A 72,089-nucleotide genomic window follows, 5' to 3' on the forward strand; every position below is an offset into this window, starting at 1 on the left:
ATAAGATGTATGTTATTATTGACATGTTTCTGTGAACCTATTTTTGTCTTAAATACAGACTTTTTGATCTTTTGCAATCTAACCTCATGGTTGTGCGTGTCTTATGTATATATCTTGAAAAAAAAAAAAACAGACACTTACCTCGGGCTTCTATTGGCCCTCTGCAGCTGTCATGTCCCACGCTGTCCTCCTACGATCCTTCGTTCCCCGCCGCCGGTCCTGGTCTAATTTACCTGGCCGGATTTACCATAAAGCACTGTAGGCTTGTGCCTACAGGCGCCTGATGATGGAAAGGCGGCTCACTTCCCTCCCTGAGTGCCTCCCTTCCTACTTCCTTATGTAGAGTTCTGAGCAGAGCGTAAATGAGGTTACTCGCCCTGCTCTCTGCATTCCACTGATGAGATCTCCCTTAATTCAAGGCACCTCTAACTACTTAGTACTGAGGGTACCTCTGGCTAACTGATACTAAGGGGCACCTGTAGCTACCTACGATGGGCAAGGGAAGTAAGGGAAAAATGAGTGCTGGGACAGCCAGCACACTTGCGATGCGGTTCGGTGGGGGTTTGTAGGTTCATGGAGGACAAAGTTTAGGGTGCCAGGTGCAGTATAGAACTCCTTTAAGAATCGCAAACACCTGATATGTGCACGGTTACATACTAAGATATTAGGCTGTCATATGCCCTCACACCCTTTTTTCTATTTCATTCTGGAAGAGGGGCAAGGCCAGGAACTTATCTGCAATCTGCATCCCCGCTCGTACACAAAGTAGCGTAGTTTGCGTTACGTAATGGCAGGAGGCGAACGGAGGGTGAGTGACAGGAGGTGTGACTGCAGCATGACCTAAAGTTATCTCCACTTCTCTTACAACAGTTTCCTTTTCTATTAATAGTTAAAGCAATCCAGACATGTTATTGAGTATAGAAGCGTGTCTATAGAATGCCTGTGGGGTGGGGTCAGGTGACAGCTCTGGCCAGTAGCGGAGGATTTCCTTTTACTGTACAGATCAGAGGAAGCAGGCGCAGAAGCAGCGGCTCGGCTGCCGGGAAGGTGTGAGAGGGAGAGGCTCGCCAAAGTTTACAAACTTCTTAAGTTATGTAGCTTGCCCTGCAGTTTCCTCCTCTACATATGAGCGTAAGTGTCTATGTGGGTGTCTGCGTGTGTTTGTGTGTCAGTGTGTGTATAAATGTCTCTGCACGTAGCACATGTCTGGTGTTATGGCGGACGTCCCTGCAGCAGAAGCCGGCGGGGATCCCTTTCCTGTACTGTAATGTGTCGGGGAACGACCTGCAGCTGGAAGTATTTCCCTAGACTTTGCCCTCGCAGGAAATATTTGACATTATTGTACACAGCTGACACATTACTTAGCGATTTGACGGCCCAAGAGAACCTGTCAGTTTTCTTTTTTCTTAGTTTACACCAGAATTGTGGTGCAAGAGAGCAGTCACAGCTCCGGGGTCCAGGATCTTGGGTTGAGGGAGGGTGCAGAAGAACACGGCTTGGGAATACTAGCTAGCTTCAGGGCAAATCCAGACCCTCCCCACAAAAACAACAACAGCAACAACAAAAAAGGCGGCAGAATCAGATATTTGTTCTGTTACTGACTAACAGAGGTGACGTACTATAGTACAAATAGCATACACTGTAGATCATTAGTAGACAGTAGACACCAATGCAAACTGCATGTGGCCTTGTTACAAGTGTTTGGCCTTCGGAGTTACAGGAAGAGGAATCTGGGATTCCTATAATGGCCTCAATTCTGGTAGGGTTATCAAACAAATTACCTCATGTGAGGTAATTTACCTCATGAGGTAAGGACATTTAGCAGTTCTGGTAGGTTTTAGTCATGTTTTACCTCATGAGGTAAATTATGAGGTTATTTATGAGGTAATTTACCGAAAATAGCTATTCTCATGGAAATTAGTGGGCATGTTAGCACATCATTTACCGATTAGTTAAAGACCTTCCTGTACCTGGAGGTAAAGTCAATTTGTATGCATTTTGCTGTTTTTAGTGGAGTTATTATTGCTGTTTTAGTGTTGTTCCTATTCAGGCTGTGTAATAGAAAAGAATAGTAGAAATAAAACTCCAAATATTTACTGAATTTTTTTTTCAAATAAGGGATGCCTATAAATATACTTTTCATTAGTTGCTACATAATCAAATACTTTTTTTTTTTTGAGGAGGGAAGGTGTATTTGATTATGTAGCAACCTATGAAAAGTAAATGTATAGGCATCTATTATAAAAAAAAAAAAGAAAGAAAACAATCCAGCTCATTTACCTTTAGAGGCTGGGGGTAGGGGGGGGGGGGGGGGTTGGAGCACTTTTAGAGGCTGGGGGAGAGGTCAGCACTTTTACAGACTGGGGGTGTGAGTACTTTTACTTTTAGAGGCTGGGGGTCAGGAGGGGGGGGGGGGGGTTACAGCACTTTTCCTTTCAGAGGCTGCTTTGTTTTAAAACAAAATAGAAGCTGGGGGGGGGGGGGGGATGCGTTGGTCAGATCACTTTTACTTATTTCAGCAAAATATGGGGGCCCTGAACACTGAACAAGCTGAAAAGGCTCCATGTTATGTGACAGATATCACAATTAAGTCACAGCACTGCATTTATCATGTGGTAGAGGTGGAACTAATTATGTGAGAGCAAGAAGTTTTAAATCAGAATGATACCATTTATTGGCTAACTAAAAATTAATAAAAATAAGCAAGCTGGGACTTCCGGTCCCGGCGCCCGGATGGTGGAGGCGTGAGAGATTAGCTCCGCACGGCGAGTCTCCCTCCTAGGCTGAGAGGCAAAGCAAGCACCCCCGCTCCGCTCAGCAAAGTCGCAGGACACAGCCCCGACCTCAGCGCCGCTAATCCCCCGGCTGATGGACCGCTATTTGCTGCGGTCGGCGCCTCAGAAAACCCACAGCATGGAGGAGGAGACGGGCAAGATGGCCGCCGAAGCATCACAGGCACCAGTGACGCAGCAACAATCTCCGGAGTGGGAAGCCTCCCCGCAGCACGCTGCAGACTGGGACACGGAGGAGACCTCTTCGGGTGGAGGGCTGCCCCTGGAATTTAAGAAGCTGGCCATAGAAGTAGCAAAACAGCTTGCACCAGAGCTACAGGCCACGCTGCAAGCTTCACTAGGCAGCTCTATCCAGGCCATACACAATAAGTTACAGGCCCAAAGCCAGAGACTCGACCAGGCCGAACTCAGAGTCCAAGCTTTAGAGGATGAGGGGGCCAAGGTGGGAAAGAACTATGATAAGCTATTGGAGGAAAATAAACAGTTTCGTGATAAACTGCAGGATCTTGAAAATCGGTCACGCCGAAACAATCTAAGAGTGGTGGGGGTGCCAGAAACGATAGCAGCGACAGCACTACGAGAACTATGCATGGTTACAATACCAAAAATGCTGGGATTTAAAAGAGCCTTAAAAGTGGAACGTGCCCACAGAGGTGGCCCCCCACGAGCAGAATCGGACAATCGCCCTCCGCTCTTGGTTCTGGCCAGGTATTTGGATTTCGCTGAAAAAGCTGATCTGCTGCGAGCGTTCCGCGATCTGGGAAGACTGATTGAGTACCAGGGAGCAAAGATATGCCTGTTTAATGATTATTCAGTAGAGGCTTCCAAAAAAACGCCAATTATTTAGTGCTGCATGCGCAAAATGTGTGGAGAAAAAAATGGAAATTTGCGTTACAATATCCAGCCATATTGCGGGTCACGGATGACTCAAATACTACACATACATTTAATTCTCCAGCAAAGGCGCTATCTTTTTTGAATGATAGCTCAGGAACAAATGCTGATTGATAGCTTTTGAACTAATTTTTTTCATTTCAATTTTTCTACACTCAGGCAGCAGGGGGTGCTGTTGTGTAAAGGTGGCCACTAATGATCCAATCTTTTTCATCCAATCTTACCATTTCTATGTAATATAAGGTAACTGCCTGAATTATCCATTCAATATATTTGGCCAGTTTACCCTTATACTACATAGATTTGGTAAAATTGGATGAAAAAGATTGGCTCATTAGTGGCCACCTTTAGAAGAGAACTATGTATATTTCAGCCACTGCACACAAATGGTTTCTAGACATACTGGACTGAAAGGCGGAAGTGTTTTATATCCAGTTAATGTTAAGTTGTTCTCTTGTTAAAATTTATATCTAAAAGCCTAAAGTAGGAGGGAGATTTGACTTTGGAGCTTGGAGTGGAGGTAGACATCCGGGAAAAAAGTGAAGTCACGAGCATCTGCATGAATCTTGTTGGTTGTTTTATTTCAATGTTTTTTTTTTCTCTGTGTTGGTCGCTTTTTCTCCAAAAATCTGCCAAAAAGATCCTTAAGGGTTTCAAGACAGAAAAAGCGAGGGGGTTAGCTTTAAGGGGGGGGGGGGGGGAGGGGGCGTCAGGAGGTTTAGGGGGGTCTAGTCATCTCTGGTGTCCGTAATTATAAGTCATCTAACTTGTACGATAGTAGCAATGTGTGTAATATTTCAATACTAGCCTGATGTCTCTGCTTATTACATCTTGGAATGTGAATGGGGCTCCGTTCCCCTGGTAAACGATCTATGATATTGCAGCATTTGAAAAAGCTTAAATCAGACATTGCCTTTCTTCAAGAGTGTCATCTATCAGAGGAACAATTTAAATATATGAGGAAGTCATGGGTGGGCCAAGTATACGGGTCTCCTGACCGAGGTCGCAAAGCGGGGTTCTCATTTTGTTACATAAGAATTTACAGGGGGAAGTCCTCAATGTATTTACTGATAAGGAAGGTCGCTGGGTGAACTTGCAATTAAAGCTAGCAGGAGAAACTATCACACTGTTCAACGTTTACGCACCTACAGAGGAAGATAAATCTTTTTTTGGCTCATTGCTGACAGCCACTTTGTCATCTGGCTCTGGGAAGATCATTCAAGGCGGGGATTTTAAAGAGTAACTGTCAGGCTGCAAAAGCTAATTTAAACCTCTATTCTCCTGTGTTAAACAGTTTAGAAAGAAGCCAAAAAGGCAATACTGAAGTTAAAAATCTCTCTTACTTTTGATGTTTGCTGGAACAGCAAGGCTGTTATTCCCAAGCTTTGATTTTTTAGTAGGAGGGCTTTTTGGTTCCTTTTATCCCCCTATACATTCTGAGTGGTTTGGGTCACCCTGAGCTGCTTGGTTACTCTGTTGTACTGGTCCAAGCCCTATCTCATACAGCCGTATCAATCCTTGCCATGTACAGATGAGGACCAAAAGTCTGAAACAGGCTGTCTACATGTGGGTTTGATATGGCTGTGTAAAACTAAAAGCTATAAGCTTGCTATACACCAGCGGTTCTGGATGCTTACTTGGCTTACAAGGGTGAAAATGGATAATTTGCATATTTAGTGGTAGTGCATTGTGGGTAACCACAAATGTTCATTTATTACTGAATTTTTGCAAATGTCCTTCTGTTTTAAGAAGACAATTACACCAAGCTCTTAAAAGTACGAGAGGCCGCATACCATTACTGCAAAGCATTCTGGGGCTGCTTCTTCCCACCTTGGGTCCTCCCCTCGGCTGCTAGTGAGAAGCACTGAAAAATCACAGCATATGTTCCATTAGAGTATACTGCATGAGTCCGATATTGTTCCTAGCCACATGGCTAATTAATATTCACTGCACTGTAGTGTTGTCCAGGGGCGGACTGGCCCGGGAGGACGTGGGGCGGATTCCCCCCGGGCCGCCGCCTCCTCAGGCATCCAGGGCCGGCTGCGCAGCCGTCATAACTTTAACTTTTGCAGTGCTGTGGCCGCTCAATCTAAAGCCCCGCCCCCAGCAGTAGCTCTTCATTCATGTCGGGCTACAGTCCAGGGCATTGGGTGAGAGAGCTCCTGCCCTGAGATTGGTCATTGGCTGGCTGCACTGGCTTCCAAACTCCACCCCCAGCCCGAAGATGCACTTTGCTGGGGGAATTGCAGGGAACCCAGGAACCACCGCCAAAATCATGGCAAAGCTCCGCCCCCAAATTACCACGAAGCTCCGCCCCAAAGTGCCGCGAAGCTCCGCCCCCAAACTTTGGCGTAGTTCTTTCCTTTAAATGCAGAACTCTGGAATGGTGAGTGAGATATATCACCCTCCTCTCCCCTACAAACTGGGGGTCTCCCTGGCTCCTGGCTCCTTCTCTATCACCACATAAACTGGCAGGAGGCTCCCTGGCTTACTGTGGGGGGCTCTTTGGAACTTATGCTGTGGGATTTCCCTGTCTTCCTATATCGGGTTGTATGGCCGCCTATGCTGGGGGGGGCTAACTTCACTGCCTCCACACCTAAAGCTAACATCACCGCCATTGCACCTATCGCTAACCTCACCACCACACAATGCTAACCACACCGCCGCACCTAACGCTAAGCTTACCGCCACACCTAACGCTAACTTTACCACCGCACCTAGCGCTAACCTCGCCACCACACCTAACGGTAACCTTACCGCCGCACCTAACGCTAACCTCACCACCGCACCTAACTCTAACCTCACCACCACACTTAACGCTAACCTCACCACCGCACCTAGCGCTAACCTCACCGCCGCACCTAACTCTAACCTCACCACCACACTTAACGCTAACCTCATCACCGCACCTAGCGCTAACCTCACCGCCGCACCTAACGCTAACCTTACCGCCACATCCAGCACTAACCTCACCGCCGCACCTAACGCTAACCTTACCGCCGCACCTAACGCTAACCTTACCGCCGCACCTAACGCTAACCTCACCGCCGCACCTAACTCTAACCTCACCACCGCACCTAACACTAACCTCACCACCGCACCTAGCGCTAACCTCACCGCCGCACCTAGCGCTAACCTCACCGCCGCACCTAACGCTAACCTCACCGCCGCACATAACGCTAACCTCACCGCCGCACCTAACGCTAACCTCACCGCCGCACCTAATGCTAACCTCACCGCCACACTTAACGCTAACCTCACCGCCACACCTAACGCTAACCTTACCGCCACACCTAACGCTAACCTCACCGCCGCACCTAACACTAACCTCACCACCGCACCTAGCGCTAACCTCACCGCCGCACCTAACGCTAACCTTACCGCCACACCTAACGCTAACCTCAATGCCGCACCTAATGCTAACCTTACCGCCCCACCTAACACTAACCTCACCGCCACACCTAACACTAACCTTACTGTCGCACTTTACGCTAACCTCACAACCGCACCTAGCGCTAACCTCACCACTGCACCTAGCGCTAACCTCACCGCTGCACCTAACGCTAACCTTACCGCCACACTTAACGCTAACCTCACCATCGCACTTTACGCTAACCTCACTGTCGCACTTTACGCTAACCTCACCGCCACCGCACCTAACGCTAACCTCACTGCCACACTTTACACTGACTTCACCACCGCACCTAACACTAACCTCACCACCACCGCACCTAACTCTAATCTCACTGCCGCATCTAATGCTAACCTCACCGCTACAGCACCTAATGGTAATTTTACCTCCGCACCTAACGGTAATTTCACCACCGCACCTAATGCTTACCTCACCACCACAGCACCTAACGTATTGAGCCAGTGCAACTAACGGTAATCTCACCGCTGCACCTAACGCTAATCTTACCACCACTGTACCTAACACTAATCTCATCGCTAATCTCACAGCCACACCTAACCTCCCCGCACCTAACGATAATCTTGCTGCCGCACGTAATTCTAATCTCACAGCAGCACCTAACGCTAACCTCACTAACACCGCACCTAACCCTAACTTCCCTGCTGCCGCACCTAAGGTTAACCTCACTGCCGCCTCACCTAGCGCTAACCTCACTGCCGCTACACACCTCGCTGCCGCCCCACCTAACACTAACCTCACTGCTGCTACACCTTCCACTAACCTCACCGCTTCTGCACCTAGCACTAATTCACTGCCGCCTTACCCAGCACTAATCTCACTGCCGCCACACCTCAATGGCGCCGCACCTAACACCAACCTCACTGCTGCAGGACCTAACACTAACCTCACTGCTGCAGCACCTAACACTAACCTCACTGCGGCCGCACCTAGCACTTCTATCACTGCCACCTCACATAGTGCTAACCTCACCATCGACACACGTAGCACTAACCTCACGGCCACCTCACCTAGCACTAACCTCACTGCTGCCACACTTCGGTGGCACCGTACCTAAAACCAACCTCACTGCCACTGCACCCAATGCTAACCTCACTGCCAAAACACCTCGCTGGTGCTGCACCTAACATAAACCTCACTGCCGCCACACATAACTAACTTCACTGCCACCTCACTGCCGCCTCACCTAGCACTAACCTCTGTCACCAAAACTCACCACCGCCACACTTTACACCAACCTTACCGCCACTAAACCTACCACTAACCTCTCAGCTGCTACACCTAATACCAGCCTCACTGACGCTGCACCTAGTCTCACTGCTGCTACACCTAACAGTAACCCTCCTACTACCACTACTCGCTGCCATTATTTCTAACACTGACTCTTGTACTGCTGTTACTCACTACCGCTTCTTCTAACACTAACTTTCCCACTGCTACACCTAACGTCAGGGCCAGAGGTACCATACGGGCAGCCTGGGCAAGTGACCAAGCAACAGGCCCAGATTTACATCACAAGAGCCTATAGGCACGGATGTCCTGGCACCCTAGACTTCACCCTCCACGAACCTATAAACCTCAGCCAAACTGCACCACAAGTGTGCTAGCTGTCCCAGTTGTCACTTCTCCCTTATTTCCCTTGCCCATCATAGGTAGCTACCGGTGCCCCTTAGTATTAGGTAGCCAGAGGTACCCTCAATATTAAGTAGATAGAGGTGCCCCTTAGAATTAGGTTGCAAGAGGAACCTCAGTATTAAGTAGCTAGAGGTGCCCCTGACTAAAGGGAGAATTCATCAGTGGAATGCAGAGAGCAGGGTGAGGAACCTCTCAGACTCTGCACAGGGAGGGAGGCGCTCAGGGAAAGGTATGAGCTGCCTCTCCATCATCAGGCGCATGTAGGCACGTGCCTACAGTGCCTTATGGTAAATCCAGCCCTGCCAAGCAAGTTTGGGAGAATCCCTGCTCATTGACTTGAAATGCCCGCAATTATGTTTGGGGAACGTGCTGCCTAATTATGCTTTATTCACTTTCTATCTAGGTACATATTGTTATACCTTGTGCTTCCTAATTATATTGTTGTGAGAAATGCTGCAAGTTAAGTTGTCTGATGCCCACCCTGCAGAAAAATATATATATTTTTTTGTTGTTGGGGGAACAGCTACATAATTATGGTGTAGGAGATATTTTTTCTTGAATATTACGTAAGAACTGTTTACTGTAGAGTAGATCTATTTTTTGTTACATTGCATCTGTCTGTTTGTATTGTATTTAGGGCCTTATTTTCTCTTCAGGGAGAGGGGGCCACTGCTGATAGAATTATGTACATGTTATTCCTCTCATGAGCACTACTCAAAACCTTTTATGACCACAATCTCTTTTTCACCATGGCTTTGCGGGCCACAAATTAATTTGGGACATGGCTGGAGGTGTGGCAGTGGCATGTTTTAAAGCGACTCTTTTTTCTGTCTTTAAATCTAAGAGGATTCTTATTGCTTTTGTGCACTTCAGTGAGTGCACTGTTCTTTCATATGTGGAGTAATAACTGCTGTTTCATACATAGGGTAATGACTGCTGCTTTCATAAGTATGGTAATGACTAGAGTTGGGCCGAACAGTTCGCCTGCGAACGGTTCCATGCGAACTTCAGTGGTTCGCGTTCGCGTCCCGCAGGCGAACTTTTGCGGAAGTTCGGTTCGCCCCATAATGCACCATGAGGGTCAACTTTGACCCTCTACATCACAGTCAGCAGGCCCAGTGTAGCCAATTAGGCTACACTAGCCCCTGGAGCCACTCCCCCCCTACTAAAAGGCAGGCAGCGGTGACCATTACGGTCACTTGTGTGCCTGCATTAGTGAGAGTAGGGCGAGCTGCTGCACACTCTCTTTCATAGGGAAAGATTAGTTAGGCTTAGCTTGTCCCTGGCTGCATACCTGTTCTGTGAACCCACCACTGCATACCTGTACTGTGAACCCACCACTGCATACCTGTTCTGTGAACCCACCACTGCATACCTGTACTGTGAACCCACCACTGCATACCTGTTCTGTGAACCCACCACTGCATACCTGTACTGTGAACCCACCACTGCATACCTGTTCTGTGAACCCACCACTGCATACCTGTTCTGTGAACCCACCACTGCATACCTGTTCTGTGAACCCACCACTGCATACCTGTTCAGTGAACCCACCACTGCATACCTGTACTGTGAACCCACCACTGCATACCTGTACTGTGAACCCACCACTGCATACCTGTTCTGTGAACCCACCACTGCATACCTTTTCAGTGAACCCACCACTGCATACCTGTTCTGTGAACCCACCACTGCATACCTGTTCTGTGAACCCACCACTGCATACCTGTTCTGTGAACCCACCACTGCATACCTGTACTGTGAACCCACCACTGCATACCTGTTCTCGCCATGGTGCGCACCAGTCCAGCACGGCCGTCACTACACAAACAGCTGTTTGCGGTGCGTTACACAGTGAGTTTGGTGTGTCAGTGTGAAGCAGTACTCTAATTACACTGACTGATTGATGTATACACATGCAAGATGTTTTAAAGCACTTTAGGCCTGTCATTTAGCATTCAATGTGATTTCTGCCCTTAAAACGCTGCTTTGCGTCAAATCCAGATTTTTCCCGGGGACTTTTGGCATGTATCCCACTCCTCCACCTGGGGGTCCAGGTGTTAGACCCCTTGAAACATCTTTTCCATCACTTTTGTGGCCACCATAATTTTTTTTTTTCAAAGTTCGCACCCCTATTGAAGTCTATTGCGGTTCGCGAACTTTTACGCGAACCGAACCTTACGCGGAAGTTCGCGAACCCGGTTCGCGAACCTAAAATCGGAGGTTTGGCCCCACTCTAGTAATGACTGCTGCTTTTATATGTGAATTAATGACTGCTGCTTTCATATGTTGCAAAAGTTAGCATTTCTTATGTGGGGTAATGCTTGTTGCATTTCAGTATTTATTATTATGTTATGTAAGTAAGGGTGACTGCTGCATTTGATATTTTGGAGTAATTGTTTCTGCATTTGCCATTGAGGGGCACATAATCACATAGTCACTAAATGGAAGTCTAATACATGACCCAAAAGAAACACAATAATTGGAGAAATTGATGTATCTCATAGCTATACATTTTGCTAGTACCGAATTGGACCCACTTTAGCCTCCAGACTACCTTAAGTTTTAATGGCATTCCTCAGAGATTTTGGTCTATATTGACATGATAACATCACGCAGTTGCTGCACATTTGTGACGTGTATCTCCCGCATGACTTTCCAAAAGTCCTTTATTGGATTGAGATCTTATTACTATGGAGGCCATAGAAGTACACTCAACTCATTATCAAGTCCAAGAAACCAGTTTTAGATGATCTGAGCTTTGTGACATGGTGCATTATCCTGCTGGTAGCCTTCAGAATCCATCAGGTACACTTTGGTCATGAAGGGATGGGCATGGTCAGCAACAACATTCAGGTAGGCTGTGGCATTTAAACATTCGCCAGGTGGTACTAAGGAGCCTAGAGTGGGGTAAGAATATATCCTCCACACCATCACACCACTACCAGCAGCCAGGATGAATCCATGCTTCCTGAACCACTCATTGGCAGCTACCCCCCCCCCCCCTCCCGTTGCCACAGCAGCCACAGGTGTATTGTATTCCCATCCTTCCTCCTTCAAAATAGTTTCAAACATCCCTTTTGCAGGAACTAGTTAATGTAGTTAATGTAACATTAAGATGTACACTACATACATTTGCACACAAAATAGATATTTATTTGGACTGGGGTATGCATTTGGACTGGGGATAGCGTAAAAGGGCCTCTAGGTTGTGTTTTCCCCCCAGGTCAAAAGGTCCCAGTCCTCCCCTGGTGTTGTCTATTAGGGTCTTTGAATCATCAGGAAGCAAGGAGGACATGATGACACGTTTGGCTTCATAGGAGACAGACAAACATGGAACCTGCCATGAGCTGTCAGGAGCATCATTCTCTGCAAATACTATATAAAAATTCTGTGAAATACAAACGTGGACAGTGAAATGCATATGTAATGTAAGTACAGCCAATATTTAGCTACTGATATATGTGGTTTTTTTTCTCTGAGACCTTATACCTAACAGCTCCTCTTTAATGCTCTAGCTAATATTCGGGAAGATAGATCCCCAAAATCTCATCCTAGTCCCTTAACACTATCTAAATCCATTTTATTTCAGGATTACCTACAATCATCTGGCCTAAACGACAGCTGGAGGCTACTTCCCCCTGACGGAGAGGAATTCACTTTCCACTCTGCACCGCATAATACTTGGACGAGACTGGATTATTTTTTAGTCTCCCCTCAAACGATGCCACAAATAGTTAAAGCAAATATCGCGGATCTAATTATATCAGATCATGCACCTATCCAAATTGAATACTCTCCAATAGTTCCCAGGGGTACAGATATAATTTGGAAGTTTCCTTCATATTTATATGAAGATGAGGGGTTCTCTCAACTATTGCTAAATTGGTGGTGGGAATACAAAGATGAAAACAAGAAACATGTCAAAGACATTTTCCTATTCTTGGAAGCAGCAAAACCAACTATTAGGGGCAAAATTATCAGTTATATAGCAGGGAAACGTAAGCAATCTCATGAAGCATATACTAAATCATTGACCGAGCTACGCTCAGCTCATAAAATATACCTTGATAATCCCTCCCCAGAGTCCAGGATGAACTGGCTGAAAGCAAAATCGATCACAGATGCAAATCTCAAAACTAGAGAGATGTATATTAAATCATATAAAGATCTATATTATTATAAATTTGTTAATAAAATGGGTAACCTCTTGTCCAGGTTAGCTAAACCGTTGTTCAAACCTACAGTGATAACGTCACTGCGCTCTCCCTCAGGCCATATAATAAATAACCCAAAAGAAATAAATTCCATCTTTCGGGATTTTTATAGAGCTCTGTAACGATCGGTGGGCGCAGAGAGTATCTGATTACCGGTGATCTGCAGTATCGCCGGAAATACAGATATATACCAGATTATAAGTGATCTGCAGTCTCACCGATAATCCGATATACAAACTAACCTCTGTTCGCCTGAGTAGAGTGTAGTGTTTTGGTGTAACAGTAACACTAGGAGGCCTAGGCCTCAGTGCAGCAAGGAGAACTGCACGTATTCCTTCCGCAGACCTGAGCTCTCCAAGACGGGAGGAGTCAGACTGACAGTAGGAAGGAAAGTCCGAGAGTGACACTCAGGAAGAAGTGTCACTAACAGGACTGGGAACCGCCTCCAATCGTGAGGTCGGTTCTCGAGGTCAGACAAGCCAGGTCGTACACACACGGACAGATAAAGTACAAATACAGTAGGCAAAGGCGGAGTCAAAGTACAGGCAGGGTTCGGCAACGGGGTATCAGATATATCGGGGTACAAAATCAGGAGGCAGAAACAGAGTCTTGGAACGAGCCGAGGTTCGGCAACAGAGTATCAGAAATATCGAGGTACAAGGTCAGAGTTCAGGAGGATAGTCGAGGCAGGCAAAAGTCATAACATATAATCACAATCAAACTAGTACTTTAGCTATCAAATATCTAGCTAAGTGTAGGATTACAGCTCCAGCTGGTCCCGGCACACTTCAGGGTCTGACTACGGATCTGGGTGCTCCCACGTATGTGATCGCACGCCAGACAAAGAGCAAGTGAACAACCAGCAGTATATATACTCTAGGACCTTTCCAGGACCTCCCTAATTGCTGGTCCAATGAGAGCAGTGGAATTTGTCAGCTGACCCAGCTGGTCAGCCGACACCCTTCTAACTGCTATTTAAACTCTGCCTTTCTGCTCGCGCGCGTGTAAGTCTGAATCTTGGTGGACTATCAGTCCCAGCCACACCAGTACTGTCATGCAATGTATCTAGTGCGGGGGCCGCCTCTGATGCGGATTCCGCCGTTCCCAATGCGGATTCCGCCGCACTGCCTATGCGGCATGCAGCGTTTTTTCCGCGTTGTGACACCATGCTGGACGCGGAAACAGCCGCCTCACCTTGAGAGACGGCGGCATTTCCGCGTTTCCTTACAGTACCCCCTCCCCGAGGAGTGGACTCCGGACAACTCCTACCAGGTTTCTCGGGATGTAAGGCATGAAACTCCCTCCTTAACTCGTCTGCATGCATGCGTGAACCCGGTACCCACTGTCTCTCCTCAATGCCGTACCCTTTCCAATGTACGAGGTACTGTACCGAATTCTGTACCATGCGTGAATCCAATATCTTTTCTACCTCGTACTCAGGTTGGTCGTCCACCACCACAGGAGGAGGAGGAGTGGGACCCACATGGACTGCTGGTTTAAGCAGGGATACGTGGAAGGACTTTACCCCACGCATGCTGGCGGGAAGATCAACGGAATACGTAACGTTGTTGATCTTCTTGGCCACTGAAAATGGACCCACAAACCTGGGGCCCAGTTTATCTGAGGGCTGTCTCAGGGTTAAGTGACGTGTGGACACCCAGACCAAGTCTCCTGGCTGGAACTTCCACTCCAATGAGCGTCTTTTGTCAGCCTGACCCTTTTGACTCTGGAATGCCCTTTCCAGATTACTCTTCACCTTCCCCCAGATGACTTTAAATGCCCTGTGCCAGGCTTCCAGGGTTGGAAACGGAGAGGAGGCAACTGGCAAGGGGGAAAACTTGGGCGATCTCCCCGTTACCACCTGAAAAGGCGAAAATCCGGAGGAGGAATTTCTCAAGTTATTTTGAGCAAATTCTGCGAAGGGCAAAAATCTGACCCAGTCGTCTTGTGCCTCCGCAACATAACATCTCAAAAATTGTTCTAGAGACTGATTTATCCTTTCAGTCTGGCCATTAGTCTGTGGGTGGTAGCCGGACGAGAAAGACAGCTTCATGCCCATTTGGTGGCAAAATGCCCTCCAGAATCTAGAAATGAATTGGACTCCCCTATCCGACACTATGTTTTCCGGAATGCCATGCAGCCGGAAAATGTGGATGATGAACAGGTCGGCCAATTCCTGAGCCGAGGGGAGTCCTTTCAAGGGCACGAAATGGGCCATCTTGCTGAAGCGGTCGACTACCACCCAAATGACCGACATGCCTTCAGACCTGGGGAGCTCACCCACGAAATCCATGGACAAGTGGGTCCATGGCTCACTCGGGGCGGGCAAAGGCTGTAAGGTACCGACAGGTGCCAGCCGGGAGGGTTTACTCTTAGCACATACTGCGCATTCCCTAACAAATTCCCTGCAATCAACAGACAGGGAAGGCCACCAGGCACACCTGGCTACAAGATCCTGTGTTCTGGCAACTCCAGGATGTCCAGCATTTTTATGTGCGTGGAACATTTCAAGGATCTGAAGAAGAAAGGGCAAGGGAATAAACATGACCCCTTCAGGCTTCCCTTCCGGGATGTCCTGCTGGAAGGGGCTCAACGTCTCCTTCCAGTCTTCCCAAGTATCAATAGCAGCCAGCACCAATTTTCGCGGAACAATCGTCTCAGGGACGGAGGCCTGTGCTGTTTCTGGCTCAAAGCACCTGGATAGCGCATCTGCCTTAGTATTCTTACTGCCCGGGGTGTACGTAATCACGAATGTGAACCTTGAAAAAAACAGGGACCATCGAGCCTGACGAGGGCTTAACCTCTTAGCCCCCTCGATGTATTCCAGATTCTTGTGGTCGGTAAAAACCGTGATAGTATGCTCCGCTCCTTCTAACCAATGACGCCATTCTTCAAAGGCTAGTTTAATGGCTAAGAGTTCCCTGTTGCCTATATCGTAGTTTCTCTCTGCTGGAGAGAATCTCCGAGAAAAATAGGCACATGGGTGCAATCTACCCTGTAAGCCTGAACGTTGAGACAGCACAGCCCCCACCCCGACTTCTGAGGCGTCTACCTCAACAATAAAAGGGAAGGAAGTGTCTACGTGTCTTAGTATGGGTGCTGTGCAGAACAGCTCCTTCAAGGTCGAAAATGCCTGTAGGGCCTCAGGCGACCAGTGAGTAGTATCCGCCCCTTTCCTAGTGAGACTGGTGAGAGGTGCAATAACGGTGGAGTACCCCTTTATGAACCTCCTATAATAGTTTGCAAAACCCAGAAAACGTTGCAACGACTTTAACCCCACCGGCTGAGGCCACTCCAGAACAGCGGATACCTTGGCAGGGTCCATAGACAGGCCCGAGGTGGAGATTATGTAACACAAAAAAACGTAAACTCTCCCTATGCAGTACCCCAGTAATGACTTCCACCTCTGGTGTCTGGGACAGCGGACGGTCCCTTTGTAACGGGGAGTCGTCCACGGCAGTAACCTGGATAGGTGGTTTTACTGGGGTGAGAGGAATGTCCAACTTCTCTGCAAATTCGGAACTCATGAAGTTAGCCGCGGAGCCTGAATCAATAAAGGCCTCTGTGGCTTCAGATTTGTACCCCCATGTAATCGTACAGGGGAGGAGCAATCGTCTTTCTTTCAGGGGTGCGAGCTGGGCGCCTAGGGTGTCACCCCTTATCACTCCTAGGCGGTAGCGTTTCCCGGCTTATCCTTATTAGGCTTAATGAGACAGTCTCGTACCCTATGCCCCCCTTCACCACAGTATAAACATAGTTGTTCCGACAATCTCCGTCTTCTCTCCACTTGGGTCAATTTAGACCGACCGATCTGCATCGGCTCAGGTGGAGGCAAGACCGGAGATGATGAGACAGAAGGAGACGGAGTTACTAGGGGTGCAGCGGGAGGCACTGTGTAAGAGGTCGGCCTAAGCCGATGACTGCCCCTAGTCTGTCTCTGATGGCGTAGCCTACGGTCGATTCGAATGGCCGATGAGATGGCCTCGTCGACTGTTTTGGGTTCGGGTTGGCTTAACATTAGGTCGGAGACCTCATCTGACAACCCAGACAGGAAGTAATCTAACAGGGCATAAGTGCCAAACCTGGCCGTAACTGACCACCTACGAAATTCGGCCGCATAATCCTCGACTGGACCCCTGCCTTGCCGTAAAAGTTTGAGCTTCCGCTCAGAGGATGCAGCAAGGTCAGGGTCGTCGTAGATTACGGCCATGGCCTTAAAAAATTCCTCTACCGAGGTCAGAGCAGTATCGGTAGAAGGCAGGTTGTATGCCCATGACTGGGAGTCACCAGACAGCAAAGTTTTAATAAAGGTGACCCGTTGGGTCTCAGTCCCCGAGGATCGGGGTCTCAACTCGAAATACGATAACACTCTACTCCTGAAATTCCGGAAGTCAGACTTGTGGCCGGAAAATTTATCAGGTACAGGCATACGTATGTCAGTACTAGGAGAGGATCGCACTGAATCAACTGACGTCTGGAGGGTTTGCACAGAGCCTGACAGGACATCAATCATAGTCTTGTGGCTACCCAGCACTTGGTTGATGTTTTCCACCGAAGTGGCAAGTGCGCCCAGACGGTCAGTATGTGCGTCCATTTGCATTTTTTGGGTCTGGCGTTCTGTAACGATCGGTGGGCGCAGAGAGTATCTGATTACCGGTGATCTGCAGTATCGCCGGAAATACAGATATATACCAGATTATAAGTGATCTGCAGTCTCACCGATAATCCGATATACAAACTAACCTCTGTTCGCCTGAGTAGAGTGTAGTGTTTTGGTGTAACAGTAACACTAGGAGGCCTAGGCCTCAGTGCAGCAAGGAGAACTGCACGTATTCCTTCCGCAGACCTGAGCTCTCCAAGACGGGAGGAGTCAGACTGACAGTAGGAAGGAAAGTCCGAGAGTGACACTCAGGAAGAAGTGTCACTAACAGGACTGGGAACCGCCTCCAATCGTGAGGTCGGTTCTCGAGGTCAGACAAGCCAGGTCGTACACACACGGACAGATAAAGTACAAATACAGTAGGCAAAGGCGGAGTCAAAGTACAGGCAGGGTTCGGCAACGGGGTATCAGATATATCGGGGTACAAAATCAGGAGGCAGAAACAGAGTCTTGGAACGAGCCGAGGTTCGGCAACAGAGTATCAGAAATATCGAGGTACAAGGTCAGAGTTCAGGAGGATAGTCGAGGCAGGCAAAAGTCATAACATATAATCACAATCAAACTAGTACTTTAGCTATCAAATATCTAGCTAAGTGTAGGATTACAGCTCCAGCTGGTCCCGGCACACTTCAGGGTCTGACTACGGATCTGGGTGCTCCCACGTATGTGATCGCACGCCAGACAAAGAGCAAGTGAACAACCAGCAGTATATATACTCTAGGACCTTTCCAGGACCTCCCTAATTGCTGGTCCAATGAGAGCAGTGGAATTTGTCAGCTGACCCAGCTGGTCAGCCGACACCCTTCTAACTGCTATTTAAACTCTGCCTTTCTGCTCGCGCGCGTGTAAGTCTGAATCTTGGTGGACTATCAGTCCCAGCCACACCAGTACTGTCATGCAATGTATCTAGTGCGGGGGCCGCCTCTGATGCGGATTCCGCCGTTCCCAATGCGGATTCCGCCGCACTGCCTATGCGGCATGCAGCGTTTTTTCCGCGTTGTGACACCATGCTGGACGCGGAAACAGCCGCCTCACCTTGAGAGACGGCGGCATTTCCGCGTTTCCTTACAAGCTCTTTACACAAACCAATCTGCAAACAAATCTTTAGAAGGACAGATCTGGCTGTCCAAGATCTCACTACCTAGTCTCTCCGAAGACGATTTAACAGACCTGAATGCACCAATTACAGAAGGAGAGATTAGTGATGCCATTAAACAACTAAAAACTAGGAAATCTCCAGGCCCAGACGGGTTCACTCCCGAATTTTTTAAGCTCCTACGCCAAGAATTGGTTCCGTATTTAAAGTCTCTATTTGATAAAATCCTGAAAGAAGGAAAATACCCAACCTCCGCGAATGTGGCCTATATCAAGCTCCTACTTAAGCCTGGCAAAGATCCCACATTACCGGGATCATACCGACCAATTTCATTAATCAATCAGGATTTAAAATTACTTTCCAAAATTATGGCAGATCGATTAGCAGAAATTCTACCTAAACTGATAAACCCAAACCAGGTCAGATTTGTACGAAATCGGTCGGCGGTAGCAAACATACGCAAATTACTCTTAGTACAAGACCATGTAAAGGCCTATCCCAAGTCATGTAGAAATTATGCAATTCTTTTAACCACTTGCCGACCGCACGCTTATACCGTGCGTCGGCAAAGTGGCAGCTGCAGGACCGTCGCCAGCTGCAGGCTGATTAATCAGGAAGCAGCCGCTCACGCGAGCGGCTGCTTCCTGTCAATTCACGGCGGGGGGCTCTCCGTGAATAGCCTGTGGGCCGCCGATGGCGGCTCGCAGGCTAAATGTAAACACAAGTGGAAATAATCCGCTTTGTTTACATTGTACGGCGCTGCTGCGCAGCAGCGCCGTAAGGCAGATCGGCGATCCCCGGCCAATCAGCGGCCGGGGATCGCCGCCATGTGACAGGGGACGTCCTGTCACTGGCTGCACAGGACGGATAGCGTCCTGTGCAGCCCGGATCACCAGGGGGGAAAGGTAGGAGAGGGAGGGGGGAATTTCGCCGCGGAGGGGGGCTTTGAGGTGCCCCCTCCCCCGCAACATGCCACCAGCAGGAGCGATTAGACCTCCCCTGCACATCATCCCCATAAGGGGGAAAAAAGGAGGGCGATCTGATCGCTCTGCGTGCCCTCTGATCTGTGCTGGGGGCTGCAGAGCCCACCCAGCACAGATCCCAACAAACAGCGCTGGTCCTTAAGGGGGGGGTAAAGGGTGGGTCCTCAAGAGGTTAATAGATGCCAAAAAGGCTTTTGATAATGTGAGTTGGGATTGGCTAATGCTGGTCCTTGACAAAATGGGCTTTAGTGGCCCGATATGTCGATTAATTACGGCAATGCATACAAATCTGGGAGCGCGAATATATACCCCTGGCTTTTTATCGGAAAATATAATTTTGGAAAAAGGGACTCGCCAGGGTTGTCCGTTGGCTCCATTATTGTTTAACCTGGCACTCGAACCGCTGGCAAGGATACTAGCAATGGAAAATAAGGGAGTAGATGTTGGTGGTAGCTGGGTATCACAGGCCATGTTCGCGGATGATGTCTTATTGTTTATGAGTGACCCTAAAGTCCAACTCCCTCAAGTATTGAATATAATTTATGAGGTGGGGAGCTTTAGTGGCTTCAGAATCAATATCTCAAAAAGTCAATTAATGTTTTTATCCTCAATGGCTCCAGTAGTTGGTAAAGGCCAACGTCCGGTGAAAGTTTGTAACCAGGTTACTTATTTAGGCATAACATTCCACAGAGACATTGGCCAACTTTATGCTCTAAACTACCAACCTCTCATCTCGGACATAAAGAGACAGTTATAAAACTGGGAATCTCTACCAATTAATCTTATGGGGAGGGCGGCCCTTATAAAATCAGTAAGCTTTGGAAGACTACTCTACCCACTACAAACACTACCTTTACTACTGAAACACTCAGATATAAAACAATTAAACAGAGCTTTTTCAGACTTTCTCTGGAGGCGAGGCAAGGTTAGGATAGCATTATCAAAGCTTCATCTCCCAAAAGATTGGAGCGATACCAAATATTCGTTGGTATAACTTAGCGTGCCTCACGCGTAATATAAGAGACTGGATAAATGGAACTAGCTACTACTCTAACTTTACTTTAGAATCAGCTTTCGCAGAACCCTGGGAATTGACTGGGTTACTCCATACTTCACTAAAAGATTTCCCTGCCAAAACAAAATCAAGCAGAGTAATTAAAGACACAGTGGTGGCATGGAAAGAACTATGCAAGTTATTTCTTGCATCCAAGCGTGTGTCTAAATATATGCCCTTATGGGGTTTACCGGGGTTCCAAGCTAGTATTGCCCACGGGGGTTTTCTCGAATGGCAGAAAAAAGGGATAAAAAGACTTGGGGATCTCATTGATCTGAGAGAAGGCAAACTTATGTCCTTTTTAGGAATTCGATCAAAGTACGATATTCCTAAGCATCACTTTCTGTTTTATGGTCAACTGCAGTCCTATGTCCGAGATGAGGGGGGTAAATCTCCATCGATATATTCCCTAAATGATTTTGACAAATTTATATCTCCACACACAAATAAACTGTCCCTTTCTACATTACAAACAAGTTTACAACAAATTTGCATCACAAACAAAGCCTTTCATAATTTGTCTCGCTGGTCGAGGGATATTCCAGGGGAGGACATAGAAAAAAAATTTATTGAAGGGTACGGCACGTCCTATAAACTAATCTCAGGAGAAAACTGGAGGGAATCACAACTAAAACTTATACATAGGGCCAAATATGCATTCAATATAAAGTACAAAAACCCTCCAGCGCATTATTCTCCAGAATGCCCAAAATGCGCTTTTTCAGAGGCGGATCTATTTCATTGTCTCTGGACTTGTCCAGTAATATCAGCTTTCTGAAACAAAGTAGCAAATTATATTGACACGATTAGCAAAAACAAGCCAGAAGTGAATTCGTTACTGATGTTATTTCATTATACTCCACCAAGAAATCCTTCTCCGGAAGCTCTCTCGACAGCAGTTGTCAATTTCCCTAACTTAGCTCACTTAATGATAATGGCCACCCGGAAGGTGATCTTTAACAAGTGGATCTATCCTAGCGCTCCTACGGTGTGGGATGTCAAAGAGGAACTTATTCAGCTGCTGAGAATGGACAGGTTGGAGGCTTTGACACACAAGGATAAAAAACACAAAAAAATTCCTTAAAACCTGGAGACAGTTTATTACAAAGACCTTCTCCAAAAGAGAAATAATTGAGATGGTATCACCTTTTAAAGACACAAAATGGTATTTAACAGAGCAATTGTCTGGCACACTAGGAAAGTTGGAGGTGACATAAGTAATTATTGAATAATTAAAAAAAAAAAAGTGGAACCAGAGATGACAAGGGTAGGGGGGGAGGGGATGCTGAGGGAGGGAATGGGGATAAAAGGTTTTGTTCAATGGTGCATTCCTTGTTGATTCAATGTGTTGTATTATTGAAAGTTTAATTAAGCTTCCAGTTATAGCACAGCTATCATATTTTCGAGATAAGGAAGTTATTTTGTATTTTATCTGTTTTCTATATAACACTTTGTAATCTTGTACTTATATCTCAAAGCACTGTTGAACAAAGAGAAAATTCAAATAAAATTTGTTTTAAAAAAAAAAAATAAGCAAGCTTTCGGCCTTGCAGCCTTCGTCGGGCTTATATCCCAATTCCATGAAGTAATTATTTACTAAACGCTACCAGAATTGAGCCCAAAGTGAGTTAAAACATGAGGTATGTCAGTAGTAAGCATGCAGTAAATAAATAATAGTAGTCTTTAATTGTCTTCCATAACTTAGGATTTGGATTTGTCTTCCATAAGTTTGGAAGATTTTTTTTTTTTTTTTTTGAGGTAGGAAGGTGTATTTGATTATGTAGCAACCTATGAAAAGTATAATTATAGACATCCCTTATTTAAAAAAAAAAAATCAGTAAATATTTGGAGTTTTATTTCCACAATTCTTTTCTATTACACAACCTGAATAGGAACTCCACTAAAACAGCAATAGGAATTCCACTAAAAACTGCAAAATGCATGCAAATTGACTTTACGTCCAGGTACCGGCAGGTCTTAAACTGATCGGTAAATTATGTGCTAACACGCCCCCTAATTTCCATGAGAATAGCTATTTTTGGTAAATTACCTCATGAATTACCTCATAATTTACCACATGAGGTAAAACATGACTAAAACCTACCAGAATTGCTAAATGTCATTACCTCATGAGGTAAATGACCTCACATGAGGTAATTTGTTTGATAACCCTACCAGAATTGAGGCCAATGTCTGTTATGCTGGGAACACATGATGCAATTTCCCATCCGATTGACAGGTGATTGGATGGGAAGTTGTACCGTTTGTACATGTCCAAACTGCTCCCGATCGATAAAAGAATCAATTTTTAATGATAACTTAACAAAATCGATTCCTTTCTTGATCGGAAACCAAACAGACATGTCAAAAAATAATCGCCGGATTGCATCATATGTTCTCAGCATTAGTTCTTAATATCTCACTCTCCAGTTTGCCTGCCAGTAATAAACCAATGATTGATTGTACTGATGATCTTAATCAGCAAATTACGATTACGCAAAATTTTGTGTAAACTTTCACAATTACGCCTATATGTAATTACGATCTGTTGATTCAATTGATGTCATATAATCATTGGTAATTTTGAGTACATTTTCATATAATTTTCATGTCATTTCATGATGACTTTATCAGTGAATAGCAAAACCCCCATACTGTACATGCTATTGACACCGAAATTGCTACATATGTTAAAGAGAACAGTGGGTACAAGCCAGAAAAAGATTTTAGAGATTTAGAGATGGGATTTTTTAGATCAACAGACCAAAGGCGGATACCTTTTTCTAATATCACAGCTGTATTTTCAGGCAGATCTTCTTACCGAGCAGATAAACCTCCCTTGAGACCTGAAGATAATTTCGGGGACAGGCAAAAATGGCGCACAGCGCCAATAGTGTCAGAATGGCGCTGCAGTAATTAACTTAAAACAATATTTATCGTTTTATATGTTAAAAATTTTTTTTTAGCAGGGATCGGGCTGGAGAGGCAGCGGGGGTTGGGCTGGAGAGGCAGCGCGCAGTGGGCTGGCAGCGGGGTCAGGGTGGAGAGGCAGCGGGCAGTAGGCTGGCAGCGGGGGTCGGGCTGGAGAGGCAGCGGGGTGGAGGGAGTAGGATTACGCAGCATTGGTATTCATTACCTTGTCCCGGCCGGCGATCACTCCTTCACTTCATAGCTTGCACGAGTCCTGCATCCAGCCAATCACCATGCGGAAACTGAAGCCGCATGGTGATTGGCTGGATGCAGGACTCCTGAAAGCTATGAAGTGAAGGAGCGATCGCCGGCCAGGACAAGGTAATGAATACCAATGCTACGTAATCCTACTCCCCCCACCCCGCTGCCTCTCCACCAGCCCGACCCCCGCTGCCAGCCCACTGCCCGCTGTCTCTCCAGCCCGACCCCCGCTGCCAGCCCGCTGCCTCTCCATCCCGACCCCCTCTGCCTGACTAGCTCCCTGCATTTTTCCCTGCATTTTTCAATGCCGCACCGTTCTGCTGTTTTATAAAACGCTATTTACCGTTTTAATGTATTCACATTAAAACGGTAAATAGCGTTTTATGATCGGCCGAATGGTGCGCCATTTTTTACTCTGCGGCATTTTTTAATGTATGCATAATTTCAAATATGCAGCTAAATGTTTGGGAATTAAGGGTAATCTTTTCTTTTAAGACTAAAGTCATGAATTGGTAAGTAGTTAAAATACTCATTAGCCGATAAACCAAATTCTGCACACAGGTCACTGAGGCAGGGAAAACACTCGTCTTTCAGTTTTCTGCACGTGTTTTTCTGCGTACCTTTTCTGCACACCAAGTATTTTTCAGAGCAGCTCATGTAAATGATACAGAAAACTGACAAAATGTGCAGAATCATGATGCAGAATGTCAGTTTTTTATTCTGCGCGTGAACAACATATTAAAGGGAACCAGAGAGGAACGGGGGGGGTGGAAAAAGAAAAAGATTTTATACATACCTGGGGCTTCTTCCAGCCCCATAAGCCTGAATCGCTCCCACGCCGCCGTCCTCAGCTTCCTGGATCCGCCGGTACCGGGCCCGTCACTTCCGGCGGACGCGGCCAATTGTCCGCATCACAGGGGCTCCCTCCATACATGTACGCATGCGGCTGCGCAGTTAGCGGCCACATGCGTATCAGTATGGGGAGAGAACCCGGTGATGCGGAGAATTGGCCGCGTCCGCCGGCCGACTTGCCGACTCGCGGCAATGACGGGACCCGGTGGCGGCGGTTCCAGGCAGAGGAGGACTGCGGCGTGGGAGCGATCCGTGCGTATGGGGCTGGAGGAAGCCCCAGGTATGTATATTGCATCCTCTCTGGTTCCCTTTAAGTGTGAACTAGCCCATTGATTAACATGAGTTCTCAGTTTTTCTGTGCAGAAAACGCGTACGAAAACAGTCAGGTGTGTTCCCTGCCTGAAGGTTTTCATATTGCTATCTATAAATAAATCATTGAAATGCTCAATACCAATGGTGAGCCGAAAATTTGCATATGCAAAATTTCGCATTGAAATTCGCAATTACGCATTGTAATTGTAATGCGTAATGTCAGAGAAAATCGTAATTCATTTTGTATGTATGTATGTACAAAATCAATTGAATTTAAAAATCATAATTAGGTACAGACGTAATTGCGAAAACGTATGTGAAAATTTGCATAATCGTAATTAGCTGATTACGATCATCCCTGCTCAATACCTGCTTTTATCCAGTGTCTTAAATCGATGTCAGAAATACACCGAGACAAGGCCTTGATTGAAATTTTAAGTGGTATTAATTCTTGTTTTTGTTTAGTATTAGAAGCAATTTTTTTTCCCATGCTTCTAAGGTTGCTTGTAGAGTAGGAGCTGTTACTTTAGGAAGTGGTCATTTTAAAAGAGGGTGAATTAGTCAACCCACCACCGGTGTCTTTGAAATGGCAGACTCTAGCAGCCTTCACTTTGCTGACTCTCTGTTTGCTGTAACCTTCGTGACTCATATTAACGTTATTCTCTCTCTTCATCTTCCCGTTATAGAATGGAGAATCGGGACGAGGAAAAACTCAGCACTCCGGTTCCGGAAATTGGGTAACTACACTTTATATTATTGTTTAAAGAGAGTCTGAAGCGAGAATAAATCTCGCTTCAGCCCTTATATATAGCAGGGGCATGTGTGCCCCTGCTAAACCGCCGCTATAGCGCCGCACAACGGGGGTCTCTTCACCCCCAAATCCCCTCCTGGAGTCCCGGGGATCTCTTCCTGTTTGAGGCAGGGCTAACTGCCGCAGCCCTGCCTCACGCGCGTCTGTCAGCGCGTATCTCCGCCTCTCCCCCGCCCCTCTCAGTCTTCCTTCGCTGAGAGTGGCGGGGGAGAGGCGGCGATGCGCGTCTGATAGACGGCGCTTAGAGGCAGGGCTGCAGCCGTTAGCCCTGCCTCTAGAGCAGCAAAATCTACGACCAAGTTGGTAGTAGATTTTGCAGGGGGTGGGTTTGGGGGTGAAGGGACCCCCGTTTAGCCGCGGGATAGCGGCGTTTTAGCAGGGGCACACATGCCCCTGCTATATATAAGCACTGAAGCGAGATTTATTCTCGCTTCAGTGTCTCTTTAAAGAGAACTTGTGCTGAAGCTTGGGTTCAGAACAAATACTTACCTAAAGAGAGGGAAGCATCTTGACCCTAATGAGGCTTCCCTCGGCTTCCTCCAGTTCTCCGCCACTCGCCGGGACCCTCCAGCTGATCAGGGCTGTGCTCCTATCCAGGCTCGTGCAAGGCCATGCTGCAACCGCGCAAGCACAGGCACAGTGTTCACAGGCGCAGTTCGGCCGTGCTTGAAGAGGGGCGTGGCCCCCGATCAGATTATCAGCAACCTTAGCAATTTTTGGAAGGTCTGTGCTTGGCAACAGAGGACCACAGGATTCAGAGGAAAGCCTCGTTAAGATCCAGAGGCTTCCCTTTCCTTAAAGCGGACCTGAACTCAGAACTTCCTTTCTGCTCTAAAAGATGTATTTTGTACAGAATAATAGCCTTTAAACAAAAAACATTTCTTTGTTGCAGCTGATAGAAACACTACAGATTTATTGCAGGATTTGTACTTCCTGATTTATGGAAGCAGACATATCGTTAACATCCTGTGCTTTCAAACGAACTTATCTGCCATCTCTGCCACGGCAGTCATGTGTCACATGGGAGGGATCAGATTACAATGTGTAATTACGCATAGATGAGGGGGAAGTAGACAGGCTAAACTCTCTAAATACATACAGGGTGCATTTCTCTCTGTTTTTCTTCCGTCCTGTTCAAGAGTTCAGGTTGATCCACCAAATGGAACGTTCACAGCTGAGCTGACGGGATTTGGGGCCACATGCTAGACTCTCAGCAGAATTTTTGAAAAAATATTTTTGGGTAAGATCGTTTATGTTGTGAAGGATCAAAACACAGTCCTCTTTAGGGGCAATCCACCTTGCCCACCATAACTAGTATTTTTTAGAAAAGGACTCATATAAAAATGCAATCTCAAAATTACAAAAAATTCCGAATAGAAAAAGCTTTATTGACACATATACAAAAGGTATATCCAAAAATAGAAAATAGAAAAACACAGTTCTTTAATATCAAGCAGTGGGTCCTCATAGAGCCAAAAACACAAACGTGATATCTAGTTTAGCTTGGTAAATGATAGCAGCTTAACGGGTATTAATTTTCGAGCCAACGACACATGTTCGTTTCGGGCTGTGTAAATATATATATGCCCTTCATCAGGCCAAGATACCCAGTTCTGCGTGGCTCAATCAGATGAGGAAAACCAAATGGGGATCAAAAATATATATACTGGGGGCGCCTGAACCTACCAGGCGTACACAAAACCTTCCCAACAGCGAAAGAGACGCCAGGACGTGGGGTTCCCACGTCCTGGCGTCTCTTTCGCTGTTGGGAAGGTTTTGTGCTCCCCATTTGGTTTTCCTCATCACGTTTGTGTTTTTGGCTCTATGAGGACCCACTGCTTGATATTAAAGAACTGTGTTTTTATATTTTCTATTTTTGGATATACCTTTTGTATATGTGTCAATAAAGCTTTTTCTATTCGGAATTTTTTGTAATTTTGAGATTGCATTTTTATATGAGTCCTTTTCTAAAAAATACTAGACTCTCAGCAGAGGCAGCCCTGACTGGCTGCTTTGGCCTAGAATCAGGTACAAAGTTTAAAGAGAACATATCATGGACCAAGGTGGCCTACATCGCATTGTGCTCAAAACTACAAATAATCAGAACATACAGAGTCCTGTGCGAATGGGAGTAAGAATGAGATATCAAGGAGCCAAGAGCATCAGTCAATTTTTTGCCTATGTACCAGGACATTAGTTTCAAAGGTCCCTTAAATGTCTTTAACTTCTATAATGTAGTATAGTGTGGAGTAGTATGATATTATAAATGCTGACCAAACAGCTAAGAGTTTGTAGGCTTAGCCTTCCTTATGTAGTAACGTGTCTACTTTATCTATAAGGAGGATGTTATGAATAGAGAGCAGAACTTGGTTAGGAGCTGGAGGAGTGGCTTGGTCCATAAATACGTTTCAGCTGCAGTTCTTGTTGGGGAAATGCTTTCTCATACCTCCCAACTTTTTGAGATGAGAAAGAGGGACACTTAAGCCACACCCCTGACACACCCCTAATCAAGCCCCTGACACACCCCCAGTCACGCATACCATAAAGATTTCATAAGAAAAATGTGTTGTTTTATAATTCAAACCACACTGGTCCTTTCTAGCCTGGTTCATTTTCCTTCATATTTACTTTTTAAAATTAGTAATATATCAATTTAAAGTTACGTAGTTACATAGTTACATAGTTATTTTGGTTGAAAAAAAGACATACGTCCATCGAGTTCAACCAGTACAAAGTACAACTCCAGCCTGCTCCCTCACATATCCCTGCTGATCCAAAGGAAGGCACAACACCAGCCTGCTCCCTCACATATCCCTGTTGATCCAGAGGAAGGCACAACACCAGCCTGCTCCCTCAAATATCCCTGTTGATCCAGAGGAAGGCGAATAAAGTATGGGAATAAAGTTTTAGAGTCACATTTTTTAGTAGAGAAATATATATGTTTACATAGAAAGAGGGACAAAGTCCTGAAAGAGGGACAAATGAGTAGGAAAGAGGGACAGAGGGACAGGGCTCCCAAGGTGGGACTGTCCCCCCGAAAGACGGACAGTTGGAAACTATGCTTTCTGGAAGTAGAGAGTGCATTTTACTGGCATAGATCAGTACAGGTTTCTAAAGAAAAATTGCTTATGAATTTCAGTATTCTGTGAGGGCTCATTCACACTAGAGGCACTTTTACCTTTTTTTAAGCGCTGGCGATTTTTCAAAATCACCCTGAAAGCCTTTATCCCATGATTTTCAATGAGATAGTTCTCATTGGGGCGTTTTGTTTGCTTGCTGCTGACCTGGACCATTTTCTGGGCGATTTGCCCGGAATGGAAGGTATAGGAAAAACGCAAAACGCTCACAAAATCGCTTTGTGCAGCGATTGCGGTTGCGTTTTTACATTGTACTTATTCTTTTCTGGATCAAAGAGTTCACTTCCCGACTTGCATCAGGGAGTGAATAAAAAAAAAAACACTCAGGAAAACCGCTAACAAAAACGCATAAGCAAAAACGCCCAGCGCACAGCAAGCAGTGGGAATCGCCAAAAAAATTGCATAAAAAAACAGCCAACGCGAACGGCCAAGTGAACGGAGCGCAATGTGAACTAGGCCTTAAAAAGATTTGTGGCTTCCTTTAGGAGGTCATAAAAATATGAATGTAGTTTCTTGGTAGGAAAGGGGTCCATGAATTTCTTGACTTGGGTCAGGCTTTGATTTCTTGATTTGTGCATTAGAGAGTGCTTAGCAAGATGGAAGAAGGTACTTTTGTTGAGATCGGGGAAGGTCAGTAGTACACCAGTCTCTCAAAGTTGACACAGACTTAAAATGTTTCTTTGAATGCAGAATTTAAATAACCAAGAAATGTGTCTGATTAAAAAAGGAGAGGAGGTTAGCAACATCTAGGGAGATATAACTTTGATTTAAAGGGCCGCTGTCGTGTCGATTGTAAAATTTAAAGTACATGTAAGTACATTTCTCCCACAGTAAAACGAGCCATAAATTACTTTTCTCCTATGTTGCTGTGACTTACAGTAGGTGGTAGAAATCTGACAAAAGCGACAGGTTTTGGACCAGCTCATCTCCTCATTGGGGGTTCTCAGTGTTTTTGTTATTTTCAAAAGCACTTAGTAGATGTCCGTTGCTCCTTCCAACTGCCAAAAAAGTGTGCAGTGAGCAGGGAGTCTGGCCAACATCTTTGTATAAATCTTTTTTAAAGAGACTCTGTAACAAAATTTTCATCATTATTTCTTCTATCCTATAAGTTCCTATGCCTGTTCTAATGTGCTCTGGCTTACTGCAGCCTTTCCTACTTGCACAGTGGCTGTGTTATCTCTGTTATATGATCTAATCTTCTCTCCTCTGTCGGGTCTGTCCGGCTGAGGCACTCAGACTGGAATGTGCAGGGCTGCTTGTGATTGGCTAGAAGCTATACACACCCCCTGCACACTCTGTATGACTCACACACTCTGTTTATGTGAGCCTATCACAAGCTGGTTAGTTTGTTTGTAAACACTGCCTAAAACTGGCAATTACAAGCCAGGATTGCAGCAGAGAGTGGCAGAAACAGCACAGAGGGGCCCAGGAGAGCATAATGAATAGAATGGTATGCTTTTTGTTGTAAGAATTTTAGAGTACAGATTTTCTTTAAGGAGAGTCTTTATAAAAAACAAAGGCCATGCTGAGAATCCCTCATGAGGGGGTACAGTTCAAAATGGCGCCTGTGAAAATCTTGCTACTAAAGTTATTTAATATTTTCAGAAATGTCCTAAAAACATTAAATAACTTTAGTAATAAGATGTCATTAACGGCATCTCTCATACATTGCCTGGTCCCGGCGATCCCGTCTTCTCTCCGCTTCCTGTTTAGTGTGCAGGAGTCCTGCACACTAAACAGGAAGCGGGGACTGAAGCCGCATGGTGATTGGCTGGCTGCCAGACTCATTCAAACTAAGTAGGAAGTGCAGAGGAGACGTAATCATCAGGGACCAGGTAATGTATACAAACCCCTCTGCCTGCTCTCTCACACCCCCCTGCTTCTCTCACACTAAGCCCTACCTCTGCCTAAGCCCGGACTACACTCCCCGGCTGTCTAAAACTAACCCCCCTGCCTCCGGCAAGCAAGGTTATAAAACGATATTTAATGTTTTTGCCATGTGCCATTTTTAACTACCTGCGGACGGAGTGAGTATAAATCTACGGTGGGCAGGGGGCGCTGCGGTCCTGACCGGACGTAAGCTCTACGTCCCATTGACCGCGCGCCCCCGCCCGTCCGCGTCGCTCGGTCCGTTCTGCCCCCGCCGCAATCAGCTGCCCTGCCGCCTCTATGACGGCAGAGCACTGTGAGCCGGGCAGGAGCCGTTCCCATTGGCTTACATGGAATGACAGGGCCAGAAGCCAATAAAAGCAGCTCCTGACCGGCGCACAGCGCTCTGCCGTCATAGCGACGGCAGAGAGAGCAGCCTGCGGCGGGGACAGAGCGGCGTGTTTGGCGGGAGCGACGGTAACTTGTGGCGATGCGTCGGGAAGCGGCGGTTTGCTGGACCAGCACCCTCTGGTCCTTAAGGGGGAAGAGGGTGCTGGTCCAGAAAGGGTTAAACACTAATGCTGCTAAATATCGTTTTATAATGTAATTCAATGTGGCGCCATTTTTGTACCGTCATTTTTATCTGGCCCCCATGAGGAGATAAGCTAGTCCAAAACCTGTTCGGTTCTGTCAGATTTCTACTATAAGATCTACTGTAAGTGACAGGCCACATAGGAGAAAAGTAATTTATGGCTCATTTGACTCTGGAAGAAACGTACTTCTTATTTGTATGTGTTTACATTATTTTAAACTAGCCAACCCGCAGCGTAGCATACGCCGCATAATTATGAATGCCGGACCTACACTTGCCACCAAGCTGGAGGGTGTAGCGGGCAGGAAGTCAGTATTGGGCACAGCGGCGGGGAAGGGGGGTCGGACCCCCCCTCCCTCACCTGGGTCCCCCATATGCGCTCCCCCTCTAGCTTAAGTTCAGCAGCAGCCGCTGCTATTAGTAAGAGGCAGTGGGCGGGGATGACTCACCTCTTCCGCATAACGTTCCACTATCGTCACTTCCTGCATTGCCGCCCACTGTATTGTAAGTGGACGACATTGCAGGAAGTGAAGACAGTGGAATGCAGACTGGAACGCGGAAGAGGCGAGTCATTCCCGCCCACTGCCTCTTACTAATAGCAGCAGCTGCTGCTGAATTTAAGCTAAGGAAAACAAAAGTTTGCTTTCTTAAAACAGAAAGAATTTGCGATAATTCAGGTTGGAGTGAGCTTGAGATGTCTCTTAGTGCATCACTGCTGAATATATGCAAATTAACCATTGTTGCCCTTAGAAACTAAACACACCTCCAGAACCGCTGGAATGCAATGATGTGTCAGCTTGTTAATTTGTACAGAACCATATTAATCCAACATGCATACAGACTGTTTTGGATTGTTTAATCCTCATCAGTGCATGGCATGGATTAATTTGGCTCTATGGATTAGAGGCTTGTAACACCGAAAGGTACAGACTAACCAGCAAGCTCATGGTGACCCAGAACTCATTGGAGTGTGTGAGGAGCTACAATGGTCCTAAAAGCCCCCTTACTAAAATACTAAGAAAAACAAAAGTTTGCTTTTTTTAAAACAGAAAGAATTTGCGATAATTCAGGTTGGAGTGAGCTTGAGATGTCTCCCAGTGCATCACTGCTGAATGTATGCAAATTAACCATTGTTGCCCTTAGAAGCTAAACCGCCTCCAGAACCACTGGAATGCAATGATGTGTCATCTTGTTAATTTGTACAGAGTCATAATAATCCAACATGCATACAGACTGTTTCAGATTATTTAATCCTCATCAGTGCATGGCATGGATTAATTTGGCTCTATGGAGTAGGGCTCATTAGGACCGAGCCTTCCCTCTCCTTAGGTGAGTATCTGACTTTTTTTTTTTAAAGCGGTACACATTCACTTTAAAGACCGCATCACACCAATTGGTGTGAATGTAGCGGTAGCCTCAGGACCGCCTAACACCAATTGGCGTGCAGTCCTGGGGGCGTGTTTTGCTCCGCTCCGTCTCCCAGTGGCTATTGCCGCTAGGATACTATTAGATGGTGAAACCGCCGTCTAGTTACATGCGATCTAAGGCAGCGCAGTACTGGGGACAGCCGTGACACTCGGCTGTCCCCTTGGGAGGCACAGGGAGCGATTGGCTCTCATAGGCTGATGTCTCTGAGAGCCGATGGCTGTGATTGGCTGCCGGGGGAGGGAGGGTGAGAAGTTAAATAAAGAAAAAGAATGCAAAAATGTATTAAAAATAAAACAACAAACAAATACAAAAAAAAATAACCAAACACAGGAGCAGCGATCAGAGCCCACCAACTCTGTTGGTGGGCAGAAAAGGGGGTGGGGGTGGGAATCACTTGTGTGCTGAGTTGTACGACTCTGCAGCGCGCCCTTAAAGCAGCAGTGGCCTGAATTGTAAAAAATAGCCTGGTCACTAGGGGGTGTAAGCCTAGGGTCCTTAAGTGGTTAAAGAACGGTATCTGTTATGTATGTGACTTCCTCATGTAAGGTTATGAGGACACGTGCCACCTGAAAAATCACCTGACCAATATTTTATTTGTACTAACAGACCTGGAGACCCATGGGTAATGGACACTGGAACACAGACACCCCTGACACACCTGTTGCAGAAGATTCCTGAGGAAGAGGACTTCAGGGTATCTGAATTCACGATATCAGAAGATACTGAAACCAAAACACTGGACTACCATCCACGGGGCTTCCATGAGGATACACCTAGTGCACTGGAAAACGGTAAGCAATAACTAAATATGCTGTCTGCCCATACGCATAAAATTAACGTTTAGATTTGACTTACAGAGTCTAGGGGCCTAGTGGAAGCTAGCCATCATGACATCTCACTAAAAAAACAGGTTATTCTCAATGGTGGGCAAAAACTACTATCTTGCCTGGGCCCAATTTCATATTAAAGGATACCTGAGGTGACATGTGACATGATGAGATAGACATATGTCTGTACAGTGCCTAGCACACAAATAACTGCTGTGTTCCTTTTTTTCTTTCTCTGCCTGAATGAGTTAAACATCAGGTATGTAAGTGGCAGTTCCTGTCTGAGTCAGGACTGGGTCAGACTACAGTGTGACCCTGTAATGCTGGGGGGGGCATACTGTCTGACCACCCAGCACAATAAAGCTAAGAGCAGGATAATGGAAGAGGCTACACAGGCTGCAGAGAGCGACTGCAGCTCTGGGCTTCCGATAATACGCAATGGCAGCGCAGTGCGATGTTGCGCTGCTCCTGCAATAACAAACATAAAGATAGATACGACAGACTGGAGTGAGGTAGCCAATAGCAACCGCAGCAATGGCTACCTCACAAGGACAGGACTAAGAGGGCAGAGGCTGACAGAATGAATGCTTGCTAATCTAGTCACTATCTTAATGACAGCAAGCATTTACAAAGACAAGAGTGAGGTAACCAATAGCAACCGCAGCAATGGCTACCTCGCAAGGACAGAACTAGGCTAGCTAAGCACGGGTGATCACAAATGCATGTAAAGGAATCAGAACTGCTTGGCTGCAGTACCTCTGCAGCCAGCTGTAAATGATGCAGAAGCGATCATGACAGACCCTCACTGATAAGTAATTACAGCCATAAAACACTTTCCTAGCAGAAAATGGCTTCTGAGAGCAGGAAAGAGATCAAAATGGTCAATAGTTCATAGGTTTTAGCTCTGGCTAATGAATGTGTCATTGAGCAAAAAACAATAAAACAGTAAAAACTTAAAAAGTAGGTTTAAATATAAAATAAAACTGTGGAATATCTTAGAAAGTCATTTTTAGGAGAAGGAGGATCGATACAATTGTTTATTTCATTTGTTTATTTTCACCTTGGGTGTCCTTTAATCCCTTTCTGTATATGTGCATTGAGTTTAACCAGACTTACAAAATCAAAATAAAATTACCATACTGTTACTGAACTGGATAGAATTGATATTGTTAAGGCATTCAATAACTCTACATAGCTGCTGGTCTGTTGCTCAGATGCTCATACGATTGATTCAGTCTAAATTAGCAACTGTGAGTGTCCCTGTAGATACCAAGCAATCTATGGTGTCTCTGGTGTCCGCTACAAACAAATCTTCCACCACAATTGTTTTTTTAATCCCTATTTTAATACCCACCTCAAGGAAGAGAGCTAATATACCATCTAATACTTTAGAAGCCAAAGTGCTGCCCTTCCTGCACTCAATTATCCTTCCTTGAAAATTTGATCACATGACATAAAAGCAGCTGAGTGTTGGTAGCCAATTTCAGGCTCTGTGGCATGGACCACTGCTTGGATTGCATCATCCTGCTGTTCAGAGTGCGAGAGGGAGGGGCAAAGACTAAAGGTGGCCACGCACCAGATTGTAAGCCTTTCCTCTAGATTGTAAGCCTTTCCTCTAGATTGTAAGCCTTTCCTCTAGATTGTAAGCCTTTGGGCAGTGTCCTCCTCCTTTTGTGTCCTACCTGATCATGCACCTCCATTACTGTGCACCCATGCTATGCATCTGAGTGAAACTACTTGCCTAATCTCCATGCTCCCCTCCAGTGACTGACTAAGCATTACCTTGTACTCCTACTGTGCCGTGTGATCTGGTCTTCTATTATTCCTGTATTGTCATATTGCTGTATGTCACCCCTAAATATTGTCTGTAACCTAAACTAATGTCCAGCGCTGCGTAATATGTTGGCGCTTTATAAATACAATAAATAAATAAATAATAAATAAATAATAATAATTTAAGAATTGCAATCCATTTTTCTGACTGATTGTAACATTTCAAAAATATGACCAATGTACCACACACCTATGTTCAATTTTTCCCCAAATATGATAACAATGATTGGAAACTCAGAAAATTGCAAGGGTGTGTATGTTAATAAATTAACAATCCAACACACACCATACAATCTTTAGTAGAAATTGAAGAGAAATATCTGGCATTCCGGATCGATTTAAATAGAAAAAAACAGGAAATTCGATCGGATTTTTCAGTCAAACTAAAAAAAAAGCTTTGGATCTTTTTGAGAGATACAATCGTTTTTATCGAATTACTGTAAAATCGGATCATTTTATTGTATCGTGTGTGGCCACCTTAAATCTCTGAGAAGGTTGCAGCCTATAGCACTGACAGTCAAGTGTCTTGGGCTTTTGAAGAGATGCTTTAAAATGTATTTGACATTAGCTTATCAAGGAGCTTCTATACCAACAAACACAAGCTCTGCAACTGTGCTTACACAAAGATTTGAAAAAAATGTGATGCAAGAAATGGAATTAGTCACAAATGAGAGGTTTACAAATGGGAATGATGCAACAAAAATTGTGAAAAGTTGAAATGGGAATCCATGGCATCATGCTTCTCCCCTCTATCAAATACTCCTTCCCAAGGCTGGGCAGAGGCAGAGGCGAGAGAGGCTTCAGCCTCAGGGCGCAGTGTAGGAGGGGGCGTAAAACACACTCAGCTATTATTTCCTATCATTTCCCTATTGTGTTTGGAGCAGAGATAAATTAGAAAAGGGGATACATGGCAGTGACTGCAAGCCAGATAACTAGAGATGAAGGTGTTGGGGGCCCTGGTCTAATAGCAATCAGTGTGTGACGGCTGGAGTGGGAGGGATGGGGGGGCGTGCTTTGGTGTCTCAGCCTTGGGTGCTGGAGGACCTTGTCCCGGCTCTGCGAGTCCTCCCTCCCCTTAGAGCACTAACTGGTGTCTAGTGGTCCCCTTTCCCTCCCCCATACAATGTTAATGGGTCTCTAGCGGTCCCTGCTCCCTCTCCTACAGATAGTTTCCCTGATGTCTAATGGCTGCCCAACCCTCCCTGCATCCTCTTGCAGAGTTTATTGGCAGTGGTAGCAATAAAAAATTAATCTTACCCAATTCGGACCCGCCGCTCTACATGAACTCCTCCTGGTCAACCTTCACGTAGGATTTTGCCTCTAGTGCTTGCTCGCTAAACAGTAAGAATTAGCTGTCTACTAGACACCAGGGAAACTAGACACGTGAGACAGAGGGGACACCAGGTACACTGTATGGGAGGAAAAGGAGAACCACCAAAATTACACATACTTGACTTTGATATAAGCCGAGATTATGCTCTGGCAATCATTTTAAAACGTAAAAAAAAAATCTCAGTTTATACTCGATTATATACGGTATGTAGAATAAATACTGTAAAAAAAACTAAGAAATACCAAAAATCTTTTTATGTAATGCACAGAAAGACTACATAAACAATAAAATAACAGAAATCTACCAATTAAATGGTTAAAGGAATCAATTTCAGTGTGTTGATCCTACCTTGGAGCAGAACTCGCTGGTGGTAAAAAGAAAAAAAAACATGCCAGTCTTTCTTTATGTAGTAGCACTGCCAGAGTTCTTCTTAACTTAGTTACTAGAATCATTATGATTGCTGGGTTGGACCAGAGTTGTTCTTATTCAGTGATCACCTCCTTCTCATGAACATCACATGTTCTGAGAGTCCAAACACTGTGGGCAGTATGAAGATATCGGGGTAGGCAGGTTCCTCTGCACCTGGCCATGGTTGGGATGTCCTGTTGGCAAAGTTGTTTGACTCTGAAACAGCTTCTATGAAATAGGCCAAATCAAAAAAAATGAGAAAAAAATTGATGCAATTCAGGAATCTGTGTCCAGCTCACTCCAAGCATGACCATCCAGAAATGCTTTCCATCCACAGTTCCAAGACAGTTTGGAAGGTTGTGCTAGTCCCAGAATTTGTGTGCTATGACTGCCCACTTGGCACGGTTCTAGAATGACTTAAACGCCAATTGGAGCTGCTCTAAGACCAACTTAGAGTTCTTCTGTACAATTTGTAGAGATTTTCAGATCCAGAATTTATCATGCAGGCGTGACTATGTTTGGCCAGTAGAGAGAAATCTGTGTAGAGAAGAAGGAAAAAAAAACTCAATAAACATTGTTTTTTTCTGTACTTTCACAGGTGAAGACTTGAAAAAAAAAGACCATTCTGTACATGATCAGTTCAAAAGAATGGAAACGGAAGAGGCAAGAAGTGGATCTGGAGCACAGACCAGAAGCCAAAATGTATCAACTGCAATTCCACCCTCACAAGCCTTAAGACAGTAAGTAGCATGCAGTGCAGTTACATTTAGGTTTAACTTTACAAGCCAAGTCATATATCTATTATTTTATTTTTTTATTTTTTCATAGAATTGAGGAAAATCTTCAGGCACAAGAAGAATCCGGTGCGGAGAGTGGTGCCATATTCTTGCCCCCTGAGAGTCCATCTGCAGAGCCTGCTACCTTGGATCAGGAGACAACCTCTGAGGAGGCTCAGAGTACTGCCTTAGGAGCTGAAGGACCACCTCCAGTACCCTCCTCTAGCGGCACCATACCAAAACAGTCAAGAGCCTCCACCAAAAAGAAACGCCATGCTCATAAACCCAAAAATGAGCAGTGTGGAGAAGAACGTAGGAGTTCTAAGAAGCAAATAGGAAGCTTGATGGGGAGCAGGGATGAGTGGAAGATCCAGGAGGAAGACTCCTCCTATCATTTTTTATATAGTTTAGTGCCAGCACTGAACCTGGTCCCTGCAGATAAGATGGTGGATGCCAGGCTTGACATTCTTAATGCAATCAAGAAATATCTTCCACCCAACACACCATCCTCCTCTCCCTGAAGCACTCAACCAACTACACCCAATGATCTTGTGAGGGCCTATACCAACAAAGCCTTATGGGTCGGGACTTTGGAACCTCTAAGATAATTGGAATATGTGAAGAAAACGACTACGAATGTACCAGTCAGGTGTGGTACGTTGCAAAGTAGTGAGCATGCTCATGAACAGTGCATTTGCAGCATCACTGCGTTACATTTTTTGCAGTCCAACATGCATTAATGTGAACAAGGACTAAATCCGAACCCTGATTAACGGAACTTTTTCTTTTCTTTTCAAAGTCTCTAGATGAACTTTATTTGATATGTTACTATAGGGGAGCTCCAACTAATAGCTTCACATCCATCTCAGGCAGGGGTCCATCTTCAAGATCGGTTGTTTTGGTCAAGTTTGTAGCCATACGTGTTTTATGACCCTTACTAAGATGTGACCCCGGGCCATGAGGGTGCCCAAAAAGAGTGGTGTGGACACTGGGGAACCCATATCAAAATTTAGGTGGAGGTCCCCATGACTTCCATTATGCCCCCCTCCTCACATTGTGAAGCTTTTTGTTTTGAGAAGGTGCAATATAAATTATGCTTATGAGGTTTCTGTAGTGTTATTTTGAATGTTTCCCTTGAAATCTGATTAACAATTATATCTCACCCAAAAAATAGGACCAACTGCTTCTTTCTGTTTGGAGGGGGTGGAGCTTGGCATGTGCTGCCCCTTTATCTCCAGCCATAATACTAATATTGTTATTATTTAATTTATTAGTGCTGAAACTTTTTTATTCTGCTCTTACCGGTAGTCTTATCCCAGGAGATATTTTTTTTTAACTTTCTGTTTAACCAGCCTGGCGTTCTATTAAGATCGCCAGGCTGGCAACTGGATGGTTTTTTTAAATAAAAAAAAAACTATCGCATGCAGCCAACTAAAAGTTGGCTGCATGAAAGCCCACTAGAGGTCGCTCCTGTTGCGCACTTCTGATCGCCTCCGGCAATCAGAAGTAACAAGAAAGGCCGCAATGAGCCATGGCGACGAGCGGAGTGACGTCATGGACGTCAGCCGACGTCCTGACGTCAGCCACCTCCGATCCAGCCCTTAGCACTGGCCGGAACTGTTTGGTCCGGCTGCGCTGGGCTCGGGCGGCTGGGGGGACCCTCTTTCGCCGCTGCACGCGGCGGATCGCCGCGCTGCGGCAGCGATCAGGTAGCACACGCGGCTGGCAAAGTGCCGGCTGCGTGTGCACCTTTTTATTTGATAAAAATCGGCCCAGCAGGGCCTGAGCGGCACCCTCCGGCGGTGATGGGCGATAATAACTTTTCAGCTCTCTGCAATTGAAAAAGTTCCAAAAGTTTTTTGAAAAGGTTATGTCAAAAGAATTCTGAGTATTATTTTATTTTTTTACTAAAGATAATAGGACACGGAGCCATGTTCTCTGCACAATGACATGCCTCTACGTCTTTCTGGTGCTGCTGCCAGTCCCCCCCACCCCCTTTCCAGGGCTCTGCTGCCCCCCCCCCCCCCCCCCGGAAAAATAGGTTTTCACTTTCCTTTGATGTTATATGTTTTGATGTTAAGTTTATGTTATGATGTTAACAGTTTAGAATTCATTGTTGTATTGTATGTCTTTTTTTTTATATAATATTATTGTATACTGGGACTCCAATGAAAATAATGTAATAAAAATGTGCTTCATGTTTACAATAATTATGTATAAATGACTTAGTCAGTGTTTGCCCATTGTAAAATCTTTCCTCTTCCTGATTTACATTCTGAAATTTATCACATGGTGACATTTTTACTGCTGGCAAGTGATGTCACTGGAAGGAGATGCTGCTTGCTTTTTTGGCAGTTGTAAACAGCTGTAAACAGCTATCTCCCACAATACAACGAGGTTCACAGACAGGAAACTGTCAGAACCATGGTCCTGACATTACACTGTGGGAGGGGTTTCACCACAATATCAGCCATACAGAGCCCCCTGATGATCCGTTTAAGAAAAGGAAAAGCTTTCTCAGGGTAAAGTGGGTATCAGCTACTGATTGGGATGAAGTTCAATTCTTGGTTACGGTTTCTCTTTAAATACTTGAATTGATATGTTTTTCTTTTTACCATTAAACATGCTTAAAATGTAAATCTTTGCCTTCTTCTAACACTTTTCCTGAATCTAGACAATTCGGAGGATGGTCGTCACCAGATCACTCAGCAGACCGATTGAGGGGATCAGGTCACTGGCATACCTACTGGGGATGCAGCCCCATCAGCCGCAGAGGGGCCCGCCAGCCGTGTGCAGGGGGAAGCACTGCCGCCCCCCCCCCCACCGATTGCGCCCCCCCCCCCCCCAGCCAGGAACTGGCCGCAGCATCTAATAGACGCTGGGCCAGTTCATTCCCCGCAGTCTCCCGGGAAGCAGAGCAGGGCTACGGCAAGATGGCTGCCGAAGCCCTGCACTGGAGACTATTTGTGTCTCCAGTACAGGGCTTCGGGAGCCATCTTGTCGTAGCCCTACACTCTGCCTGTCAGCGCGGGAGATGTGCTGCAGGAGGATCGTCGGGGAGCTGCGCACCAGATGCCGGGAGAGGGGGAGACTTCTGTCAGGTAAGTGAATTGTTTTTTTTCCCAGGTGCATTTTTTTTTTTTGGTAACTGCTGCCCACATTGCTATTTTCTGGTGACTGCTGCCCACATTGCGATTTATTGGTAACTGCTGCCCACATTACGATTTTCTGGTGTCTGCTGCCCACATTGTGATTTTCTGGCGTCTGCTGCCCACATTACGATTTGCTGGTAACTGCTGCCCACATTGCGATTTTTTGGTGTCTGCTGCCCACATTACGATTTTCTGGTGTCTGTTGCCCACATTCCGATTTTCTGGTAACTGCTGCCCACATTGCGATTTTCTGGTGTCTGCTGCCCACATTGCGATTTTCTGGTGTCTGCTGCCCACATTGTGATTTTCTGGTGTCTGCTGCCCACATTGCGATTTTCTGGTGCCTGCTGCCCACATTACGATTTTCTGGTGACTGCTGCCCACATTGCGATTTTCTGGTAACTGCTGCCCACATTGTGATTTTCTGGTGCCTGCTGCCCACATTGCGATTTTCTGGTGCCTACTGCCCACATTGCGATTTTCTGGTGACTGCTGCAAATGGGCGTGGCCACAGAATGCAGTGGGCGTGTCCATAACACAGTGGGTGTGGCCAATTAAAATATCCTAGTAAGAGTGCAGCCCAAAGTCAGTGGGACCATGGTTTCTCCCTGGGTATAAGTAAAGTGACCTTAAAAAAGCAAGTAGGAAATGTTCCCCCCTCCGCAAACCCCCCCCACACCCACACACACACACACACACACACACACACACACACACACACACACATTAGCCAGTGTTCTCTCGCACAAAATAGTGGTAGGTATTAGTGTGAGCTCCCCTGAGAAAAGTCAGTAACATGACTATGTTCTCTGCAAAGTGCTGCAGAAGATGCCAGTGCTATATAAATACATAATAATATGGTAGGACATTAGACTATGGGAGAATTAGATTGTAAGCTCCTCAGAGGATTGTTAGTGACATGACTACGTACTCCGTGAAGTACTGCTAAAGATGTAAGTGCAATATAGTACAGTGGTATGGCAGCATGATGGCGTAGTGGTTAGCACTCTCGCCTTGCAGCGCTGGGTTCCTGGTTCGAATCCTAGCCAGGTCAACATCTGCAAGGAGTTTGTATGTTCTCCCTTTGTCTGTGTGGGTTTCCTTAAGACACTCTGGTTTCCTCCCACATCCCAACAACATACGATACAGATAAGTATAATGTTAATTGGCTTCCCCTAAAAATTGGCCCTAGACTACGATACATACATAGACATATGACTATGGTAGGGATTAGATTGTGAGCCCCTCTGTGGGACAGTTATATGACAAACCAATACATACTCTGTACAGCGCTGCGTAATATGTTGGCGCTATATAAATAATTAGTATAAGTACAGTAGCCAGGTCTATAGGTGTCCAAATGTAGACATACTATAGGTGTCCCCAGTATAGATATCCAGGTCTATAGGTATCCCCAGTTTAGGTAGTAGTCAGGGGCGTAACTAGAAATCACTGGGCCCCCTTGCGAGAATTTGGATGCCCCCCCATAGGTGCCAAATAATCATAATGGGGCAGCGTTTCACCATAAAATAATCGTAATGTGTGCAGCATTTCAGCAGAGAATAATCACGAGTGCAACATTTCAGCAAACAATAATCGCAATGTGGGCAACATTTCACCAGAAAATAATCGCAATGTGGGCAACATTTCACCAGAAAATAATCGCAATGTGGGCAACATTTCAGCAAAGAATAATCGCAATGATTGCAACATTTCAGCAAAGAATAATCGCAATGTGGGCAACATTTCACCAGAAAATAATCGCAATGAGTGCAACATTTCAGCAAAGAATAATCGCAATGTGGGCAACATTTCACCAGAAAATAATCGCAATGAGTGCAACATTTCAGCAAAGAATAATCGCAATGTGGGCAACATTTCACCAGAAAATAATCGCAATGTGGGCAACATTTCAGCAAAGAATAATCGCAATGATTGCAACATTTCAGCAAAGAATAATCGCAATGTGGGCAACATTTCACCAGAAAATAATCGCAATGAGTGCAACATTTCAGCAAAGAATAATCGCAATGTGGGCAACATTTCACCAGAAAATAATCGCAATGAGTGCAACATTTCAGCAAAGAATAATCGCAATGTGGGCAACATTTCACCAGAAAATAATCGCAATGTGGGCAACATTTCACCAGAAAATAATCGCAATGAGTGCAACATTTCAGCAGAGAATAATTGCAATGTGGGCAACATTTCACCAGAAAATAATCGCAATGTGGGCAACATTGCACCAGAAAATAATCGCAATGAGTGCAACATTTCAGCAGAGAATAATTGCAATGTGGGCAACATTTCACCAGAAAATAATCGCAATGTGGGCAACATTGCACCAGAAAATAATCGCAATGTGGGCAACATTGCACCAGAAAATAATCGCAATGAGTGCAACATTTCAGCAGAGAATAATTGCAATGTGGGCAACATTTCACCAGAAAATAATCACAATGTGGGCAGCATTTCAGCAGTAAATCACACAGTGGGCAGCATAACACCAGTGGGCTGGCTGAGTACCTGGCTGGGTGAGCGGGTAGTGGGCTGGCTGGGTAGCTGGGTGAGCAAGCAGTGGGCTGGCTGAGTAATTAATTGCAGTATTTGTATAGCGCCTTTCTCCTGTTGGACTCAAAGCACTTGCGAGGCAGCCACTAGAGCGCACTCAGTAGGCAGTAGCAGTGTTAAGGAGACTTGCCCAAGAAACTTCTTACTGAATAGGTGCTGGCTTACTGAACAGGCAGAGCCGAGATTTGAACCAAGGTCTCCTGTGTCCGAGGCAGAGCCCTTAACCATTACACTTTCCAGCCACTGCCTGGCTAAGCGAGCGGGCAGTGGGCTGGGTACCTGGCTGGGCAGCGGGCTGGCTGGGTACTTGGCTGGGCATGCGGGCTGGCTGGGTACCTGGCTGGCCATGCGGGCTGGCTGGGTACCTGGCTGGCCATGCGGGCTGGCTGGGTACCTGGCTGGCCATGCGGGCTGGCTGGGTACCTGGCTGGGCATGCGGGCTGGCTGGGTACCTGGCTGGGCAGCGGGCTGGCTGGGTACCTGGCTGGGCATGCTGGCTGGCTGGGTACCTGGCTGGGCATGCGGGCTGGCTGGGTACCTGGCTGGGCATGCGGGCTGGCTGGGTACCTGGCTGGGCATGCGGGCTGGCTGGGTACCTGGCTGGGCAGCGGGCTGGCTGGGTACCTGGCTGGGCAGCGGGCTGGCTGGGTACCTGGCTGGGCAGCGGGCTGGCTGGGTACCTGGCTGGGCAGCGGGCTGGCTGGGTACCTGGCTGGGCATGCGGGCTGGCTGGGTACCTGGCTGGGCATGCTGGCTGGGTACCTGGCTGGGCATGCTGGCTGGCTGGGTACCTGGCTGGGCATGCGGGCTGGCTGGGTACCTGGCTGGGCATGCGGGCTGGCTGGGTACCTGGCTGGGCATGCGGGCTGGCTGGGTACCTGGCTGGCCATGCGGGCTGGCTGGGTACCTGGCTGGCCATGCGGGCTGGCTGGGTACCTGGCTGGCCATGCGGGCTGGCTGGGTACCTGGCTGGCCATGCGGGCTGGCTGGGTACCTGGCTGGCCATGCGGGCTGGCTGGGTACCTGGCTGGCCATGCGGGCTGGCTGGGTACCTGGCTGGCCATGCGGGCTGGCTGGGCAGTGTGCTGGCTGGGTACCTGGCTGGGCAGCGGGCTGGCTGGGTACCTGGCTGGGCATGCTGGCTGGCTGGGTACCTGGCTGGGCATGCGGGCTGGCTGGGTACCTGGCTGGGCATGCGGGCTGGCTGGGTACCTGGCTGGGCATGCGGGCTGGCTGGGTACCTGGCTGGCCATGCGGGCTGGCTGGGTACCTGGCTGGCCATGCGGGCTGGCTGGGTACCTGGCTGGCCATGCGGGCTGGCTGGGTACCTGGCTGGCCATGCGGGCTGGCTGGGTACCTGGCTGGCCATGCGGGCTGGCTGGGTACCTGGCTGGCCATGCGGGCTGGCTGGGCAGCGTGCTGGCTGGGTACCTGGCTGGGCAGCGGGCTGGCTGGGTACCTGGCTGGGCATGCTGGCTGGCTGGGTACCTGGCTGGGCATGCTGGCTGGCTGGGTACCTGGCTGGGCATGCTGGCTGGCTGGGTACCTGGCTGGGCATTCTGGCTGGGTACCTGGCTGGGCATGCTGGCTGGCTGGGTACCTGGCTGGGCATGCTGGCTGGCTGGGTACCTGGCTGGGAAGCGGGCTGGCTGGGTACCTGGCTGGGCATGCGGGCTGGCTGGGTACCTGGCTGGGCAGCAGGCTGGCTGGGAAGCGGGCTGGCTGGGTACCTGGCTGGGCAGCGGGCTGGCTGGGTACCTGGCTGGGCATGCGGGCTGGCTGGGTACCTGGCTGGGCAGCGGGCTGGCTGGGTACCTGGCTGGGCAGCGGGCTGGCTGGGTACCTGGCTGGGCAGCGGGCTGGCTGGGTACCTGGCTGGGCAGCGGGCTGGCTGGGTACCTGGCTGGGCAGCGGGCTGGCTGGGTACCTGGCTGGGCAGCGGGCTGGCTGGGTACCTGGCTGGGCATGCGGGCTGGCTGGGTACCTGGCTGGGCAGCGGGCTGGCTGGGTACCTGGCTGGGCATGCTGGCTGGCTGGGTACCTGGCTGGGCATGCTGGCTGGGTACCTGGCTGGGCATGCGGGCTGGCTGGGTACCTGGCTGGGCATGCGGGCTGGCTGGGTACCTGGCTGGGCATGCGGGCTGGCTGGGTACCTGGCTGGGAAGCGGGCTGGCTGGGTACCTGGCTGGGCAGCAGGCTGGCTGGGTACCTGGCTGGGCAGCAGGCTGGCTGGGTACCTGGCTGGGCAGCAGGCTGGCTGGGTACCTGGCTGGGCAGCAGGCTGGCTGGGTACCTGGCTGGGCATGCTGGCTGGGTACCTGGCTGGGCAGCAGGCTGGCTGGGTACCTGGCTGGGCAGCAGGCTGGCTGGGTACCTGGCTGGGCAGCAGGCTGGCTGGGTACCTGGCTGGGCAGCAGGCTGGCTGGGTACCTGGCTGGGCATGCGGGCTGGCTGGGTACCTGGCTGGGCAGCGGGCTGGCTGGGTACCTGGCTGGGCAGCGGGCTGGCTGGGTACCTGGCTGGGCATGCGGGCTGGCTGGGTACCTGGCTGGGCATGCGGGCTGGCTGGGTACCTACCTGGCTGGGCGAGCTGGCTCCTGGCTGGGTAGCTGGGCTGCAGTTGCCAGCGGCTCCTTCGCGTGTCTCCCGGGCTCCTGCCCTCCAGCAGAGTGGCAGCTGTTGGCCAGGCCCAGGACGAGATCCTTAACTCTGCATGCCCCCTCCTGGTCTAGTGACGTCACTAGACCAGGCGGCGGCATGCAGAGTTAAGGATTATGTCCTGGCCGGCCGCAGCCACTCTGCTGGAGGGCGGGGGTGAGCGAGCTCCCCTTATCTGTAAGTGCCCTCTCCGCCGCTCGCCCCCCCCCCCCCCCCCCTCTCCGCTCAGCAAAAAAAAAAAAATTAAAAAAATTTTTATGAATAGAAAAAAAAAAAAAATAAAAAAAAAAATAAATGAACTATAGGTGGCCGCCCCCCCCGAGGACCCGCCCATGGCACCGGCCCACGGGTGCCTCTTAGTAGATACGGCCCTGCTGACAGCGCTGTTTCGCCAAATGCTTTTTCAAAGGGTAAGGTCAGGGTCCTCAAGGAGTGCTGTAACATTCCGGCTGAAAACCGCCAGTTAAATAGCGGTATGCGCCCTTAGCAGCCATGCCAGACACCGTGGGCCGGCCCATTGACGTCAATGACGTCACGCGGCTTCCTGCCGCGGCGCCATTACGTCACTTCCGATTCCCATGCACTGGGAATGGACGCTGCCAGCCATACAGGGCTAGCAATTGCCAGCCACAGCATGGACGGCCTGCGCCCCTTATCCCAATGGTAGGATTGGGTATTGCAGCCATAAATACATGCAAAGGGGAGACATATAAGCAGTAGGCATAAACTGTATAGCTGCAACAGGTAGCGGTGTCCAGCTTGTCTTTGAGAAATATCGGTGTCTGGTCATGGAGGCATTGTGCATCTAGGATAAAAGAGAAAGAAAAGATTAAAAACATGTATATCAGCCATAAAAGCTGGGGAATTTATAGAAAAGCCCATACGTGCTGGGACAAGTTAATGATGGTGACAGGGATCACAGTAGGCAAACTGATCCATACCAAACAGAGTATCGATGGCGGCCACCCCAGCCTCAGAATACACATTGGTAGAGCTGAAAAAAGCTAATGCAAAAAATCCCAAAGTTGGATCACTGATCAACCAGGTTTTATTGCAAAACTGGGCAATATCAGAGAGGAGCGGTGATTGAAAAAAATGTGTCAAAAGGGTAATAGAGGAACTAAATGAAGTCAGGATGGATTAACGTGTAAAAGGTGCCAGGCTAACGTCCTCATTCATGCCCATGGGAACTTTACTTTGTAATTTGTATATCCAAAAGAGTTCACGTTGAAGCAGTTTGAGTTCCAAGTCCCCACCCCTGTATGATGGATTTACAAGTTCCAACACCAAGTATTCAACGAAGGATCGGCACCACACTCAGTATTAATAGCTCAAATACTTTATTTAATCATTAAAAAGACCAGCAACGACAGTCCGCTGTTTCGGCATAAGTTGCCTTTCTCAAGTTGCCATAATGTCAAATGCAAACAAATAATCCACCATTACACTCATATACCCATAGCCACACCCCTTTGGGGCGTACTTAGTGTCTGTGCATTTACCTGGGAAGGAGGCGAGCCGGACCTGATGGGGAACTACATTCAGTGATTTGCACCAATCGGCGCACTTACATTTAAAAGTTCACTCACTAATCCGTTTGCAGCAACAGACCCTCTCCCGCCGACTGCATAATCCATTGCCGGCAAAGGAATCTCTGCATCATGTCATATCACGCCGCTGTATCGGAAGCGGCGATCTCGCACTGCCCGTCATGTGACAACTCACATGGCCGGCTCATGACCAATCATCTGCGTCTTATGGCCAGCCTATGGGAAAGCAGTCAGCCTCGGCCAGTAAAAGGCTACAGGATGTGCGCATCATAGAGGGGATACCAAGCACAAAAAGTGCCGTTCCTAACAACAGTAACTACAACATTCGTGTGCACCATCCATACTCACGTGCCCTGCCAAGTTAAAGGGGGCGATCTGTCACTGCAAACAAGGTCCACAGCTCCCAGACTCCTTCATGCACAATCTAAAATTAAAAACAAAGATAAAAATATAAACAAAGTATACACCATTAATCTAAACATACTATATGAAGTGCAAGCAGGGCATGCATAGTAATTAAAAGCACTTACTTTGGGAATTTGCCATCTAACATTTTTCAGGGCAATTCCGTACCAACAGGGGAGGACTGCTTCATACTTAGAGACTCAGGTCTACGCAATAAGAGTAATATTGTTATTATTTAATTTATTAGTGCTGAAACTTTTTTATTCTGCTCTTACCGGTAGTCTTATCCCAGGAGATATTTTTTTTAACTTTCTGTTTAACCAGCCTGGCGTTCTATTAAGATCGCCAGGCTGGCAACTGGATGGTTTTTTTAAATTAAAAAAAACTATCGCATGCAGCCAACTAAAAGTTGGCTGCATGAAAGCCCACTAGAGGTCGCTCCTGTTGCGCACTTCTGATCGTCTCCGGCAATCAGAAGTAACAAGAAAGGCCGCAATGAGCCATGGCGACGAGCGGAGTGACGTCATGGACGTCAGCCGACGTCCTGACGTCAGCCGCCTCCGATCCAGCCCTTAGCGCTGCCCGGAACTGTTTGGTCCGGCTGTGCTGGGCTCGGGCGGCTGGAGGGACCCTCTTTCGCCGCTGCACGCGGCGGATCGCCGCGCTGCAGCAGCGATCAGGTAGCACACGTGGCTGGCAAAGTGCCGGCTGCGTGTGCACCTTTTTATTTGATAAAAATCGGCCCGGCGGTGATGGGCGATAATAACTTTTCAGCTCTCTGCAATTGAAAAAGTTCCAAAAGTTTTTTGAAAAGGTTATGTCAAAAGTATTCTGAGTATTATATTATTTTATTTTTTTACTAAAGATAATAGGACACGGAGCCATGTTCTCTGCACAATGACATGCCTCTACGTCTTTCTGGTGCTGCTGCCAGTCCCCCCCACCCCCTTTCCATGGCTCTGCTGCCCCCCCCCGGAAAAATAGGTTTTCACTTTCCTTTGATGTTATATGTTTTGATGTTAAGTTTATGTTATGATGTTAACAGTTTAGAATTCATTGTTGTATTGTATGTCTTTTTTTTTTTTTATAATATTATTTGAAAGTTGTATACTGGGACTCCAATGAAAATAATGTAATAAAAATGTGCTTCATGTTTACAATAATTATGTATAAATGACTTAGTCAGTGTTTGCCCATTGTAAAATCTTTCCTCTTCCTGATTTACATTCTGAAATTTATCACATGGTGACATTTTTACTGCTGGCAAGTGATGTCACTGGAAGGAGATGCTGCTTGCTTTTTTGGCAGTTGTAAACAGCTGTAAACAGCTATCTCCCACAATACAACGAGGTTCACAGACAGGAAACTGTCAGAACCATGGTCCTGACATTACACTGTGGGAGGGGTTTCACCACAATATCAGCCATACAGAGCCCCCTGATGATCCGTTTAAGAAAAGGAAAAGCTTTCTCAGGGTAAAGTGGGTATCAGCTACTGATTGGGATGAAGTTCAATTCTTGGTTACGGTTTCTCTTTAAATACTTGAATTGATATGTTTTTCTTTTTACCATTAAACATGCTTAAAATGTAAATCTTTGCCTTCTTCTAACACTTTTCCTGAATCTAGACAATTCGGAGGATGGTCGTCACCAGATCACTCAGCAGACCGATTGAGGGGATCAGGTCACTGGCGTACCTACTGGGGATGCAGCCCCATCAGCCGCAGAGGGGCCCGCCAGCCGTGTGCAGGGGGAAGCACTGACGCCCCCCCCCCCCCCCCGATTGCGCTCATATACCCATCATGTCACCCATCATGTCATATCACGCTATGCGGTCCTTCAACCGCTGAATTGTCATGCCCACATAAATAAACCCACAAGGGCATTTTAATAAGTAGACAACGTAACTTGAGTCACATGTATATCTATTCCTGATCTCAAATGTGGTTCCAATTGTGGGATGATTAAACCACGTATTCCTGACCACACTGCCACACATGTGACAGGATAGGCAGGGATACATCCCCCTATTTCTAGGGAGCTCTTTCGTCACATCGCCCCTACTGGGACGCAACTTATCACGCATAGTTGGAGCCCGTCGGAAGGACATCAGAGGGAGATACCTAAATTCCGGGATCCTGGGTAAACCATCCCGCAAAATGTGCCAGTGACGGCGAATGCTTCTGCTAACCATATCACTGCACGTATTAAAAGTGGACACGAACGGTAACCGAGGCGTAGAGACTCTCACGGGTCTCCGCCTTCTCCTACTAGTGTCAAAACATTCAGCGGGGTAACCACGTGCTCGAAACTTGTTAGTAAGTTCCTGTTTGCGTTGGAGCGATGTGTCGAATTCACTAACTATCCTGTCCACTCTTGTATACTGTCCTAGTGGGATACCCAACTTAGTGTTTACAGGATGAAAACTTTGAAAGTGTAATATTGAATTTCGGTCTGTAGGCTTGGTATATAGATCTGTAACCAGCCTACCCTCTGATTTAGTGACCAAAACATCCAAAAAAGGAACACTACAAGAATCAATATGTGCCGTCAGACGAATATAAGGACACTGTTCATGCACTTGCGATATAAATTCAGTTAGGCTCTCACGTGGCCCCCTCCACATGCAAAATATGTCGTCAATAAATCTCCACCAGCACAAGGAGTGCCGGCTGAATAAGGGGTTGAGGTATATAAATGTACCCTCATACATATTCATATATAAATTTGCATAGGAGGGGGCCACGTTCGAGCCCATCGCAGTTCCTTGACGCTGTCCATAAAAGGTCCCTTTAAATGAAAAATAGTTAGTTTTCAATACCACATCCAGCAATCGAATAAGAAATCTGCGTTGTTCCAAAGAGAAATCCGTCTGCATCATCACATACCAGTCGACAGCCTCCACACCCCCATCATGCGGGATGGAGGTGTAGAGGCTCTCGACATCCAGAGTAACCAAATACACATCATCACCCACAGGTGGCAACTCTCTCAACTTAGCAAGGAACATCTCGGTATCTCTCAAATATGAATCTAGTGATAGAACTATTGGTTGTAAAATCCTATCCAAAAAGCGAGCAAGGGGCACAAAGACAGATCCCACCCCCGCCACAATTGGACGCCCAGGAGGGCGAATCAAGGTTTTATGTATCTTTGGTAATATATAAATATGTGGTGTGGTGGGACTGTCTTGCTGTAAATATTTAAATAAATCCTCATCAATAACATTCTTCATTAATGCGTCCTGCAATATTCTCAAAATCATTCTCTGAATATTAGGCAATGGATCACCATCTAACACAACATATACTGCTGTATCATTTAACTGGCGCATAATTTCTTCTTCATAATCACATTTGTCAATTACAACAACAGCCCCTCCCTTATCAGCAGGGACAACCACAATCTCTGTGTTGTTTTGTATAGATCTCAAAGCCTCATTCTCTGCTCTGGGTAGATTATGTGCCACTCGAAAGTTCCCCTTCTTAAAGTCCAGTTCCAATTTATCAATGTCCTCTGTGACCCTGGAAATGTATGTGTCTATCAATGCATGACCAGATGGCATGAAGCCACTCTTATTGCGTAGACCTGAGTCTCTAAGTATGAAGCAGTCCTCCCCTGTTGGTACGGAATTGCCCTGAAAAATGTTAGATGGCAAATTCCCAAAGTAAGTGCTTTCAATTACTATGCATGTCCTGCTTGCACTTCATATAGTATGTTTAGATTAATGGTGTATACTTTGTTTATATTTTTATCTTTGTTTTTAATTTTAGATTGTGCATGAAGGAGTCTGGGAGCTGTGGACCTTGTTTGCAGTGACAGATCGCCCCCTTTAACTTGGCAGGGCACGTGAGTATGGATGGTGCACACGAATGTTGTAGTTACTGTTGTTAGGGACGGCACTTTTTGTGCTTGGTATCCCCTCTATGATGCGCACATCCTGTAGCCTTTTACTAGCCGAGGCTGACTGCTTTCCCATAGGCTGGCCATAAGACGCAGATGATTGGTCATGAGCCGGCCATGTGAGTTGTCACATGACGGGCAGTGCGAGATCGCCGCTTCCGATACAGCGGCGTGATATGACATGATGCAGAGATTCCTTTGCCGGCAATGGATTATGCAGTCGGCGGGAGAGGGTCTGTTGCTGCAAACGGATTAGTGAGTGAACTTTTAAATGTAAGTGCGCCGATTGGTGCAAATCACTGAATGTAGTTCCCCATCAGGTCCGGCTCGCCTCCTTCCCAGGTAAATGCACAGACACTAAGTACGCCCCAAAGGGGTGTGGCTATGGGTATATCAGTGTAATGGTGGATTATTTGTTTGCATTTGACATTATGGCAACTTGAGAAAGGCAACTTATGCCGAAACAGCGGACTGTCGTTGCTGGTCTTTTTAATGATTAAATAAAGTATTTGAGCTATTAATACTGAGTGTGGTGCCGATCCTTCGTTGAATACTTGGATAGAGACCCCATGGTACAGGGGTGAGGATCAAGGCACACACTTGAAAACTTGAGCCCATAAGTGGGTGCTCCCAGGATCAGGTTTGCATTGCTAAAGTTCCAACACCCTAAATCTCAACTGGGATACACTGTGACCTGCCGAGATAAAGTGTTTCGCAACCGGTGAGTCCAAATCCACACATCTTATATTGCTCCGATGTTCGCTAATGCGAGTACGGATATCCCGTGTGGTTTGTCCCACATAGACTTTAACACACGGGCAATTCAAGATATATACAACGTTTTTTGAGGAGCAATTGGCAAAATCATTCAAGAATATGGCTTTACCAGTTTGTGGATGGGGGAATGATGCACCCCGTCTCACGAATCCACATTGGACACAGTGCCCACAAGGGAACATGCCCTTAGGTAGTGCTAAATTTGATAGCCAATTACCTTGATTGGTGTTGGGATTTTTGGTACATCTGGCATGAACCAGAGAATCACGGATGCTCCTAGGGCGCCTGAATGCGCAAATCGGTTGCTCCTGAAACACTTCGGCCGTGGTGGGGTCAGTATTCAGTATATGCCAGTGTTGGCGAATAATCCGTTGAGCCTGTAAGGATAAGGGAGAATATGTTAACACGACAGTAATGCGATTCTGTGATCTGTGTGGTCTATGCGTGAGTAACTCGGTCTGACTCTTGGCAGCTGCACGTGACAGGGCCCTGTTGAGTAAACTGGTTTTGTATCCCCGTTCCCTAAAGTGTTCCAGCATCACACCTGCCTCTTTAAAAAAGGCCTCATCAGTGGAAGAAATACGCCTAAGGCGTAAAAACTGACTGTAAGGGAGTCCCTGCTTTAAGCGTTCTGGGTGATAGCTTTTTGCAGATAGGTAAGTATTCCTATCTGTAGGCTTTCTGTAGGGAGCTGTTCGTATAGTCCCATCAACCATTTGGACCCTTACATCTAGGAAATGGATCTCGCTGGCACTATATTCCAAGCTAAAGGAGATGGTGGGAAAACATTGATTCAAATCATCTTTGAAGGAGAGCAGCTGAGGTTCGGAGCCTGACCAGATGAAAAAGATATCATCTATGTACCTCAGCCAGCACAAAGTCTGGCTGAGGTACAGATGATGGGTGTATACAAAATTCTCTTCGAAATACTCCATAAACAGATTTGCATATTCGGGAGCTACATTGCTCCCCATTGCTGTGCCTTGTAGCTGCTGATAGAATGTACCCTCAAAACAGAAGTAATTTCGCTTCAAAACCAAACTCAACAGAGCCAGGAGAAAATCTGCCAATGCTGGATGTAAAGATAATTTGTCGAAGTTCTGTCGAATAACATCAATACCTGTATCGTGTGGGATGGAAGTGTACAGGCTAGTAACATCCATGGTACAGAGAAAAATAGGAGACGGAAAGAACCCAAAGCCTGATAGTTTAGAGAGAAAGTCTGTAGTGTCCAGAAGGAAAGACCGCATAGCCGTCACCCGTGGTCTCAATACTTGGTCGAGTAAGATTGCGAGTGGTTGAAAAACTGAACAGGTACCAGCCACAATGGGTCTGCCAGGGGGATTCACCAGTGATTTGTGTATTTTGGGAAGGATGTAGAAGAGTGGAATGAGAGGAAATGGAGTACAGAGAAAATCGGAGAGTTTGTCAGAGATGATGCCCACCTCAGAAGCACTTGAAATAAGGGCATTAATGTCCTTTTTGACTAGGGCTGTTGGATCACCTGGAAGTTTGAGATATACGTTAGTATCATGAAGTTGTCGCAACACCTCACACCTGTAGTCAGTGGCATTCATGATTACAGTGGCCCCACCCTTATTGGCCGGCTTGAACACCAATTGGGAATCATTGCTCAAAGATTTGAGCGCCTCGCGCTCTTCTCGTGGTAAATTACTGTATGATTGGTGTCCCTGCCGTCCGACAGAGGCTAGGTCACGTTGGACCATATTAATAAAGGTCTCTACTGCCGGTGAAGAGTTCGGAGGTTGCCACTTACTTTTTGATCTACACATGGTGAGATCAACGTCTGGTGGAAAGAGGTTGATGGTCTGGGAGGGCTGAGTATTTGAAGTGGATGGTTTGCTGAAAAAAGCCCTGATGCGTAGTGTCCTGAAAAATTTGAATAAGTCAGAGTCAAGCTCAAGCTGGTTACCAGGGTGGGTGGGAACGAATCCCAATCCACGTCCTAATACCTTGCGTTCGGGGTCAATGAGGATATGTGAGGATAAGTTGACCACTAAGTCCTCCCCTGTGTATGGCTCCTCAGCACTCTCGAGTCTGCCGGAACGCCGTCTGCCCCTCCTCGGCCTCTTCCTCTTCCCCCTCTGCCTCATTGGCGTGGTTACACAAAACTTCTTGCTACAAACAGAGATTGATGGTGTTGTCAACCAGTTTTCAAATACACACTGCAATATCTCTACAGATGTACCCTTTTTAAAGAGACAATATGAGGATTTAGAGAAAAGAGTGATCGAGTACAAACTGCACTCTGATACCCTGGTCGAATATCTGCGGGCTAAACGCATCCCTAGGGGACTGCGTTTAAACATTCGCCCTTCTTTTTGTAGAAACAACAGGGATTACTGCGAAAAGTGGTATAAAATTTTGAATAAATGCAACCTTGATCTTATTACTCTGACCATTCAAGGTATTCAGAGTGAAATCACTAGGTTAGAGGCACTTGCAACCAATCTCCTTACCAAACTTGAATCCGTCCTCAACGAGGACGACTTTGAGATATACTCAGAGGAACACAACGCAGCCCTTGAGAAATATAGACAAGAGGTCCTGGCCAAAAAACTGGACAAATTTCGTCGCGATACCCTTGATTATCAAGAGGATCGCGTTTACACGTGGCGTGGAGACAGGCGACCTAGACGCCGTCCACAAATCCCGGGTAATCCACCATCTGAATCCAGTTCAGGAGAAGGTTCCTCAGGCTCAGGGGCGGGGGCTTTTTTAGGACCACGCCAACGAGGCAGAGGGGGAAGAGGAAGAGGCCGAGGAGGGGCAGACGGCGTTCCGGCAGACTCGAGAGTGCTGAGGAGCCATACACAGGGGAGGACTTAGTGGTCAACTTATCCTCACATATCCTCACTGACCCCGAACGCAAGGTATTAGGACGTGGATTGGGATTCGTTCCCACCCACCCTGGTAACCAGCTTGAGCTTGACTCTGACTTATTCAATTTTTTCAGGACACTACGCATCAGGGCTTTTTTCAGCAAACCATCCACTTCAAATACTCAGCCCTCCCAGACCATCAACCTCTTTCCACCAGACGTTGATCTCACCATGTGTAGATTAAAAAGTAAGTGGCAACCTCCGAACTCTTCACCGGCAGTAGAGACCTTTATTAATATGGTCCAACGTGACCTAGCCTCTGTCGGACGGCAGGGACACCAATCATACAGTAATTTACCACGAGAAGAGTGCGAGGCGCTCAAATCTTTGAGCAATGATTCCCAATTGGTGTTCAAGCCGGCCGATAAGGGTGGGGCCACTGTAATCATGAATGCCACTGACTACAGGTGTGAGGTGTTGCGACAACTTCATGATACTAACGTATATCTCAAACTTCCAGGTGATCCAACAGCCCTAGTCAAAAAGGACATTAATGCCCTTATTTCAAGTGCTTCTGAGGTGGGCATCATCTCTGACAAACTCTCCGATTTTCTCTGTACTCCATTTCCTCTCATTCCACTCTTCTACATCCTTCCCAAAATACACAAATCACTGGTGAATCCCCCTGGCAGACCCATTGTGGCTGGTACCTGTTCAGTTTTTCAACCACTCGCAATCTTACTCGACCAAGTATTGAGACCACGGGTGACGGCTATGCGGTCTTTCCTTCTGGACACTACAGACTTTCTCTCTAAACTATCAGGCTTTGGGTTCTTTCCGTCTCCTATTTTTCTCTGTACCATGGATGTTACTAGCCTGTACACTTCCATCCCACACGATACAGGTATTGATGTTATTCGACAGAACTTCGACAAATTATCTTTACATCCAGCATTGGCAGATTTTCTCCTGGCTGTGTTGAGTTTGGTTTTGAAGCGAAATTACTTCTGTTTTGAGGGTACATTCTATCAGCAGCTACAAGGCACAGCAATGGGGAGCAATGTAGCTCCCGAATATGCAAATCTGTTTATGGAGTATTTTGAAGAGAATTTTGTATACACCCATCATCTGTACCTCAGCCAGACTTTGTGCTGGCTGAGGTACATAGATGATATCTTTTTCATCTGGTCAGGCTCCGAACCTCAGCTGCTCTCCTTCAAAGATGATTTGAATCAATGTTTTCCCACCATCTCCTTTAGCTTGGAATATAGCGCCAGCGAGATCCATTTCCTAGATGTAAGGGTCCAAATGGTTGATGGGACTATACGAACAGCTCCCTACAGAAAGCCTACAGATAGGAATACTTACCTATCTGCAAAAAGCTATCACCCAGAACGCTTAAAGCAGGGACTCCCTTACAGTCAGTTTTTACACCTTAGGCGTATTTCTTCCACTGATGAGGCCTTTTTTAAAGAGGCAGGTGTGATGCTGGAACACTTTAGGGAACGAGGATACAAAACCAGTTTACTCAACAGGGCCCTGTCACGTGCAGCTGCCAAGAGTCAGACCGAGTTACTCACGCATAGACCACACAGATCACAGAATCGCATTCCTGTCGTGTTAACATATTCTCCCTTATCCTTACAGGCTCAACGGATTATTCGCCAACACTGGCATATACTGAATACTGACCCCACCACGGCCGAAGTGTTTCAGGAGCAACCGATTTGCGCATTCAGGCGCCCTAGGAGCATCCGTGATTCTCTGGTTCATGCCAGATGTACCAAAAATCCCAACACCAATCAAGGTAATTGGCTATCAAATTTAGCACGACCTAAGGGCATGTTCCCTTGTGGGCACTGTGTCCAATGTGGATTTGTGAGACGGGGTGCATCATTCCCCCATCCACAAACTGGTAAAGCCATATTCTTGAATGATTTTGCCAATTGCTCCTCAAAAAACGTGGTATATTGCTTGAATTGCCCGTGTGTTAAAGTCTATGTGGGACAAACCACACGGGATATCCGTACTCGCATTAGCGAACATCGGAGCAATATAAGATGTGTGGATTTGGACTCACCGGTTGCGAAACACTTTATCTCGGCAGGTCACAGTGTATCCCAGTTGAGATTTAGGGTGTTGGAACTTGTAAATCCATCATACAGGGGTGGGGACTTGGAACTCAAACTGCTTCAACGTGAACTCTTTTGGATATACAAATTACAAAGTAAAGTTCCCATGGGCATGAATGAGGACGTTAGCCTGGCACCTTTTACACGTGAATCCATCCTGACTTTATTTAGTTCCTCTATTACCCTTTTGACACATTTTTTTCAATCACCGCTCCTCTCTGATATTGCCCAGTTTTGCAATAAAACCTGGTTGATCAGTGATCCAACTTTGGGATTTTTTTGCATTAGCTTTTTTCAGCTCTACCAATGTGTATTCTGAGGCTGGGGTGGCCGCCATCGATACTCTGTTTGGTATGGATCAGTTTGCCTACTGTGATCCCTGTCACCATCATTAACTTGTCCCAGCACGTATGGGCTTTTCTATAAATTCCCCAGCTTTTATGGCTGATATACATGTTTTTAATCTTTTCTTTCTCTTTTATCCTAGATGCACAATGCCTCCATGACCAGACACCGATATTTCTCAAAGACAAGCTGGACACCGCTACCTGTTGCAGCTATACAGTTTATGCCTACTGCTTATATGTCTCCCCTTTGCATGTATTTATGGCTGCAATACCCAATCCTACCATTGGGATAAGGGGCGCAGGCCGTCCATGCTGTGGCTGGCAATTGCTAGCCCTGTATGGCTGGCAGCGTCCATTCCCAGTGCATGGGAATCGAAAGTGACGTAATGGCGCCGCGGCAGGAAGCCGCGTGACGTCATTGACGTCAATGGGCCGGCCCACGGTGTCTGGCATGGCTGCTAAGGGCGCATACCGCTATTTAACTGGCGGTTTTCAGCCGGAATGTTACAGCACTCCTTGAGGACCCTGACCTTACCCTTTGAAAAAGCATTTGACGAAACAGCGCTGTCAGGGTAATTTACTTTGCACATTGACAATCTGTCTTTCCCATAACGCTGCCAGTTGTGTCCTATAGTGGTCTGCCGCTGGGCAGACACCTGCTACTGACATGTATTTGTTCATTCAGGCAGCAGTTAGCTCATATACATTTGATTGTCCCTCTTTTTGATCCCACTTGCTGTAAATGCCTGTATTGTGTATTGTGTATTTTGTTTAACACATTGTGCCACATTTTGGGCTAGTCATTGTTTGTTTGAAAGCCCATTGTTTGTAATCGATGCGCATATTGTTCTTGTGCTTATAATATAACCACAAATTAAGCATTTCAACTGCGTGGTGTGCCAGTTATTTCTTATATAAGGATTTTGTAAGACCTAGTGTTAGGTCTGTTTTACTGACTGAGCACCCTCTTGCGTTTCATATTCACTTGCTACTCTTGATGGTGTGCATACCAATATTTATTTAATGTTTCTACCATCTACCATCATTTTACTGTCTTATGGTCTCTGCTCAATGACACCTTCAGTGAAGTATGCCAGAGCTCAAATCTATGAATTATTATGACCCTTTTCTGCTTCCAGAAGTCATTTACTAACTGGCTGTTATTACTTATCAGTGAGGGGTATGCTGTAGTCTGACCCGGTCCTGACCCGCACAGAAACTGTCACTTGCATGCCTGATGTAACTCTTTTAGGCAGAGAAAGAAGAAAGGGACACAGCCTAGTAATTTGTGTGCTTGGCACTATACATACATATGTCTATATCATCATGCCACATGTCACCTCGGGTATCCTTTAATACGTCCTCAATCCATCTGACAAAACGTAGTACATAGCAACCTAACAGCCATTTTGTGGGCTATGCCCACTTCCCTCGGAGGCAATAACATGTACACATTATTGCCTCTGAGGAGTGGCAGCGGGGCCGGCCAGGAAGAGAGAGCTGCCCAATAGCAGCTCTGGAAACCCTGTAGGAACGCCTCTGATGGGCGAGCTGAACAGTGAATCCCTCTCCCTGTGTTTACCTCCAAGATAGCTACAGATATTGTCGCTAATCTCGGGGGGAGGTGGGGCAGAAAACAGCAGTGTGGGGACATAGGGGCATGTCATGAGACAGAGAACATACCTCTGTGTCCCATCTGCCTCCCCAAGAACCACCTCGAGTTGTCTTTACGGAAAATCTGTAATGAAAAAACCTCCCCTGGGGGGTACTCACCTCGCGTGGGAAGCCTCCGGATCCTATTGAGGCTTCCCTCGCCCTCCTCAGTCCCACGGCAGCGGCGAAAATCCTCCCGGAGCGGCGGCAATGTAAATATTTACATCTCGGGCTGCAGGCGCAGTATCCGCTCTTCCCACGGAGATAGGCGAAAATAGCCGATCTCCGTCGGGCCGCCTGCGCAGTGGAGCTGACGCGACGGAGATCGGCTGTTTGCGCCTATCTCCGTCAGAAGAGCCACAACAGTGCCCCCGCTGGAGCCTGGAAAGGTAACGTGGGACACAGAAGGACGGGAGAAGCCTCAATAGGATCCAGAGGCTTCCCCCTACTGAGGTGAGTACCCCCCAGGGGAACTTTTTTTCAGTACAGGTTTTCTTTAAAGTGGACCCAAATTAAAAATACAGGATTTCGGAAATAAAATCTATTTTCTAAATTATAATAATAAATAGCAGCCTTTTTCAGCTGCATGATGACAAATATAAAATATTTTACATTTATTGGAGAAACCCCTCCCTTCCTTTCAAATTGCCGGGACAAAATCCGGCAAACTGGTGGAGTAGGTGGTGTCCAGCAAAGGAGGAATTGCTAATGGCTGCCCCCTGTATAACCCTGGTTATGAAAAGAGAAGGGTGAAAAGCATGCACTGAAATGCTCATAGGCTTGAAGGAGTGTTTATTTATCTTTCTATGTGTTAGAGTGGTGCAACTAAATATTTTTAATTAAAAAATTTGTTTGGTTTGGGTCCGCTTTAAGCCACTAGTTTTCTCCTAGGACATAGTTTTCCTCTATTGTTTAAAATAAATTTTTAGCACTCTGCAATTGAAAAAAGTACTAAAACGTAGGTTAAAAAAAAAGTACTGTCAATTATTCTGAGTATTTACTTGCTTGCTGGTGGATTGAAAGTTATTTCATAGATAAGGACCTGTATGCAATTAACTTTTTTCTCCTGAGTTTTCTCCTATGATATTTTCCCACCTTATCAAAAAATGCATTTTAACCTCCCTGGCGGCAACCCCGAGGCTACCCCTGCTAGGCCAATTTGCTTAATTCTTTTTTTTGCACCGATCGCCGCCACCTCGCGCTCGATCGCCGCTATCCGTCACGCCGCGCCGCCCCTCACCCCCCAGACCCCGTGCGCTGCCTGGCCAATCAGTGCCAGGCAGCGCTGAGGGGTGGATCGGGACTCCCAATGACGTCACGACGTCGCTGACGTCGGTGACGTCATCCCGCCCCGTCGCCAAGCCCTCCTTCTTTGAAAGGGATTTCCTGATCGGAGATCGCCGAAGGCGATCGAAGCGGGTGGGGGGATGCCGCTGAGCAGCGGCTATCATGTAGCGAGCCCTGGGCTCGCTACATGATTTAAAGAAAAAAAAACTGCTGCGCTGCCTCCTGGCGGAATTTATTAGACCGCCAGGATAGTTAAGCCACCAGTAAGCAATAAAATACTGAAAATAATGTTGACAGTACGTAGAGTGCTAAAAAATTATTTTAAACAGAAGATGAAGAATTATCTCATAGAAGTAAACTTAGGTGAAAAAGTAACTTGCATAAGGGCCTATGGGGGAGAGATAATTCATGAGATAATAAGACTGGAGAGCTAAACCAAAAGTTATGTCATTTAAAGGACTACTGTAGGAGGGTCGGGGGAAAATAAGTTGAACTTACCCGGGGGTTCTAATGGTCCCCTGCAGACATCCTGTGCCCGCGCAGCCACTCACCAATGCTCCGGCCCCACCTCCAGGTCACTTCTGGAATTTCAGACTTTAAAGTTTCCGTGCTCCCGCTGATGCCACCAGGAGTGTATAGCACACGCCCAGTATGGTGATGCCTGCGCAGTACGCTCCTGGTGACATCAGAAGGGGCGAGGACAGGGTAATGCAGGCGTAGTGGTTTTCAGACTTTAAAGTCTGAAATTCCAGAAGTGAACCGGAGGCGGGGCCTGAGCATTGGGGAGTGGCTGCACGAGCACAGGATGTCTGCGGGGGACCATTAGAAGCCCCGGGTAAGTTCAACTCATCTTCCCCCGACCCCCCTACAGTAGTCATTTAAGGAGAGATACATGGCCCATATGCATTTAACTTTTTCTCCTGAGCTTTCTCCTAGGTGATATTTTCAAATGTGTCAATAAGCCATTAGCAAGCAAGAAAATACTCATAATAATTTTGATAGTACCTTTTTTACCTACTTTTTGGTACGTTTTCAACTGCAGAGTGTAGTTGAAAGTTATTTCAAATAGAAGATGAACATTTATCTTTTAGGAGAAAAGTAGAAAAGAAGAAAAAGTGAATTGCATAAGGGCCCTTGTGAGTTAATAAGTAAGGCAAGATAATTGAACAGAAAAGCTTTGTGAACCAGCCCCCATGTGCCCAAAGTACCTCGGCTTCAGCATTGCCCCTTCCAAGGGATCGCTGCCTTGTTAGGGTGGAGCATTGCCCCTTCCATGGATAGCTGCCTTGTTGGGGTGGTGCATTGCCCTTTCCATGGACCGCTGCCTTGTTGAGGCAGAGCATTGCCCCTTCCATGGATCGCTGCCTTGTTGAGGCAGAGCATTGCTCCTTCCATGGATCGCTGCCTTGTTGAGGCAGAGCATTGCCCCTTCCATGGATCGCTGCCTTGTTGGGGTGGAGCATTGCCCTTCCATGGATCGCTGCCTTGTTGAGGCAGAGCATTGCCCCTTCCATGGATCGCTGCCTTGTTGGGGTGGAGCATTGCCCTTCCATGGATCGCTGCCTTGTTGAGGCAGAGCATTGCCCCTTCCATGGATCGCTGCCTTGTTGAGGCAGAGCATTGCTCCTTCCATGGATCATTGCCTTGTTGGGGCAGAGCATTGCCCCTTCCATGGATCGCTGCCTTGTTGAGGCAGAGCATTGCTCCTTCCATGGATCGCTGCCTTGTTGGGGCAGAGCATTGCCCCTTCCATGGATCGCTGCCTTGTTGGGGCAGAGCATTGCCCCTTCCATGGATCGCTGCCTTGTTGGGGCAGAGCATTGCCCCTTCCATGGATCGCTGCCTTGTTGGGGCAGAGCATTGCCCCTTCCATGGATCGCTGCCTTGTTGGGGCAGAGCATTGCCCCTTCCATGGATCGCTGCCTTGTTGGGGCAGAGCATTGCTCCTTCCATGGATCATTGCCTTGTTGGGGCAGAGCATTGCCCCTTCCATGGATCGCTGCCTTGTTGAGGCAGAGCATTGCTCCTTCCATGGATCGCTGCCTTGTTGGGGCAGAGCATTGCCCCTTCCATGGATCACTGCCTTGTTGGGGCAGAGTATTGTCCCTTCCATGGATCGCTGCCTTGTTGGGGCAGAGCATTGCCCCTTCCATGGATCGCTGCCTTGTTGGGGCAGAGCAATGCCCCTTCCATGGATCGCTGCCTTGTTGGGGCAGAGCATTGCCCCTTCCATGGATCGCTGCCTTGTTGAGGCAGAGCATTGCTCCTTCCATGGATCACTGCCTTGTTGGGGCAGAGCATTGCCCCTTCCATGGATCGCTGCCTTGTTGGGGCAGAGCATTGCCCCTTCCATGGATCGCTGCCTTGTTGGGGCAGAGCATTGCCCCTTCCATGGATCGCTGCCTTGTTGGGGCAGAGCATTGCCCCTTCCATGGATCGCTGCCTTGTTGGGGCAGAGCATTGCCCCTTCCATGGATCGCTGCCTTGTTGGGGCAGAGCATTGCTCCTTCCATGGATCATTGCCTTGTTGGGGCAGAGCATTGCCCCTTCCATGGATCGCTGCCTTGTTGAGGCAGAGCATTGCTCCTTCCATGGATCGCTGCCTTGTTGGGGCAGAGCATTGCCCCTTCCATGGATCACTGCCTTGTTGGGGCAGAGTATTGTCCCTTCCATGGATCGCTGCCTTGTTGGGGCAGAGCATTGCCCCTTCCATGGATCGCTGCCTTGTTGGGGCAGAGCAATGCCCCTTCCATGGATCGCTGCCTTGTTGGGGCAGAGCATTGCACCTTCCATGGATCGCTGCCTTGTTGGGGCAGAGCATTGCTCCTTCCATGGATCATTGCCTTGTTGGGGCAGAGCATTGCCCCTTCCATGGATCGCTGCCTTGTTGAGGCAGAGCATTGCTCCTTCCATGGATCGCTGCCTTGTTGGGGCAGAGCATTGCCCCTTCCATGGATCACTGCCTTGTTGGGGCAGAGCATTGTCCCTTCCATGGATCGCTGCCTTGTTGGGGCAGAGCATTGCCCCTTCCATGGATCGCTGCCTTGTTGGGGCAGAGCATTGCCCCTTCCATGGATCGCTGCCTTGTTGGGGTGGAGCATTGCCCCTTCCATGGATCACTGCCTTGTTGTTGAGGAGGGGCTATATAGCTCTGTGAAGCTATGAGATACACCCTGCAGGGCCACCCAAGATGGACAGGTCATAGCAGAGTGTTTAGACAAAACGTGAATCCCTAGAGAAAAAAAATGGCAACCCACTCCAAGATCTTTGCCAAGAAAAGCCCATGGACAGTGTAATAAGTAATAATTACATTAGTAATAATCAATTCTAGGATTAGGCGATATTGGCGATAGAGTATATTAGCCTCTCCTCGAATAAACAATGTATTGTAAACAAACGGAAAATCAAGTATGAGGGTTCAGGGGCTCAGTAAACACAATCATGTATAAAACGTAACATTGAATTATAATTTCATCAATAGTCAGGTAGGACAAACAGGTACCTGTGTGTCCTTCCTGATTAGTGCTGTATGTTTATGTTTCATGTCTGCTAGTAGTAAAAATGAGGACCCTCAGGCTGATTGTGGACCAAACAACGTGAACAAATTACAGGACAAGTAGCCATCATTTCTTGGTCTATTTTTTTAACTTCTCACTTTGCAATGTATTGACTTATTTCCCCCCCCTTTTCGCCAAACTTCCTTTTTTTAACAGAACAGCAACTAAATGGAAGGAAAGCTGATTACACATGTAATAAATAGATCATGATGACACATATCCAGGTCTGGATTATGAGGTTCACCACAAGATATAGTTCAGTCTGGGAGAGGGTGGTGAAATGCTCTACACATGGTCTGTATTAGCCTGGAGCCGCAGTGTATAATATTACTCATGCTATAGTACTAAAACGTTAGATTTTTTCTTAGGAGGGGTCCTCTCTAGAGCACAGGTGTCAAACTCAAAGCCTGTGGGACGAATGTGGCCACCCTCGTCATTCTATACAGTTCTCGAGAGCTTCAAATGTCGAGAGCTTCAAATGTCCATCATTGTAAGCAGAAAATAACAGCACACTGCCTTCCTGTCTGAAGGAGCAGACCACGGGTGATGGTGATAGTGTTAAAACACTGTCACTTTGAGCTGGGTTGCAGCAATAACCCACTGGACCCCCCCACCACCACCACCCACACACACACAAAATTAGCATGGGGCAGGGCCGCCATCATACATTTTTTGGCCCCATACTAGGCAAACCTACTGGGCCGCCCTCACGGCAAATCCCAGACTTTGAAGGCCGCTTTTCACATGCTCCCATGGCTGGGAGTGTTTACATAGGATTGAACAGTACACCCGCCCGCACCACCATCGCGGCCAATCGGAGCCGCTGCTGTGACAGACAGCATTTGGGCCAATTAGAGAGCTAGGATACTACACATCTCCTACTAGCGCCTCTGAATGGGGCATAGCTTACGGTACGAGGGAGATTTAACAGCTGCCTGCTATTATTCAATTTTAAACTGCGCTGCAGCGCTACGGGGGGGGGGGGGGGGGGAAGAGAGATTTAACTGCAGCAAGTATACAATACATGAGTTTTTCTGGGGGGGGGGGGGGGGGGTTGAGCAAGGAGGAATAGATCTGCTCCGGCCACCATTTTCCTGTAACCAGGAATAGAGGAGCAGGGGAGGGGAAGGCAAAGGAGGTGGCAGAGGCTCTTCCGTCCATCGCCATTTGCAGACTGTTGCTGCATGTGGCTGGACGTGTGAGAGGAGCTCTCACATTGTGTATCATAAATACTAATCCCAAAAGCTTTTATAAAAGCTATTATTAGGAGAAGGAGTGGTGTTGGTAGTGAGGTGTATAGCAGGGCCGGGCCGAGGCATAGGCTGGAGAGGCTCCAGCCTCAGGGCGCAGTGTAGGAGGGGGCGCACAATTCATTCAGCTGTCATTCCTAATTGTGTATGAAGCAGAAAGAAATAAGAAAAGGGGATACATAGCAGTGACTGCAAGCCAGATAACTAGATATAAAGGTGTTGGGGAGGTTGTGGGCCCTGTGGCCCTCTTAGTCTAATAGCAATCAGTGTGTGACGGCTGGGGTGGCAGGGATGGAGGGGCGCACTTTGGTGTCTCAGCCTTGGGTGCTGGAGGACCTTATCCCAGCTCTGGTGCATAGGTAGAAGGCTGGTGGTGGTGGTGGAAAAAAAATGTTCTTTTTTTTTCGCTCTTTTTCCTTGCTGAGGCCCAGGAGTATTGTGTGTGCTGTTAACAGTGCAAGCAGGCAACAGTGCAAGCAGGCGACCGTACTGCCACTTCTGCCCAGCGCATCTCCCCAGACTTGGGAAGGAAAAAAAACGTGTACAATGTGTTCTTTTTTCATCTGTTTCCTTGCTGAGGCCCATAGATTTTGATTGTGTGTGCTGTTATACTGCGTGACTAGTGCAAGGCAATCGTACTGTCACTCCTGCCCAGCGCCTCTCCACAAACGTGAAAACGCCTCTGCAGATATACGCTTGTACGCTGTCACCTGACACCAGATTTTACCAACATTGCTGCAAATATGCAACAACAGATTTCGCATGAACTTTTTTAAAAATGAAGTATGGACAAAGTCTTTGCTTATCGCATTTGTTAACCAGGGACTACCTGTATTTCGCTAGTATTTGGCTTATGCGGGAGATGTGTAGTATCCTAGCTCTCTGATTGGCCCAAATGCTGTCTGTCACAGCAGCGGTGCCGATTGGCCACGATGGTGGTGTGGGCGGGTGTATGCGCTGCTGTGACAGTCAGCATTTGGGCCAATCTGAGAGCTAGGCTACTACACATCTCCCGCACGAGCGCCTGTGAATGGGGCATAGCTTACGCTATGGGGGAGATTTAACAGCTGCTTGCTATTATTCAATTCTAAACTGCGCTGCAGCGGTTCTCCGCCATTTTGCCCGCGGCCCCTGGGGGACCCCCTGACAGGTACTGATGTACCCCCAGGGGTCTGTGGACCCCAGGTTGAGAACCACTGCTCTAGGATATAAAGACAATTTCTTGTGGAAATGCTTTTCAAGTGATTGAATTACAGCCTAGTAACTATAGGCACACGGTTTTCTGTCTGTGACACACAAGCTGCACCATCCGTATGCTTATGCCAATTTCCCCATTCCACACACTGTTCAAGGTGTTTGCAGGACACAAGCTTAAAGGGAACCTGAGACGAAGCATCTTCATGTATTTTACCATATATATCAGTGGGAACATTAGAGAAAACACCTATCCTGCTCTCTGTTTCATCATTCACTGCTCACCCTGCTTGTTATCAGCCCTGATAAAATCCTTAAATGAGCTTTTAGTCTGGCTTTGTTTAGGAACCTTTATAGCCGAGTCTGTCTTCTCTGATGTCTTTTCAAGCCCAAGCCTGCCCCCTTGTGGCTCTGCTCAGGAATCATTATAGCTGAGTCATAGCAAAGCCATACTGAATACTCAGTCAGGGATTTTATCAGGGCTGATATAACAAGCAGGCTGAGCAGTGAAAGATGAAACAGAGAGCATGGTAGGTGTTTCTCTAATGTTCCCACTGATCTATATGGTAAAATACATGAGGATGCTTCATCTCTGGTTCACTTTAACAATGTCTATTGAATGGCGGCTGGCTAGGTGTTATGTTTAAATGTCATTGCAGGCAGATTTCATTGGAGATGCGGACATTTAGGGCCTGTACAAACTGCTGCAGTTTTAAAATCGCATGAGATTTTTAAATAGCAAAGCCTTGATAAAACTAGAACAATTTTCATGATTTTTCAAAAGACCTTGTGATGAAAAAACGCATGCGATTTTAAAAGCGCAAGCGCAGCAGTGTGTACAGTCCCTTACTCTTTACATAGTAGGGGAATGCCCAGATGCTCTCCCCAAATGAATTACAATGACACGCAGCAGATACTGGGCTGAATTCACTAACCGCCGGTGAGAACTCAGTTACCACGTCTTAAGGCTTTGCAGGTGCAAAGTTTATGCCGTTCGCATGCTAAGTTTTAGCGCACTTTGCACGTGATAACTACGGCACTTCGTGGGTTAACCTATTAGAATGCATGCTTAGCGCGCCCGTGCAAAGCTGGTTTGCACGCAATGTAATGCGTGCAAAACTTTACACGCGTAAACTAATGCCTTTACGTGAAGTCAATAGTTTACGCGCGTAAAGCTTTAGGCGCGTAAACTATTGACTTCACGCAAAGACATTAGTTTACGCGTGTAAAGTTTTGCGCGCATTACATCACGTGCAAAGCAGCTTTGCACGGGCGCACTAAGTTTTAGCACGCTTTTGTGAATCAAGCCCATAAGGTGTAACCAAAGTGGATTCCACATGAGGTCACACAAGATGGCTTCCATGTCCTGTATACCATCACACTCCGTATATCCTTACAGACTGTTTCTCTGACCCAAGTCGGGTCAGAAAGCTCAGAGAAGCTCTTTTGCATAGATAACAAGTGAAGTTTCTTACCTCTTCCTGTACTGGTAGGGCTGGAGCTATCGTTAAGGAAAGGGAGGCATTTGCCCCCGGGCCCCAGATTCTGCTGGCCACTAAGCATTTTCCATTTTGTCCCATTAAAAATTCTAATTGTCCTGTTACTGGGCACTGTGGCCACGTCGTATGTGTGGTGCGATGGTGGTAAAGGTGGGGACCATGAAGTGGCAGCTCAGCAGTCAGGGGAGAGAGGCAAGGGTAAATACTTTTTCTGCTTCTGTCGGCATCATGGTTACCATGGTTCCCTTCCTGATTGGTGGTAGACCACAGCGGCACTCACCATGACATGCTTGCATCATGTTGGGGAGAGAGTAGGGATGGTCGGAATGCCAATTTCTGATTCCGCGGTAAATCCGCGTTCCGTCATTGCCAATTACCGATTCCGCTTTCCGTTACCAATTTCCGCATTCCAATGCAGAATTTTCGCCGGAAATCACGGAAATTCCGCCCGACTTTAACATTAATTTTCGCAAAAACTGTAAGGTCTTTTTGAAAACTTTTTTTGCATCTTGTTCAGAAGATTCTGTTTAATAAACCCTAAACATTTGGTGGTTCTAGGTCTTACGGGGGCTTTGCTATTAACCACTAAAGTCGGCGGACTTTTATTGTAATGTAAAATGCAGAAAATAGGCAGATGCAGATTTTCTGCATTTTACATTACAGTAAAAATTAGCCAACTTTAGCAGTTAATAGCAAAGACCCCTTAAGTCCTAAAAACACCAAATCTTCAGGGTTTATTAGACTGAATCTTGTGAACAAGATGCAAAAAAAAAGTTTACAAAAAGACCTTATAGTTTGAGAAAATCGATGTTAAAGTCGGGTGGAATTTCCTCGATTTCCGGCGGAAATTTTCGCGATTTCCGGCGGAAATCCCCCTACCGCACTTGCATTACCGATTTCCGCATTCCGATGCGTAAATACAATTTCCGATCGGAATTTCGGAAATTGCATTTCCGTGGAATCCGAATGAGCATCCCTAGGAGAGAGCCACTGCGGTCCAGCAGACAGGAAGGGAACCATGGTAACCATGATGCCGACGACAGCAGGTAAATTTTATTGGGGGGGGGGGGAAGGGGCACCTCTGGCCATTTTTTCACTAACCTGTGGTGTTCCCTGCCCTCATGGCACCCCCCCATGAAAATAATTGTAATGCGGCAGCGTTTCACTAGAAAATAATTTTAATGCGGCAGCGTTTCACCAGAAAATACATGTAAGAAAGAAAATACATGTAAGAAAGAAGGCACACAGGGGGACATAGTGAGGCACAGGGAGACAGGAGGCACAAGGGTCAGAAGGAGGCACGCAGGGGGACAGAATGTGGCACACGGTGGACAGAATGAAGCACACAGGGGGACAGAATGAGGCACAATGGGGGGCAGAATGAGACACAAAGGAGGACAGAAGGAGGCACCGGAGGCCAGAAGGAGGCACACAGGGGGACTGAAGGAGGCACAAATTGGGGCAGGAGGTGGCACAATGGGGACAGATTGAGGCACAAAGGGGGACAAAAGGAGGCACACAGGGGACAGGAGGCACAATGGGCACAGAAAAAAGCACAAAGGGGGCAGAAGGTGGCACAGGGAGACAGTAGGAGGCACAAAGGGGGAAATAAGTATGCACTAAGGGGGACAGAAGGAGGCACAAAAGGGGGACAGAAGACAGCAGAGGGGGATGTAAGGAGGCACGGGGAGACAGAAGGAGGCAGAGGGGGACAGAAAGAGCCACAGGGAGACAGAAGAAAGCACAAAGGGGCACAGAAGGAGGCACAGGAGGACAGAGGAAGGCACAGGGAACAGAGGTGGCACAGGGGGACTGATGAGGCACATGGAGACAGAAGGAGGTACAAAGGGAGACAGAAGGAGGTGCAGGAGGACAAAAGGAGGCATAGTGGGACTGAAGGCGTACAGGGTGCAGAGGTAGCACACGGGACAAAAAAGGCAAAGGGGACATAAGGAGGCACAGGGGGACAGAAAGGGGCACAGAAGGAGGCAGAGGTGGCACAGGGGGACTGAAGGAGGCACATGGAGACAGAAGGAGGCATAAAGGGAGACAGATGGATGAACAGGGGGTCAGACATGGCACAAGGGACTGAAGGGGGCACAAAGGGGGGAAAGGAGGATGCACAAGAGACAGAGGTGGCAGCTGCCTGCAACTTACACTAAGTAGATGCAGCAAAAGCAAATAATAGAATGCCCACGGGGCAGGGCTTAGTCTGGGGCGGGGCTTAAGCCAGCAATATGGTGCCCCCATAGGAGGAGTGCAGCCGCTCGTGGGATCAGGGGGCAGACTTTTCTGGGTGGGTGTAGAGGGTCCCCAATTTACCATTGCCCCAGTGCCCCCATGCCACTTAAACCGGCCTTGTGTACTGGAAACAATATGAGACTTTTTCCTTTGCTACTTATGTTCTGTTACTTAGCTGCACTACACATACAATTCCTTATATCATAAGTTTATTTTCACATCAGATTGGCCTTAATTCACTAAGCTTTATCAAACACTTTACCAAACGTTTGATAATTTTCCTCATGGGTAAAATCTCATTTTGAATTCACTAAGGTGTTATAGATTTATTGAACGTTTTATCGATAAAAAATGTGATAAATATATAACACCTTAGTGGATTCAAAATGAGATTTTACCCATGGGGTAAATTATGAAACGTTCGGTAAAGTGTTTGATAAAGCTTAGTGAATTGAGGCCATTCCCTTGAGTCACCTGATACACCTGATCCGGGTTGGGTACAAATTTGTCATTTTTGTTTCTGGACTATTTCCAAAGAGGCATGAATAGCTCATTATAGTCCCTGCTCTATCCTGTGCAACTGTACAGTAGTAAGACTATACAGTGCTTTCATTATTTAACGCCTTCACGGCCAGGCAATAGTAAATGAAAGCAGACCTGATCTCAGAACTTTCTACCTGCTCCAAAATATACACAACCAACAGTATAATTTAGGTTTAGATTGTGAGCTCTTACAGCGGGATTGTCACCATAAAAATCAAATTTCAACAGCAACTGGTCTGAGTGTATTACGTGATAAAGATTTCGCAACTGGATACATTTTTTTGAATGAGCAGTCAGAAGTCTAAAACACCGACAGCTGTGTTTTCCCGCACAGATTCTCTTTACCGACAACAGGTTTATGAATGATAGCCATTGTGTGTTGGGGTTAGGAAAAGTGGATGGAGCCAACACAAGCCAA

General features: G+C 47.0%; 1 protein-coding gene across 1 annotated transcript; it reads left to right on the forward strand.

The window, feature by feature from the left end:
- Positions 1-1,029: 1,029 nt before the first annotated feature.
- On the forward strand, positions 1,030-40,134 carry LOC137521939 (uncharacterized). The gene is made up of 5 exons (XM_068241890.1): positions 1,030-1,131; positions 25,783-25,833; positions 33,540-33,724; positions 37,933-38,074; positions 38,163-40,134. Exons 2-5 carry the CDS (start codon positions 25,784-25,786, stop codon positions 38,629-38,631), a joined length of 846 nt encoding a protein of 281 aa, XP_068097991.1. The 5' UTR covers positions 1,030-1,131; position 25,783; the 3' UTR covers positions 38,632-40,134.
- Positions 40,135-72,089: the final 31,955 nt, after the last annotated feature.

Source organism: Hyperolius riggenbachi, chromosome 6, assembly GCF_040937935.1.
Source record: "Hyperolius riggenbachi isolate aHypRig1 chromosome 6, aHypRig1.pri, whole genome shotgun sequence".
NCBI lineage: Eukaryota > Metazoa > Chordata > Amphibia > Anura > Hyperoliidae > Hyperolius > Hyperolius riggenbachi.

What these genes read in the sequence shown, in the direction of transcription:
- LOC137521939 (XM_068241890.1), top strand. Translation starts at nt 25,784, where the DNA reads ATGGAGAATCGGGACGAGGAAAAACTCAGCACTCCGGTTCCGGAAATT. An exon ending in ACTCCGGTTCCGGAAATTGG is followed by an intron (nt 25,834 to 33,539) that starts GTAACTACACTT and finishes TTGTACTAACAG; the next exon opens with ACCTGGAGACCCATGGGTAA. An exon ending in ACCTAGTGCACTGGAAAACG is followed by an intron (nt 33,725 to 37,932) that starts GTAAGCAATAAC and finishes GTACTTTCACAG; the next exon opens with GTGAAGACTTGAAAAAAAAA.